The sequence below is a fragment of the Bufo gargarizans genome, chromosome 10 (genome assembly GCF_014858855.1).
Source record: "Bufo gargarizans isolate SCDJY-AF-19 chromosome 10, ASM1485885v1, whole genome shotgun sequence".
Lineage (NCBI taxonomy): Eukaryota > Metazoa > Chordata > Amphibia > Anura > Bufonidae > Bufo > Bufo gargarizans.
Genome location: NC_058089.1, coordinates 22,828,544 through 22,900,632, shown reverse-complemented (window position 1 = coordinate 22,900,632; position 72,089 = coordinate 22,828,544). Strand labels below are relative to the sequence as shown.

General features: G+C 45.5%; 1 protein-coding gene across 2 annotated transcripts; it reads left to right on the top strand.

Moving 5' to 3' along the window:
- Positions 1-42,064: 42,064 nt before the first annotated feature.
- LOC122920766 (inner centromere protein) lies at positions 42,065-71,484 on the top strand. 2 transcript variants are annotated; one of them, XM_044270484.1, is made up of 19 exons: positions 42,065-42,209; positions 49,414-49,558; positions 51,388-51,495; positions 52,166-52,926; positions 53,012-53,060; positions 53,701-53,728; positions 54,651-54,747; positions 55,317-55,350; positions 55,541-55,661; positions 56,247-56,390; positions 57,935-57,940; positions 58,151-58,260; positions 59,080-59,200; positions 59,530-59,652; positions 61,657-61,769; positions 61,852-61,942; positions 62,031-62,204; positions 69,804-69,960; positions 70,588-71,484. In XM_044270484.1, exons 2-19 carry the CDS (start codon positions 49,422-49,424, stop codon positions 70,800-70,802), a joined length of 2,589 nt encoding a protein of 862 aa, XP_044126419.1. In that variant the 5' UTR covers positions 42,065-42,209; positions 49,414-49,421; the 3' UTR covers positions 70,803-71,484. The 2 variants fall into 2 exon arrangements, with proteins under 2 accessions (XP_044126419.1, XP_044126420.1); XM_044270485.1 differs by lacking the exon at positions 57,935-57,940.
- Positions 71,485-72,089: the final 605 nt, after the last annotated feature.

The window sequence follows — 72,089 nt, the reverse complement described above, 5'->3', positions numbered from 1 at the left end:
ACCTGCAGGCCTGCAACTCAAATCTTTTACAGGGTCAGCTCACCTGCAGGCCCAAACCTAAAATCTTTTACAGGGTCAGCTCACCGGCAGGCCCGCAACTCAATGTGAATGAGACACTCCTTTATGTGATATACAGGTTGTATCAGAGTGCCTCTTCCTTGTAATTGTTGGCAGCACTTGCACTTTATATACAAGTAAATATACAGGAAATAATGTTTTCAATCAATTTTTCCTATAAAATCGATTTTTTACTTTGGTATTGTGCGTTAAACCTTAATTAGATTGTGGGCCTGGTGATCACTTTAAGCCCTGTTAAGCAGCATCAGCAGCAGCATGGTGATAAAAATGAGTGGCAAGGTGACATGGTGTGGAGATGGCAGCATGAGGAGGCCACATAGTGGCACAATGACTGAGTCTGGATAAAAGACTAAGGCCACAGATTGCTTAGAAAGATGCAGATGGGTACCATCTGTGGAGCTGTATCATGGTCACCTGCAGATTAATGCAGCCATCAAAATCAAGTTGGGTTTGTTGGTTCCACCTCAGCTCACCACCTAAAATCTTTTACTGGGTCAGCTCACCTACAGGCCCGCAACTCGAATCTTTTACAGGGTCAACTCACATGCAGGCCCGAGGCTGAAATCTTTTACAGGGTCAGCTCACATACAGGCCCACGCATATAACTTTTTAGAGGGTCAGCTCAGCTGCAGGCCCTCGCATATAATGTTTTACAGGGTCAGCTCACCCGCAGGCACTAGCATATAATGTTTTACAGGGTCAGCTCACCAACAGGCCTGAACCTAAAATCTTTTACATAGAAACATAGAATGTGTCGGCAGATAAGAACCATTTGGCCCATCTAGTCTGCCCAATATATCTGAATCCTATGAATAGTCCCTGGCCCTATCTTATATGAAGGATAGCCTTATGCCTATCCCATGCATGCTTAAACTCCTTCACTGTATTTGCAGCTACCACTTCTGCAGGAAGGCTATTCCATGCATCCACTACTCTCTCAGTAAAGTAATACTTCCTTATATTACTTTTAAACCTTTGCCCCTCTAATTTAAAACTGTGTCCTCTTGTGGTAGTTTTTCTTCTTTTAAATATGCTCTCCTCCTTTACTGAGTTGATTCCCTTTATGTATTTAAAAGTTTCTATCATATCCCCTCTGTCTCTTCTTTCTTCCAAGCTATACATATTAAGGTCCTTTAACCTTTCCTGGTAAGTTTTATCCTGCAATCCATGTACTAGTTTAGTAGCTCTTCTCTGAACTCTCTCTAGAGTATCTATATCCTTCTGGAGATATGGTCAACAGGGTCAACTCACCTTCAGGCCCGCAACTCAAATCTTTTACAGGGAAAGCTCACCTGCAGGCCCGCAACTCATGCTGCCTTGATTTGAAGTAGTAGCCAAGATGCATCCAGACATCGTCCCCATGCTGTTCCCGATCCATTTTGGTGGTGTTTGTCACTTTCTGACCTTTTCCAATGGACCAGGCACCCTCCCCTCTTCAGAGCAGGGGGTGCCTGGTTGTCTCCCATTGACTTCCATTATACTCGGGTGCTCGGCCAAGCACACGAATATAGCAACGGCTTCAGGTGCTAGCCAAACTTGTTCATACATTTGAGGTTAGCATCTGCAAGCCAAAGCAAGTTGCGGTGGTATCTCGGTCAGCAGAGACAATTCCTCCGACCATTCACTGCCAGTGCTGTGCCAGTAATTCGAACCAGGTTTCGGCATTGTGGGCACAGCTGGCGGAGAATGTACAGTCTACCGTTGACCGAGATGCGCAGGTGGCTAATATAGAGTCACGATTAGTAGAGCTGCAGAGGTCTTATACTGAGATCAAGGCCTTCAAGGAGCTGGCTGCCTCTACTGATGTGAAAGTAGCCAAATTTAAGGATGAGGTTGCTGTAAGGTCCCAGCTAATGACTGGCATGCAACAGGTCATCACTAATTTGGTGTCGGCCCATTTTTTTGTCCAGTGAAGTCAGGGCCGGAATTTCCCAAAACTTTGCCCTGTCTAGGGCAAAAAGGGGGGAGAGTAGTCTGTGACCGGTCAAATCACCAGACCAAGCCTGTCCAGACTAACAGAGATTTTTCCCTGACTTTGGGAAAAAGAAATGTTGTGAAGAGTGCGTCCCTGAGCATGCAACAGTACAGAAGAAGGGAGCACGGCTGCAGTGCAGACGGACCTAAGAGATGCAGGGCAAATGTTAGATGTTTTGCATGGTGGCTTAGGTCATATAGTGAAACACTGCGAATCAGGAAAGAACAAAGCACACAGGACAGGAAGCCAAGTCAGGGGCTTCAGGTGTGGGAACAAGGGACACATTGCAAGGAATTGCCCTTGTGCAAGTAATTGCAATGTGTCCAGTAGAAATAGCCAGGTATCAAATCGTGCAGTGGGGTCTAGTCAGATTGGCCATAAAGGGGTTACCTCTCAGCAGCACATGCCTCACCAGGCGCTGAGGGGTCAGAGTGATCAAGCTAAACTAGGAAATATTTGACACCCCCTGTACTATTTGTTACATCGTTTGTTCCCCGTGTATGTCCATGTTGTGTGTTTTTGTTATCTGTTTGTATGTTTTCCTTATGTTGATGGTGGTGGCTCCTGTTTATAAATGTGTTTCACCTGCTGATTTTTGCAGTTTACATTCCCCGCTGTGAGTCCAGTCGCTGCTGTTTTTGATTCATTCTTGTGTCCACTTTGAGTAAAACTGTGTTATACTGTGGATTGAGAAAGTTGTTGGTTAGCGGAACGGGTGACATTAGAACACGGTTAAGTCGGATGTCACGATCAGCAACCAAAGTCTCTGATCGATACAGGCAACACTGTTTTTCTTAAGGTTTTCGGTAGGGCTGTGTTATACTGGGGACTGGGGCGGACAGACAACATTGGAGTAATGTTGTGCTGCGCACTAAATTCTAGTCCGATCAGGTAACACAGCTCTGATTGGGATTGAACACAGAGTTATTGGCAGCAGAGTGTGGGCTGTGTTTTTGTATTGTGGAGTCCTGAAGAGCCAGGGCATGACTCATGCCATGGATTCTCCTGGCCTCCACAAGACAGGATGACAGGGGGAAATCACCTTTAGCGCACATGAGTGGACAGGGATACAGTGCCATCAATTACAAGATGGTGCTTCATCCATAGCTCCCCTCGGATATCCTAACTTCTTAGGGTGGCCACCCTTATCTGTTGGTACAGATGGATGTGAAGCAAAGGACGGGATTCTCTGATGGTAGGGTGTTCAGACACCAGTGTTAGGATAACATGGGGTCCTGTGTAGGGCTGAAATGATTACTCTATTGAATCGAGTAATTCGACACAAAAAAATCCTTGATGCAAATTTCTCGTTTGTGTCATGTGACCACGGAGCGGGAGTGAAGCGCTTTCTTTTACTTACCGCTCTGTTGTCACCCGCCGGCCCGTACCGCGCTGCACTGGATCCTGACACATCACCAGGTCATAGTGCACGTAAGCGCGCACTATGACCAGACGCTGTGTGACGTCAGGATCCAGTGCAGCGCGTAGAGAAGAAGAGGAAGGAGCTGTGGAGTGGCGCCCCTACAGGAGAGTTAAGTATTTTATTTCACTGGCACTGGGGACATGGCACTGAAGGGGTACAGCCGGCAATTGATGGCATGGAGGGGCATATGGGAGTGGAGGACATGGAGGGGCTGACTGATGGAAGTGGTGGACATGGAGGGGCTGATCTGATGGCACTGGGGGGCATGGAGGGGCTGATCTGATGGCACTGGGGGAGTGGGGACATGGAAGGGCTGATCTGATGGCACTGGGGGACATGGAGGGGCTGATTTGATGGCACTTGGGGAGTGGGGGACATGGAGGGGCTGATCTGATGGCACTGCGGGACATGGAGGGGCTGATCTGATGGCACTTGGGGAGTGGGGGACATGGAGGGGCTGATCTGATGGCACTGCGAGACATGGAGGGGCTGATCTGATGGCACTTGGGGAGTGGGGGACATGGAGGGGCTGATCTGATGGCACTGGGGGAGTGGGGGACATGGAGAGGCTGATCTTATGGCACTGGGGGAGTGGGGGACACGGAGGGGCTGATCTGATGGCACTGGGGGACATGGAGGGGCTGATCTGATGGCACTGGGGGACATGGAGGGGCTGATCTGATGGCACGGGGGAGTGGGGAACAAGGCAATGGATGGCTTGAAAGGGCTGATGGCACTAGGGGAGTGGAGCTGGAGGCACTGGGGTGGGGGAGAGCTAAAGGCACTGGGGTGGGGGAGATCTAAAGGCACTGGGGTGGGGGAGAGATAAAGGCACTGGGGGAACTGATGCACTTGGGCTGATCGCACAGGGGGGAACGAAGGGTGTTGGGGACTGATGGCAGGGGGTCTGATAAGTTTTTATACTGGAAAACAGTCTATTAATTCATTTTTTTCTTATTAGATTACTGGATTAATCATAAAAATTAATCGATAGAATACTCGATTACTGAAATAATGTTTTACTGCAGCCCTAGTCCTGTGATATGAAGGTCAGCCCAATACCTTTCTCTACTCATGGGTCAAAGGTATTGGTGCTGGTGTAGGACAATTAACTGCACCGTGAGGGGAGAAATCCCCCAGGAGCGCCTGGTATTTTCTTCTGTCATAGGTAAAACCCAGATGACGCCACAGAAGAGACTAGCTATCCGCCTTGACACTCTTCTGAGGCTCCAGAGGATCCCACTGGATTTTGGCAGTCAAGCAACCCTTGTTCAGAGGTCTTCAAGAGATGGAGAACTGTGCCACAATCCAGTGGAAGCATTACTGTATCTCATGCTCTTGAGAAAGACTTGGAGATGTTCGGATGGAAGAGCTTATTCAGCTACAATCTCTTGATTCACCCAATAAAAGTTCTTCTGGTTCTGGTCATCATCATCTACATGGGACTGTGTATCGGAGGGTCAAGGGACTTGCTGACCAGTTACACCAGGACCAGACGGAACTTCACGAAGTTAACTGTAGGAGGCTCAGGACATAACGCCCCACAAAGTCCTGAGCCAGGGATCTCATGGGAGGATTGTAGAGAGAAGTGTTAGATTTGAATATATATGCATATATATGCATATATATTAACCCTTATATACAGTGTGAGTCCAGTACTTGGGCCTATCCAGGTGTGTGTGTGGTGTGTGTGTATATATATATATATATATAAGCAAAAAAACAGAACAGCACCTCCTGAGACAAATCGCAGGTGCAAGCTACCCGGCAATAATACAGCAAACAAATAAAGTAGCAGCACACCACTAAATGCACTAAGACTGAGTGAACAGGTGAATGTGTGAACAGGGTCAAATACATGACGCCAATACTTACTGCTAAGCAGTGAAAAAGCTCTTAGCGCATATTATTGATCAAAAATATGTTGAGCCCACCTACCAAACGACAAGGTAGCTTCTTATCAGGTAGTATCTTATACAGGGAGTGCAGAATTATTAGGCAAGTTGTATATTTGAGGATTAATTTTATTATTGAACAACAACCATGTTCTCAATGAACCCAAAAAACTCATTAATATCAAAGCTGAATATTTTTGGAAGTAGTTTTTAGTTTGTTTTTAGTTTTAGCTATTTTAGGGGGATATCTGTGTGTGCAGGTGACTATTACTGTGCATAATTATTAGGCAACTTAACAAAAAACAAATATATACCCATTTCAATTATTTCTTTTTACCAGTGAAACCAATATAACATCTTAACATTCACAAATATACATTTCTGACATTCAAAAACAAAACAAAAACAAATCAGTGACCAATATAGCCACCTTTCTTTGCAAGGACACTCAAAAGCCTGCCATCCATGGATTCTGTCAGTGTTTTGATCTGTTCACCATCAACATTGCGTGCAGCAGCAACCACAGCCTCCCAGACACTGTTCAGAGAGGTGTACTGTTTTCCCTCCTTGTAAATCTCACATTTGATGATGGACCACAGGTTCTCAATGGGGTTCAGATCAGGTGAACAAGGAGGCCATGTCATTAGATTTTCTTCTTTTATACCCTTTCTTGCCAGCCACGCTGTGGAGTACTTGGACGCGTGTGATGGAGCATTGTCCTGCATGAAAATCATGTTTTTCTTGAAGGATTCAGACTTCTTCCTGTACCACTGCTTGAAGAATGTGTCTTCCAGAAACTGGCAGTAGGACTGGGAGTTGAGCTTGACTCCATCCTCAACCCGAAAAGGCCCCACAAGCTCATCTTTGATACCAGCACAAACCAGTACTCCACCTCCACCTTGCTGGCGTCTGAGTCGGACTGGAGCTCTCTGCCCTTTACCAATCCAGCCATGGGCCCATCCATCTGGCCCATCAAGACTCACTCTCATTTCATCAGTCCATAAAACCTTAGAAAAATCAGTCTTGACGTTTCAGCTTGTGTGTCTTGTTCAGTAGTGGTCGTCTTTCAGCCTTTCTTACCTTGGCCATGTCTCTGAGTATTGCACACCTTGTGCTTTTGGGCACTCCAGTGATGTTGCAGCTCTGAAATATGGCCAAACTGGTGGCAAGTGGCATCTTGGCAGCTGCACGCTTGACTTTTCTCAGTTCATGGGCAGTTATTTTGCGCCTTGGTTTTTCCACACGCTTCTTGCGACCCTGTTGACTATTTTGAATGAAACGCTTGATTGTTCGATGATCACGCTTCAGAAGCTTTGCAATTTTAAGAGTGCTGCATCCCTCTGCAAGATATCTCACTATTTTTGACTTTTCTGAGCCTGTCAAGTCCTTCTTTTGACCCATTTTGCCAAAGGAAAGGAAGTTGCCTAATAATTATGCACACCTGATATAGGGTGTTGAGGTCATTAGACCACACCCCTTCTCATTACAGAGATGCACATCACCTAATATGCTTAATTGGTAGTAGGCTTTCAAGCCTATACAGCTTGGAGTAAGACAACATGCATAAAGAGGATGATGTGGTCAAAATACTCATTTGCCTAATAATTCTGCACTCCCTGTAGGTCCCACCTGATAAGAAGCTACCTTGTCGTCTGGTAGGTGGGCTCAACATATTTTTGATCAATAATATGCGCTAAGAGCTTCTTCACTGCTTAGCAGTAAGTAGTGGCTTCATGTATTTGACCCTGTTCACACATTCACCTGTTCACTCAGTCTTAGTGCATTTAGTGGTGTGCTGCTACTTTATTTGTTTGATATATATATATATATATATATATATATATATAAACTACGTGCAGAATTATTAGGCAAATGAGTATTTTGACCACATCATCCTCTTTATGCATGTTGTCTTACTCCAAGCTGTATAGGCTTGAAAGCCTACTACCAATTAAGCATATTAGGTGATGTGCATCTCTGTAATGAGAAGGGGTGTGGTCTAATGACCTCAACACCCTATATCAGGTGTGCATAATTATTAGGCAACTTCCTTTCCTTTGGCAAAATGGGTCAAAAGAAGGACTTGACAGGCTCAGAAAAGTCAAAAATAGTGAGATATCTTGCAGAGGGATGCAGCACTCTTAAAATTGCAAAGCTTCTGAAGCGTGATCATCGAACAATCAAGCGTTTCATTCAAAATAGTCAACAGGGTCGCAAGAAGCGTGTGGAAAAACCAAGGCGCAAAATAACTGCCCATGAACTGAGAAAAGTCAAGCGTGCAGCTGCCAAGATGCCACTTGCCACCAGTTTGGCCATATTTCAGAGCTGCAACATCACTGGAGTGCCCAAAAGCACAAGGTGTGCAATACTCAGAGACATGGCCAAGGTAAGAAAGGCTGAAAGACGACCACCACTGAACAAGACACACAAGCTGAAACGTCAAGACTGGGCCAAGAAATATCTCAAGACTGATTTTTCTAAGGTTTTATGGACTGATGAAATGAGAGTAAGTCTTGATGGGCCAGATGGCTGGATTGGTAAAGGGCAGAGAGCTCCAGTCCGGCTCAGACGCCAGCAAGGTGGAGGTGGAGTACTGGTTTGGGCTGGTATCATCAAAGATGAGCTTGTGGGGCCTTTTTGGGTTGAGGATGGAGTCAAGCTCAACTCCCAGTCCTACTGCCAGTTTCTGGAAGACACCTTCTTTAAGCAGTGGTACAGGAAGAAGTCTGCAAGGTAAGAAAAACATGATTTTCATGCAGGACAATGCTCCATCACACGCGTCCAAGTACTCCACAACATGGCTGGCAAGAAAGGGTATAGAAGAAGAAAATCTAATGACATGGCCTCCTTGTTCACCTGATCTGAACCCCATTGAGAACCTGTGGTCCATCATCAAATGTGAGATTTACAAGGAGGGAAAACAGTACACCTCTCTGAACAGTGTCTGGGAGGCTGTGGTTGCTGCTGCACGCAATGTTGATGGTGAACAGATCAAAACACTGACAGAATCCATGGATGGCAGGCTTTTGAGTGTCCTTGCAAAGAAAGGTGGCTATATTGGTCACTGATTTGTTTTTGTTTTGTTTTTGAATGTCAGAAATGTATATTTGTGAATGTTGAGATGTTATATTGGTTTCACTAGTAAAAATAAATAATTGAAATGGGTATATATTTGTTTTTTGTTAAGTTGCCTAATAATTATGTACAGTAATAGTCACCTGCACACACAGATATCCCCCTAAAATAGCTAAAACTAAAAACAAACTAAAAACTACTTCCAAAAATATTCAGCTTTGATATTAATGAGTTTTTTGGGTTCATTGAGAACATGGTTGTTGTTCAATAATAAAATTAATCCTCAAAAATACAACTTGCCTAATAATTCTGCACTCCCTGTATATATATATATACCTCTTCGTCAGCATACATGTATGTATATATATATATATATATATATATATGTGGGCTTATAGCTGCCCATTTATGCCCCAGGTTTATATTGTATATATATATATATATATATATATATATATATGTGTGTGTGTGTGTACAGCTGTGCCCCAAACATCTATATACATGTATATGCTTAAATGCTGGCCAAAATATCCCCTCATCATGGGTGCCCTCTCCCCAGCCAAATCCTCCTGCAGGCACATTTCAATGAGCCTGCAGAAGGAAAATGCCGCCTGCGTGGCTGGACAATCATGTCCATGTGCGGCCACATCAAAAGATGGGATCGATAAGATCCGCTGTCTTTTGTTAAACATCTCCAGCGGGGCTGGACATTTTCGAGGATAACCTTCTCCCTTCTGGGGACCATTGTCTCTGAATCCACTGATCCTGGAAGATCATTCCCCAACCAAAAATGGAGGCATCCGATGTGAGGATCACTTGTTGGTGAAGGGCAAACAACTTCCCCCTGGACAGATTCCTCTTCTGGAGCCACCAAGTCAGAGACTGTGTCATCTATAAGGGAAGGAAAACTGATCTGTTCAGTAGGGTCACATCCTTGTTCTGAGAAGAAAAGACCGTAAGGGCCTCAGATGGGCTTTTCTCAATGGAACAGATTCTGTGGCAGCGGTTAAAAACCCCAGCACTTTCATGATGTTCCTGATAGATGTCCTTGTTTTCAGAATCAGTTGATTGAGGCTGACACAATCTGAAGCCTCCTCTCCTAAGGTAGATATAATGACATAGTTTTGGAGTCAAGAGTAATCCTTGAAACTTGAGATGATTTACTGGAACAAGTTCTGGTTTATGGTCGTTGATCAGAAATCCATGACTCTGAAGGCACAGTATGGAGGTCTGGATATGCTGGATCAAAAGATGTTTGGAAGTTGGCATTCGTCTAGAAATGGGATCAAGCATATGCCTTCTAGTCTGAGACAGGCTGGTATGATAATTGCAATATTGGTAATACTCGCGGGACGGATGATAGGCCGAAAGGAAGGGCTTTAAATTGGTAATGTGAAACTACTCCATCTTGGACATGAGCAATTCTCAGAAATCTTTTGTGTTCTCTGTAAATAGGCACTTGAAGATAGGCATCCATCAAAAATCATTTTGCCATAAAGTACCCCGGCTGAAGTGGAGATGATGACGGACTTTAGTGTTTCCATTCGAAAAATGTTCTTTTGTAGTGTCTTGTTGAGACCTCTTAGATCTTTTATTAAAAGCCATTATTTTTCTCGCTTGGGAACGGCAAAAAATGGGAAATATAATCTTTCCCCTTTGACCTCTGGGGTACCACTTCTAGAGCTCCTTTTTCAAAGAACTTGTTGAGAAGTAGCGCAATCTGTGGATTTATTTCTGGATTAAAAAATCTCGAAGGAGGAGTAGAAGCGAATTCTAGATGATGCACCCACCTGATGGTTAATAAGACCCACCAGTCTGTTGTGATTTCTAGCCAGCTTAGGTAGAAGTTTTGAAGGCCTGGCTCCCACCAGAGGATTGGCATCAGAACTCTGGCTTGGTATTAGAGGAGGCTTTCTTCTGGGATGTGGTTCTGTCAGATCTTCTTTTAAATCTCTGATCCTTTTTCTCCATGAAACAAAAGGGTTTCCGAAACCTCTTGGGAGAAAATATTCTGTATCCACTAGAAATGGAAGGTTTATCCTGTTTGAGGAAACAGCAGGAACCTGGCACAATTTCCTCTGCTAGTTGGCTTAGGCAAATCCTTAATGCCCTGTCCACTGGAATGGCCACCATAGAAGCCTCAGTGAAACTTAAGTTCTTTTAAGTCCTGTGTCGGCCTTTCTGTCCATCGGGTTTCTTAAAAGAGAAGAGTCATCAGATGGAAACACCGATCTGGAAAGTTTTGCCACTGCCAGATTTACCTTTGGAGGAGCATCCCTGTTCTCAGTATATTTCTCCTCTATATATGGACTTAGGGGCACATGGGGGAGGATCCGATGAAGTTATAAAGAGGCGCAGGCCTTTCCATAACTTCGGCGCATCCAGTGACCTTTTTGTTTACTTAAAACAGACGTAGAAAATGGTAAATGAGACGGGCCTGCCAGCCCATCCCTTTTCCTGCCCACACCACTCCCAACATTTTAGATCTGGTGTGAGCAGGGAGAAGTCGCAGATAGGCATAGTTCAGTATAATAAATGACCCCCTTAAACAGTACACCTAAATCTGTTCTTCTTTCAGGTTTATTCCATTCATTCTGCATAAGCTCTTTGATTACTGGATCTGATAGAAAACTTTAGCTTCTGCTTTTGGAACTGTAAGAAGGTACAAGGAATCTTCGTGGATGATAGGTATGTGTCACCGAGGTTCCTGGCCTCGGTGGAGTAAGAGCCAGTTTTCATGTGCTGGGTAGGTGACTACTCCCCACGTTCCAGGCCAGCAGTGTCATGTGGTGGTGATGATCTCTCTCTGACATTGGAGCTCTGGCAATCTCTGTGGGATCTGAGCCTTGTGCCAGGCTGGAGGCCTGAATCCGGGAGGACTGCTCTGTCCTGTGCTATGCCGACCGGATGTGGCTTAACACCCAGGATAAAAGGTGACTGTTTTTGCTTTTGGAACTGTCTGGCTGTGAACGAACACAAATACTGCAATTGAACTGTCATACTGTGTACTTGCAACAAGTGTGAATAAACACTGAAGTTTTTGAGTTATAAACTGGTCTTTGCCTCTATACTGCGTCCGCTAACCTGCCTATCAGAGCGAACCCCCACAATTGGTGGAGGATGCATGCATGAGCAGTGAGGCTGGTGTGAACGCCGATATTTTTGGGTTTCTGCATTTTTTCAGGCACGGTTGTATGTCGTACATTAAACCAGCTGTATTACAACCCGTCCCCCACGACAAAATAGAGGCTGTTGTGAAGGGCCCCATGGAGGCTAATCTGCAGCAGCGGGAAACAAACCAGCTCCAACCCAAGGCTAATAAGCAGCAGCAAGAGACCAACCAGTTGCTGCTACAACATGTGATGGCTTTGCAGACAGCAGGAGCAACCCAGAGCGTCCACACTGCCCGGAAGGCAGTCCATGCAGCGATTCCTTAGATGACACCCGTGGAGATGGTGGACCTGGTGGAGTGGTATGAGGCTACTATGAATCTTAAGGAGGGTTCTTTTGGTAGGGGGGCCGTCAAACCCCATAAATCTCCACCCCAGACCCAGGGACTTCAGTTGAAGAGGGGGAGGCAACTCCACTGAGTGTAATGGTGGAAGATGTGGGGGACTTACCGCCGGAGCCTGAGCTGGCAGACCTCAATGTCTCTTGAGAAAATTTTGGTACTGCACAACACCGGGACCCCACCCTATCCTGAGCCTGGGAAAATGTATTAATAGTAGATGGTAAACCACAACAAGCTGGGGCAAAGTCGGTGTTTCCCCGTTTTGTGGTTCAGCAGGATATGTTGTATCGAGTAAACCAGCTGCGGGGTGAACCCATTGAACAGTTGGTGGTGCCCCAGGCTTATCACAAACTCGTATTAGAGTTAGCCCACCAACATGTTCTCAGGGGTCATCTGGGAATGCAGAAAACACAGGACCGGATTCTACAACGGTTTTACTGCCCCAGTGTGTTTAGGGAAGTGGATGAACTCTTTAAGTCTTGCCCGACCTGCCAGCCCCTTTTCCATAGTACTTTGGTACCTCTCCCGATCATCGAGGTACCATTTAAGCGTATTGCTATGGACCTCGTAGGCCCAGTACCGAAGTCCACTAGAGGACACCAACACATCTTGGTCGTCCTAGACTACGCCACTCGGTACCCGGAGGCAGTGCCACTGCGGCATACATCAGCTAAACGGATAGCTAAGTTGCTAAAGGAAATGTTATCCTGAGTAGGACTGCCTAAAGAGGTTCTGACTGACCAGGGAACCCCTTTTATGTTCAAGGTGATGATGGAACTCTGTAAGTTGCTGCACATAATACAGCTAAGGACGCCCATTTACCATCTGCAAACAGATGGTCTGGTAGAAAGTTTTAACCAAACATTAAAAAATATGTTGAAAAGGGTGGTGGCTAAAGATGGGGAGGACTGGGACTTTCTTCTGCCCTATTATATTCGCAGTGCGAGAGGTACCCTAGGCCTCTACTGGGTTTTCGCCCTTCGAACTGCTATCTGGTAGACATCTTGTGGTTTGTTGGACGTAGCCAAAGAGGTGTAAAGACCGCAACCTAATACGCACAAAAGTGTCCTTGAGTACGTTACCCAGATGCAAGAAAGGATAGAGACAGTGTTGCCTCTTGTTAGGGAGCATATGGTGGCCGCTCAGCAAGCACAAAGTCGGATCTATAATCGGCAGGCTCGGGTCCAGATCTTAACCCGGGTGATCGAGTTTTGGTTCTGGTACCGACCGTGGACAGTAGGTGGCAGGGGCCCTACGAGGTACTCGAGAAAGTTGGAGAGGTAAATTACAAGGTACACCAGCCAGGGAGGCGAAAGCCAGAACAGATCTACCATGTTAATTTACTGAAGCCGTAGAAGGATAGGAAGACAGCGCACGTCAGGGTTTTCTAGGGGAAGAGGTTCCGACCCTTTTGTCTGATGCAAGCGAAGCGGTTGCTGCCGTAAAAGTTGCTGACAGTCTCTCCTATAAACAGGCTCAGAAGGCCAGGGAGTTCGTTAGTCGGAACACGGATGTGTTCTCGGACCTCCCTGGACGCACTTCCACAATCCAGCATGACATTATAATGGAACCTCGGGCCAAAGTCCGGTTAAATACATACCGGTGCTCAAGGCTCGGTGACAAGCCATCTCGAAAGAAGTGCAGTTAATGCTGCAACTAGACATTGAGGAGTCTAAAAGTGAATGGACCAGTCCTATAGTCTTAATACCCAAGACAGACGGGACGTTACGGTTTTGTAACGATTTTCGTAAACTGAACAAGATTTCCAAATTCGATGTGTATCCCATGCCCCGGGTGGATGAGCTTATCGAGAGGTTAGGACAAGCCTGGTATTTTTTTGTTTTGGACCTCACAAAAGGGTACTGGCAGTTGCCCTTAAGGGAGGCTGCCAAAGAGAAAACTGCCTTCCTCACACCTGAAGGGCTGCATCAGTACAAGGTGCTACCCTTTGGTGTGCATGGTGCCCCCGCCACTTTTCAACAGCTTATGAACATTGTGCTGCGTCCACATCGTCGGTACGCTTCAGCTTACCTGGACGATATTGTCATCCACAGTACCGACTTGGAAAGTCACCTACCCAAAGTGCAGGCTGTAGTGGACTCCCTTCGGAAGGCGGGACTAACTGCTAACCCCAAAAAAATGTGCGATAGGGTTAGAGGAGACTAAGTACCTGGGGTATGTCATTGGGCGCTGAGTCATCAAACCCCAAGTGAACAAAATAGAGGCAAGTAAAGTCATTTCTGGGAATGGTGGGCTATTGCATGAGGTTTGTCCCCCACTTTGTTACAGTGGACCGCGCCATTGACAGGGCTCTTGAAGAGACACAAGTCAGTGATGGTTCGCTGAGATGATCAGGCGGAAGAGGCTTTCTCCGCTTTGAAGTTGGCCCTGTGCGAGTCCCTGGTTTTGGTGACGCCCGACATCAAAAGGGAGTTTACAGTACAGACCGATGCCTCCGAAGTAGCCCTTGGTGCTTTACTGTCTCAGGAAGTCAACGGGGAGGAGCATTTTTTTGTCTGTCTCAGCCGTTAGTTTACCCCAGCCAAGACCTGATATAGTATAGTGGAGAGAGAGAGCCTGGCTATCAAGTGGGCACTCGAGTCTCTGCACTATTATTTTTTGGGGATAACATTCCGCCTGGTGACCGTCCACTCCCCTCTCAAGTGGATGAGCCAGGCCAAAGAGAGAAATGCCTGAGTCACCAGGTGGTTCCTGTTCTTACAAAACTTGAAGTTCTTCATAGAACACAGGTCAGACTGATTGCAGGGAAATGCGGATGACCTGTCCCGAATATACGGTATGGGATGTGTTCACCCCCTCAGGGTTGAAAAAAGGGGGGGGGGGGTATGTAAGAAGGTACAAGGAATCATCCTGGATCATAGGTATGTGTCATCGAGGTTCCTGGCCTCGGTGGAGTAAGAGCCAGTTTTCATGTGTCAGCAGCAGTTGCTGTTTGACACCTTGCTATTTAATATGACTGTAAATAACTGACCCGGGACGGCTCTTACTGGGAGTAATCAAAGTGCTGGGTGGGTGACTACTCCCTACGTTCCAGGCCAGGTTTTGAGAGGCCTATAAAAAACAGCCAGCAGTGTCAGGTGGTGGTGATGATCTCTCTCTGGCAACGTCACAAGTTAAGGGGAAGGGAAAACACCAAATATACCCCACAACGAATAGACAACAATCTAGGCCTCAAAAGCTAAGGAAGAGGGATGGTGACCTCCTAGTAATTCCTAGGCCTTTCCTCCTGCCAGTATGAGCAGATCCTGATGGTGGAAGTACTCATACACCAGATACCTAAAGTCCTGCTAAAACTGACGAGCCCTAGGATAGGTAGCAGGGGATGAGACAGCTGGTTCCTTCCAGAACCTGTGTCTCCCTGAGGCCTGGAAACAACATACACCAGAAAATAAGAAACAGCGAAGGCAACAAGTACTTAGCTTAGAGATGTATGGAGAAGCAGGAGATCCAAGACAAACCAGCACTAGCAACTCCAAGCAGAAACTATCAACCGCATGGTCAGCAGTGTGAGGCGGATCTAAATAGAGCCCCATCACTGATAACGAGCGGCACCTGAGGAGAGTTAATATCCTGCCAAACAACAACATACATAGAGGAAAACAGAGAGACCTGTCAGATAGCCTGCAGCAAGTCTATCTGATCTTCTCACCTCTCTCACAGGAGGGACCGTGACAGGCAATCTCTGTGGGATCTGAGCCTTGTGCCAGGTTGGAGGCCTGAATCTGGGAGGACTGCTCTGTCCTGTGCTATGCCGACTGGATGTGGATTAACACCCAGGATCAAAGGTGACTGTTTTGCTTTCGGAACTGTCTGGGTGTGAACGAACACCAATAATGCAATTGAACTGTCATACTGTGTACAGCCAGCAGTGTCAGGTGGTGGTGATGATCTCTCTCAGACATTGGAGCTCTGGCAATGTCACAGGTTAAGGGGAAGGGAAAACACCAAATATACACCACAACAAATAGACAACAATCTAGGCCTCAAAAGCTAAGGAAGAGGGATGGTGACCTCCTAGTAATCCCTAGGCCTTTCCCTAACTCCTGCCAGTATGAGCAGATCCTGATGGTGGAAATACTCATACACCAGATACCTAAAGTCCTTCTAAAACTGACAAGCCCTAGGATAGGTAGCAGGGGATGAGACAGCTGGTTCCTTCCAGAATGAAGGAACCTGTGTCTCCCTGAGGCCTGGAAACAACATACACCAGAAAATAAGAAACATCAAAGGCAACAAGTACTTAGCTTAGAGATGTATGGAGATCCAAGACAAACCAGCACTAGCAACTCCAAGCAGAAACTATCAACCGCATGGTCATCAGTGTGAGGCGGATCTAAATAGAGCCTCATCACTGATAACGAGCGGCACCTGAGGAGAGGTGAGATCCTGCCAAACAACAACATACATAGAGGAAAACAGAGAGACCTGTCAGATAGCCTGCAGCAAGTCTATTCGATCTTCTCACCTCTCTCACAGGAGGGACCGTGACAGGCAATCTCTGTGGGATCTGAGCCTTGTGCCAGGTTGGAGGCCTGAATCTGGGAGGACTGCTCTGTCCTGTGCTATGCCGACTGGTTGTGGATTAACAACCATGATCAAAGGTGACTGTTTTTGCTTTCGGAACGGTCTGGGTGTAAACGAACACCAATACTACAATTGAATTGTCATACTGTGTACTTGCAACAAGTGTGAATATATGCTGAAGTTTTTGAGTTATAAACTGGTCTTTGCCTCTATACTGCGTCCGCTAACCTGCCGATCAGAGAGAACCCCCACAGAAATAGAAGAGGCTTTGTCCTCCACCTTTAAGCACCTTATTTTCTTCTACCTTTACAATTTGTTCTAACTGTTTTAAGAAGTCTGGATGTATCTTCCTTATGGAAAATATACCTCTCTTCCCCCACTGTGACTTCAGAATCGGAGTCAGAAGAATTTGAATTATTAATAGAGATAGGCTCCATAGGTTCATCAGATGCTGACGACTGAGAAAGCTCTTCTCTTCTAGGTCTTTTGTGCACCGAACCTCTGAGAGAGGACTTTATTTCCTCAAAGGTCTCCGCTAACTGTTCACAGAAACAAGATAAGAAGCCTTGAGGATTAGATGGAACAGAAGCTTTGTCTATAATCTATGTCTGGACTTTCATTTCTTCTTCTCTGCTTCTTGTTTGAAGTCTCCAGGGTTAGACTGGACATCTATAAAAAACAAAAAAAACATTAATATCCCACAAAGATATAGTGGAGAGAGGGGGATACCCCTGGTACCTTAAAACAGAGGGTGCTCTGCTGCCTAGCACGCTGGTCTGCTCAGGACACCCACAGCAAGCGAATGGCATGCAAGTCTCACGTCACTAGCGAGATTGCGCTCAAAATCTCTCAATACTACGCCATCCGGCCGGAATGCAGCCTACTACAGCCTACTACGGCAGACGCAGAGGGCGTGTACTGGAGCGAGGCATAGCTAAGCAAACTCAGCTAAAAAGTAAAAAAAAAAAAGCTATGCGGGCTTCCAGACAAACCGCGATACCAGCGGTGACTATGATCCCTGGGTAATAAGAATGGGGGAATGGGAAAGAGTTAGAGATAAGAAAACAACAGTTAGCAAACAAAATATTACTATTAAGCAAGAAACTAAAAAAAGAAATACCATGCTGTAGGTACAAAGGCAGGGACAGAATACATTTTCACTAGTATGTGGTATCAGGGGCGGTGTTTTATACTGTTGTTAATTGTTGTTAACCATTTCCATGCTGATTGTGTATGTTCTGTCCTAATGCAGAGTTAGAATAAATCAACCCTAGGTGTTGACGAGGACGATAAGGAAAAGCCTCGATATGGCTATTTGAACGGAAAACTAAAAAAGTTACGGCTCTTAAAATGTGTCGAGGAAAAAACTAAAATGCAAAACCGAAAATGGGCTTCATCTTTAAGGGGTTAAAGCGCTGACTCAATATATTCTTTTTTACTGCAGGTATAGTAATATACCGTAGCTAAAATCAATCATTAGCACAACCAAAAAGTCTCTGAAGGTGTAGTCCTGGCCTAACCCGAAAATTGTCTCTCTATCGCCACCTGCTGGTCAACGCTAGGAGAAGCAATTATGGTTTATTTGGAGTCAAAAGACAAATCTTTTTAGGGCCCATATTCACTCAGTTTCGGCGCGGATTACTCACCAAAAAACACCAGGAGGTTGCACTTAATATTGCGTTCAATGGGACATGTCCTCTCTTGAAGGTTTCCACCAGGCAGATTCAAAATACTGTGTGAACAGCTCTTAAAGGGATTATGTCAGCTAGTTTGAGCCTATACAGCGGAGGACATGTGCTGCTAGATCGCCACTAGCACATCCACAATATACATTTTCCATCGCTCTGACTGCTTCTATTCAATCAAAAAATCAATTTTTTATATATATGCAAATGAGGCTAGTAAGGAACCCAAGGGGCTGTTACCAACGTTTTAGGAGCCTAGCCACACCCACTGTGAAGGAGCCCAGCACCGCCCCGAATCTCCTCCTTGCTCCCCTGATGTCACATAGTTGAAGTGCCGTAATCTCTCACATGCCAGCTAGCGCATGCGCAGTTCATTCCCTGAGGCTGATGCCAGCATCGGGAAGGAACACTATGCCAGCACACTCACATGCAGCATATTCGCGCATGCGGGAGAGTACAGCGCTTCAACTCTGTGACATCAGCCCCCCCCCCCCCTACCATGCAGCGCCCACTTTTGTAGACCTGGCGTGAGCGGGGAAAAGTCTCAGATTGCGCGCAAAGAACTTTTGCGCCACAATCTGCGCCAGAAATATGTCTAATATAGACATATTTCTGTGAGTAAATAACCCCTATAGACATGGCAAAAAAAAAATGGACAGTGCAAAAAAGGTATGTCCACGCATATCGGACACTCTGCTGATATGTTCTCAGTGAACGAGACCCTGTGGATATATCTGGTGAATAATAATGTAATTAACAAACTGTGACCAGAGTGTTCTGTAGCCGTTGGTTCAAACCTGTAAGGCCTCTTTCACACGGGCGTCACGGATTTGGGCCGGATAGGATGCGGGTGTGTTGCGGGAAAATGCGCGATTTTTTTCGCGCGAGTGCAATGCATTTTAATGAGAAAATTCAGCATTTTTGGTAATCAAACCCGTACCTGGACTTCTTCACAGAAGTTCAGGTTTGGGTTAGGTGTTGTGTAGTTTTTATTATTTTCCCTTATAACATGGTTATAAGGGGAAATAATAGCATTCTTAATACAGAATGCATAGTACAATAGGGATGGAGGGGTTAAAAAAAAATATATAATTTAACTCACCTTAATCCACTTGTTCGCGCAGCCCGGCTTCTCTTCTGTCTTCTTCTTTGAGGAAAAGGACCTGTGGTGACGTCACTGCGCTCATCGCATGGTCCGTCACATGATCCATCACTGTGGTGATGGATCATGTGACGGACCATGCGATGAGCGCAGTGACGTCACCACAGGTCCCTTTCCTCAAAGAAGAAGACAGAAGAGAAGCCGGGCTGCGCGAACAAGTGGATTAAGGTGAGTTATATTTTTTTAATTTTTTTTTTATCCCTCCATCACTATTTTACTTAGCTTTCTGTATTAAGAATGCTATTATTTTCCCTTATAACCATGTTATAAGGGAAAATAATAATGATGGGGCCCCCATCCCGATCGTCTCCTAGCAACCGTGCGTGAAAATCGCACTGCATCCGCACTTGCTTGCGATTTTCACGCAGCACCATTCACTTCTATGGGGCCTGCATGGCGTGAAAAACGCACAATATAGAGCATGCTGCGATTTTCACGCTACGCACAAGTGATGCGTGAAAATCACCCCTCATGTGCACAGCCCCATAGAAAAGAATGGGTCCGGATTCAGTGCTGGTGCAATGCGTTCACCTCACGCATTGCACCCGCGCGGATAAATATTAAAGAGGCCTAAGAGTACGGCTACACGGTCAGGTTTCCTGATGCAGTTTTGAAAGCCAAAATCAGGAGTGAATTCAAAAAAGAAGAAATGTCATTTATGTCCTTTATACCTTCTCTCCTTTTATGATCCACTCCTGATTTAGGCTTCCAAAACTGTATCAGAAACCTGACTGCGTGGCCGAACCCTAAAGATGCCCATAAGCCACTGCCAGACACTTCTGGTGGTGGCTTATCTTCCGAAAGAACAAATGGATGGGGTGAAAAAACTAAATTTGCCTAAATTTTCCTTTTTCTCTTCCAACAACATCTGTCAAGTTGAGAACTCCCCATACACATGAAACTATTGCCTGGTCACAACTTCAGCCAACAATACCCTAATGCAGGGGTGGCCAACCTTACAGACACAAAGAGCCAAAAAAAAAACAACAACGTATGACTACCAGGAGCCACAAGCTATACATTTACACACGAGTCACAGTATTTTGCGCCCTACAAGATTTAGGTTTTATCAAAGAAAAATAAGAGAAAAAAAATATTTTTCATCTGATCTGAGGTCTGATAAAAATATTTTTTTCTTATTTTTCATTAGCACAGAAAAAAATAAAAAAATATTTTTCCTCTGATCAGACTCAATCCCCAATCCTCATCTGACCTAAAATAAGATCCCCAAACCTCATCAGACCCCCAAAATAAGACCCCCAATGCACGGATCAAACAACACAAATCAGACTCCCAGTGTCAGACCCCCAGTGCTCAGATCCGCCCCCCCCCCCATAGCTCAGATCCCCCCCCATGCTCAGATCTCCCTCTTCTCAGATCTGAACCCCCCCATGCCCAGACCTGACCAACCCATGCTCAAACAAGACCCCCATGCTCAGATCTGCCCCCCATGCTCAGATCTGACCCCATGCTCAGATCTTCCCTTCATGCTCAGATCTAACCCCCCATGCTCAGATCAGACCCCCATGATCAGATCAGACCCCCATTGCTCAGATCAGACCCCCATTGCTCAGATCATGTCCCCCCCCATGCTCAGATCAGACCCCCATTGCCCAGATCAGGACCCCCCCCCCATGCTCAGATCAGAACCTCCCATGTTTAGATCAGAGCCCCGTGCTCAGTTCTATAATTTTAAAAACTCTCTTCCCTCTCCTGATCAGGCACTGGGCTCCTGCTCGGGCACCTGCTACTCTGCAGGTCTGACTAGTGATGTCCGGATCATGAACGAATCGTTCTTTTGAACCGATTCAGTTCACTGATCCGGAAGAGTCGGTTCCTCTGACTGAGCCGATCCGAATGAAACGGCTCAGTCAGATCAGCATACAGGCAGCAGCAGCCAGCGTAATAGCCCCGCCCTCCAACCAATCAGAGGCAGCCAGTGGACGCTAGCCCCGCCCCTCCCCGCCCTCCAACCAATCAGAGGCCGCAGCACTGACTCCCAGCACAGGGGGAGTCGCAGGGACTCGGAGAGTCGGCTGAGTCTATTAGTTAAAAGAATCGAATGAGTCAGAGACTCATTCGATTCTTTTGAGTTAAAAGAACCGTGAGTCACCGAGTCCCTGCCAGGCTCTCTGCTCTGCGGCTCCTTGTAAGTCCGTCCGGGGGGAAGGGGGGCATTAATCTAGCATGTAGCAGAGCTGTATGTGTACTGGGTGCATGCAGCAGTGTAGCACATGCTACACTGCTACATGCACCCTGTACACACACAGCTCTGCTACATGCTGTAGCAGAGCAGGAAGTCTGGTAGGGACTCGGTGACAATTCTTTTAACTAAAACTCTCAATTATCACAGTCTGCTCACTGCAGCAGAGCTGTGTTTGCCAGGAGCCAGTCCCTCCTGACCTTCGGTTCACTTGAGAGCCGACTCAGCAAGTTAACCGAAGATTCGATGAGCTGAGCATGCGCATTGATCTTCAGTTCACTTGCTTCTGCCGGCTCAGGAAGTGAACCGAAGATCCGATTCATGAATCGGTTCATTTGAATGAGCTGATTCAAATGAACCGATTCATTTGAAAGATCCGAACTTCCCATCACTAGGTCTGACACGCTCTCCACTGTGACCTGAAGAGCACAATGCCAGGTTATAGTGCGTGTCTCCGCGTACTAGGTTCTCACACTGTGTGCATCAGGACGTAGTGGAGAGTGAGCTGGAGCTGCAGTGCTCGATCAGGAAAAGAGAGCTGAGCACGGGGTGGAGAGTGAGCCATCTGACTGCTTCCCGGCTCCACAGCTAGAGCCGCACTTGAAGAAGCAAAGAGCCACATGCAGCTCAGGAGCCACGGGTTGGCCAGCCCTGCCCTGATGTGTATGGAGCCTTCATTCTTAAAGCTGCTAATCTGTTATCATGGTTAGGGCGCGTGCACATGAAGGGAGTGCTGTTGCGACGGCGAGCAGGTAAACAATGAACAGAAGGCAGTGCTGGCACGGCGCGTGCCTTCTCTTCAAGCAGCTGAGGATAGCCCATCAATAAAAATACTGTAACTTGGACAACCCCTTTAATTATATTTTTGGAATGTCTCCTGCGTAAGGGCATAGATGGCATTTACTGGGCATTTACTGCTGATAACATATAATTGTCAGGATTTTGCAATTATGCAAATAAGGCTGCAAGTCAAAGAGAATGATAATTGCAACCTTTGGCACTCCAGCTGTTGGGGAAACTTCCCAGCATGCTCCATTCATTTCTATTAGAGTTCTGAAAAGAGCAGAGCAAGTATGCATGCTGGGAGTTGTAGTTTCACAACACCTGGAGTGCCGGAGGTTGCCTACCCCTGCTATATAGGGTTATCCTACGACAAACACTTATCTACTATCCACAGTACAATCATGCTAACGGAGGTTGGCAATCACGCATGACTGCAGCCACTCCAACTTTCTGGGAGTGTCGTAGACATAACTGAGCGCTTGTTCAGGGCAGGTTTATTGAGATATTAATTTATCAGTACTGCAATAGACCTGCCTGTCCAGTGGTCGGGCACCTAAGGACCTGATGCTCAAGACATCAGGTCCTTATGTTCTCAGACGTTAGCCATTTATGAACCGTCCCGGATCCTGCGGGACAGTCTCGGATTTCAGTGGATGTCCCGTGGTCCACTCCTGGTACTCTGCCAGCTGTCCCTGTGTCCATAGGAAGCAGAGACAGCTGCCTGTAATGATGAGGTAAGAGCTGCCAGTCGGCTCCCTGCTCCATCATTCCTCCCCTCTGTCTGCGCTCCACACTGCAGGTCTGGGTAGGGGCGGGGCCGGTCTGAAGTTGTTTTTTACTGCCTGTGAAGGAGGCACTTTACTGGGCATATTACTGTGAAGGGGCACTTTACTGGGCATATTACTATGAAGGGGGCACTTTACTGGGCATATTACTGTGAAGAAGGCACTTTACTGGGCATATTACTGTGAAGGGGGCACTTTACTGGGCATATTACTGTGAAGGGGCACTTTACTGGGCATATTACTGTGAAAGGGGCACTTTACTGGGCATATTACTGTGAAGGGGCACTTTACTGGGCATATTACTGTGAAGGGGCACTTTACTGGGCATATTACTGTGAAGGGGGCACTTTACTGGGCATATTACTGTGAAGGGGGCACTTTACTAGGCATATTACTGTGAAGGTGGCACAGCTGAACACATTATTGTGAAGGGGGCACAGCTGGACATATTACTGTGAAGGGGGCACAGCTGGACATATTACTGTGAAGGGGGCACAGCTGGGCATATTACATTGAGGGGGCACAGTTGGGCATATTACTGTCAGGGGGAACAGCTGGTCATATTACTGTTTTGGGCACAGCTGGAAATATTACTGTCAGGGGGCACAGTCCTAGGCATATTAATGTGAGGGGGCACATGTCAGGGCATTGCGACTGTGAGGAGGCGCATATCTGGTCATAATCTGTGAGGGGGCACATTTCTGTCATAACTACTGTGAGGGGGCACATATCTGTCATAACTACTGTGAGGGGGCACATATCTGGGCAATGCTACTGTGAGGGGGCACATATCTGGTCATAATCTTTGAAGGGGGCACAATGCTGGCTTAACCAGTGTGTGGTGGCATAATGGGGAAATAATTACTATGTGGTGGCATTTAGGGGACTGGTTCGATTTGTTTAGCTTTTTAGATATCTTTTGGGCAGAGTTAGAGGTCTGGCCTAGTGCTGAACAAATTTGCCTTGTGTCCCTCTTCCTTCTTTTCTACAGTTGGGAGGTATTCTGATGGATTGCAGGGTGGTCGTAACCATGGAAACAAACAGTGTATAATGTGATGGAAAAATGAATCCAGATAGCAAAGGAGGCAATATGGACAATCACAATACATTAGTAAGTGCCTTGTATTAACTTTCTCTGCGTGATAAATACTGAAGACAACCCCTTTAAAGCCAGAATACCCCTTTAATGACTGAACAAATAGTAAAACTCATGCTGATGGTGCCTGAACACTTACAGATGCACTTGCTAAGGCACTCTGACCATAGATTCCACCCTTCCTTGTGCCACTGGTTGGGATACACAGCCCTACGGCATACTGAATCTTTAGAAGGTGGCATCAGTTCACATGAGCACCCAAAAATGTGACCGGTCAAAAATTAGACTGGTGAGGTCCTAGTAGCTCGGACCACCACCAGTACTAAAAACAATACAAAGGCAACTCCTTATTAAATGGATCAACGTGTAAGGTGTATGTAAGGAAACCTGGGACATAGAATAGGCTCTAATAACTATGCTCTCTTTCCTTGAATCTGGAGAACCCATTTATATCAGTATTAGGCTACTTTCACACTAGCGTTAATATTTTCCAGTATTGAGATCCGTCATAGGGTCTCAATACCGGAAAAAAACGCTTCCGTTTTGTCCCCATTCATTTTCAATAGGGACAAAACATAACTGAACAGAACGGAATCCTCCAAAATGCATCCCGTTCCATTCTCATACCGGAGAATTTCTTTTCCATCCTGGGATGCGGAGCAAGACGTATCCGTCATGACCCACAATACAAGTCAATGGGGACGGATCAGTTTTCTCTGACACAATCTGACTTTCAATGGAGTTCATGACGGATCCGTCCTGGGTATGTAAAGTAGGGATCGACCGATTATCGGATTTACCGATATTATCGGCCGATATTCAGGATTTTGAACACTATCGGTATCGGCATCTATTTTGCCGATATTCCGATAGTGTATGGGGAACACAGATTCGCGCTGCTAACAGCGCTCTCCGTGTTCCCCTTAGCAGCCCATGGGAGAAGGAGCAGTGTCTCCTCCCCCTGTGCTGCTGCTGCTGCTGCCGCCAATGTAAGGACAGGGGACAGGAGGAGGGGAGGAGCTATGGCCACTGCTCCACCAATGAAGATTAATCTCTCATTCATTCATATACAGGAGGCGGGAGCTGCAGGATCACATAGCCGGCTCCCGACCTCTATGAGCTGTAGCTGCGATCTGCGGTAGTTAACTCCTCAGGTGCCGCGGATCGCAGCTACTGCTCATAGAGGTCGGGAGCCGGCTATGTGATCCTGCAGCCAGCTCCCGCCTCCTGTATATGAATAAATGTGAGATTAAGCTTCATTGGTGGCGCAGTGCGCCCCCCCAAGCCCCCCAGTATCAGACATTGGTGGCGCAGTGCGCCCCCCCAGTATTAAGCATTGGTGGCGCAGTGCGCCCCCCCTCCCCCCCAGTATTAAGCAGTGGTGGCGCATAGGGCCCCCCCACCCCAGTCGCAGTGCGCCCCTCCACAGGATCCCCTCTCCCTTGCTCCTCCGATCGGAGCCCCAGCAGTGTAATGCTGGGGCTCCGATCGGTTACCATGGCAGCCAGGACGCTATTGAAGCCCTGGCTGCCATGATAAGCTCCATGCTGCTGTGTGCACAGAGCACACAGCAGCAGGGACAGTGTGAGCTCCTATTCACCCTGATAGATCTCTATCAGGGTGAATAGGACAAGGGCTCTAGTCCCTAAGGGGGCTAAAAGTTAGTTAAAAAAAAAAGTTACAAAAAAATAATAAAAACACCAAAATATTAAATATAAATGAAAAAGAAAGATTTACAAAAAAAAAATATACACATTAACAATAAACATTAATTTTCAGCAGATTTGTGGGAATTTTTTATTTTTTTTTCAAAAATGAAAATTCCCAGAATATCGGTATAAATTATCGGCTATCGGCCTGAAAGTTCACAAATTATCGGTATCGGTATCGGCCCTAAAAAATCAATATCGGTCGATCCCTAATGTAAAGATAATACAACCCGGTCCGTTCATAACGGATGCAGATTTTGTATTATCAGTAAAGGAAGCGTTTTTGCTGAACCCTGCCGGATCCAGCAAAAACGCTAGTGTGAAAAGCAGTCTGCAAGAGACCTTTTAGATGATAAGGGAGTCTATTGTAAGCCTATCTCTCATGCATTTACAGACTCCTACATACGAGGAGTCAAGTAACGAGGTTCCAATTTGCTGAAACGCTTGGTATGCACGTTACATCATACTTCTCCTCCAACTCTCATCTTGTACCCTTGATAGTTTGCTTCCCTCCCACTGCACTCAGCAAAATCAAAAGTCACCAATGTCCCTAGTTCAGCTAAATCTGAAAGACATTGACATCTCAGGAGCTGGTATTTATTATAGGAACAGAACCATGAAATTAAAGGCAATGTTGGATCCATCACAAGGCGGGCACCAACGGTGCCCAATGGACATTGACTTTAACCACTTCAGCCCCGCTAGCTGAAACCCCCTTCATGACCAGAGCACTTTTTACACTTCGGCACTACACTACTTTCACCGTTTATCGCTCGGTCATGCAACTTACCACCCAAATGAATTTTACCTCCTTTTCTTCTCACTAATAGAGCTTTCATTTGGTGGTATTTTATTGCTGCTGACATTTTTACTTTTTTTGTTATTAATCAAAATGTAACGATTTTTTTGCAAAAAAATGACATTTTTCACTTTCAGCTGTAAAATTTTGCAAAAAAAACGACATCCATATATAAATTTTTTGCCAAATTTATTGTTCTACATGTCTTTGATAAAAAAAAAATGTTTGGGCAAAAAAAAATGGTTTGGGTAAAAGTTATAGCGTTTACAAACTATGGTACAAAAATGTGAATTTCCGCTTTTTGAAGCAGCTCTGATTTTCTGAGCACCTGTCATGATTCCTGAGGTTCTACAATGCCCAAACAGTAGAAAAACCCAACAAATTACCCCATTTCGGAAAGTAGACACCCTAAGGTATTCGCTGATGGGCATAGTGAGTTCATAGAACTTTTTATTTTTTGTCACAAGTTAGCGGAAAATGATGATGATTTTATTTTTTATTTTTTTCTTACAAAGTCTCATATTCCACTAACTTGCGACAAAAAATAAAAAATTCTAGGAACTCACCATGCCCCTCACAGAATACCTTGGGGTGTCTTCTTTCCAAAATGGGGTCACTTGTGGCGTAGTTATACTGCCCTGGCAATTTAGGGGCCCATATGTGTGAGAAGTACTTTGCAATCAAAATCTGTAAAAAATGACCGATGAAATCCGAAAGGTGCACTTTGGAATATGTGCCCCTTTGCCCTCCTTGGCATCAAAAAAGTGTCACACATCTGGTATCGCCGTACTCAGGAGAAGTTGGGGAATGTGTTTTGGGGTGTCATTTTACATATACCCATGCTGGGTGAGAGAAATATTTTGGCAAAAGACAACTTTTCCCATTTTTTTAAACAAAGTTGGCATTTGACCAAGATATTTTTCTCACCCAGCATGGGTATATGTAAAATGACACCCCAAAACACATTCCCCAACTTCTCCTGAGTACGGCGATACCAGATGTGTCACACTTTTTTGCTGCCAAGGTAGGCAAAGGGGCACATATTCCAAAGTGCACCTTTCGGGTTTCGCAGGCAATTTTTTACACATTTTGATTGCAAGGTACTTCTCACACATTTGGGCCCCTAAATTGCCAGGGCAGTATAACTACCCCACAAGTGACCCCATTTTGGAAAGAAGACACCCCAAGGTTTTCCGTGAGGGGCACTGCGAGTTTCTATTTCCCATTTTTTTATACAAAGTTGGCATTTGACCAAGATATTTCTCTCACCCAGCATGGGTTTATGTAAAATGACAACCCAAAACACATTCCCCAACTTCTCCTGAGTACGGCGATACCAGAGGTGTGACACTTTTTTGCAGCCTAGATGCGCAAAGGTGCACAAATTCCTTTTAGGAGGGCATTTTTAGACATTTGGATCCCAGACTTCTTCTCACGCTTTAGGGCCCCTAAAAAGCCAGGGCAGTATAAATACCCCACATGTGACCCCACTTTGGAAAGAAGACACCCCAAGGTATCCAATGAGGGGCCTGGCAAGTTCATAGAATATTATTTTTTTTCGCATAAGTTAGCGGAAATTGATTTTATTTATTTTTTTCACACAAAGTCTCACTTTCCGCTAACTTAGGACAAAAATTTAAATCTTTCATGGACTCAATATGCCCCTCAGCAAATACCTTGGGGTGTCTTCTTTCCAAAATGGGGTCAGTTGTGGGGTGTTTGTACTGCCCTGGCATTTGAGGGTCTCTGCAATCATTACATGTATGGCCAGCATTAGGAGTTTCTGCTATTCTCCTTATATTGAGCATACAGGTAATGAGATTTTTTTTCCGTTCAGCCTCTGGGCTGAAAGAAAAAAATGAATGGCACAGCTTTCTTCATTCACATCGATCAATGTGGATGAAAAAATCTCTGCCAAAAAAAAAAAAAGGAGGGGAAAGGCGTCTGCCAGGACATAGGAGCTCCGCCCAACATCCATACCCACTTAGCTCGTATGCCCTGGCAAACCAGATTTCTCCATTCGCATCAATCGATGTGGATGAATAAATCATTGCCGGGATATTTTTTTTTTTTTTTTTTATATATATACAAAGTGTTTGCCAAAGCATAGGAACGCCGCCTCCTCCTCAGCTCGTATGCATCGGCAAACGTATCTGTCACTGCAGAGGAGAAAATCTCGTCTTGCAGCGCCGCATACACCGACTTGCGTGTAATCTGACAGCAGCGCAATGCTTCTGTCAGAATGCACTCCGGTGCTGCAGCTAGTAGATCGGTTGGTCCACCTGGAAGGTAAAAAAAGAAAAAAAAAAAAAAGAAAAAACCAGGCCACAACGCAATAATTTTATTAACTTTGGAACAGAACATGTAAACTTTAACTTTTTGAACTAAACATTAACGTGTTTGCTTACTGGTGTTTTTTTTTTATTTTTTTTTATTTTTTTTTTACCTTTATAGAACAAACCTCTCCTTCCCCATGGGTCAATGTGCAAAGCGCAAATCGCCCAAAGATGTGGCGAAGTGCGTTATGCACTTTGTCCCAGGTGAAAGGAGACGTTTGCAGCAGCTGTGAGTGAATGGGCCCTAATAGCCCTGTGTGCCTGTCCTGGTGAGATGATCCCTATGCTAGGTGTACCTGTGTGTGGTACTTCCGGAAACACTCCCCTAAGCATAGGGCAGGGTGGTCAGGACAGTCAGGACAGAAATAGCGGGTGTCACGCCTTATTCCACTCCTGCTACAGACACGACATCTTTTTCGGGGTGACGGGTGGGTTGAGGTACCAGCAACGACATTGGGGAAATGTCGCTCGTGTAGACGGCTAACTACACTGGTGGATGGGGCCACAGAACCTCCTGGGTACAGGAGGTTCGCGATGATCTCTTCCTGAAATTTGAGGAAGGATCCAGTTCTCCCAGCCTTACTGTAGAGAACAAAACTATTATACAGAGCCAATTGATTTAAATATACAGACACCTTCTTATACCAGCGTCTGGTTCTGCGGGAAACTAAATACGGAGACAACATCTGGTCATTGAAGTCCACCCCTCCCATGTGAAGGTTATAGTCGTGGACTGAGAGGGGCTTTTCAATGACACGGGTTGCTCGCTCAATTTGTATTGTCGTGTCTGCGTGAATGGAGGAGAGCATGTAAACGTCACGCTTGTCTCTCCATTTCACCGCGAGCAGTTCTTCGTTACACAGTGCGGCCCTCTGCCCCCTTGCAAGACGGGTGCTAACGAGCCGTTGGGGGAAGCCCGCGCGACTAGTTCGCGCGGTACCACAGGCGCCAATCCGTTCTAGAAACAAATGCCTAAAGAGGGCCACACTTGTGTAAAAATTGTCCACATAAAGATGGTACCCCTTGCCGAATAAGGGTGACACCAAGTCCCAGACTATCTTCCCACTGCTCCCCAGGTAGTCAGGGCAACCGACCAGGGGCTCCAGGGTCTGATCTTTTCCCTCATAGACACGAAATTTGTGGGTATAGCCTGTGGCCCTTTCACAGAGCTTATACAATTTGACCCCATACCGGGCGCTCTTGCTTGGGATGTATTGTTTGAAGCCAAGGCGCCTGGTAAAATGTATAAGGGACTCGTCTACGCAGATGTTTTGCTCTGGGGTATACATATCTGCAAATTTCAGGTTGAAATGGTCTATGAGGGGCTGAATTTTGTGGAGCCGGTCAAAAGCAGGGTGGCCTCTGGGACGGGAGGTGCTGTTATCACTAAAGTGCAGGAAACGCAGGATGGTCTCAAATCGTGTCCTGGACATAGCAGCAGAGAACATGGGCGTGTGATGAATCGGGTTCGTGGACCAATATGACCGCAATTCATGCTTTTTAGTTAGACCCATGTTGAGGAGGAGGCCCAAAAAAGTTTAAATTTCGGAAACTTGGACTGGTTTCCACCGGAAAGGCTGGGCATAAAAGCTTCCCGGGTTAGCGGTTATAAATTGTGTGGCATACCGGTTTGTCTCTGCCACAACTAAGTCTAAGAGCTCCGCAGTCAAGAACAGCTCAAAAAATCCCAGGGCCGAACCGATCTGAGCTGTCTCAACCCGAACTCCAGACTGGGCGGTGAAAGGGGGAACTACAGGTGCGGCTGAAGTTGGGGACTGCCAATCAGGGTTTGCCAGCACCTCTGGGATTCTAGGGGCTCTACGAGCACGTCTTTGCGGTGGCTGCGACGGGGTCACTACTGCACGTGCCACCGTACCAGCTTCAACTGCCCCTCTGGTGCTCGCTACTTCACCAGGTTGTACGGCAGTGCTGGTACTAGGTCCAGGAAGGGCTGGGCTGCTGGTGTATGCCTCACCACGTAATCCGACAGCACCAGCCCCACTCTGCTGCTCTTGAAGCGGATCCTGCGCAACCTGCGGTCTAGCGACACGGGGCCGGGTACGCCTGCTGCTATCAGGGACCTCAGCCTCCTCGTCCGAACTTTGGGTCAGAGAGCCACTGCTTTCTACAGGTTCGTATTCTGACCCGCTGGATTCATCAGATGAGGGTTCCCACTCCTCATCCGACTGGGTCAGAAGCCTGTAGGCCTCTTTAGAGGAATACCCCCTGTTTGACATGTGGGCAACTAAATTTAGGGGTATTCCCTGAGACTACCCAAGAAAAAAAAAGCAAGCCTGTCTTACAAATGGGAGGCTAGCGAAGTACCGGAGGCCGCTGCGGTTGATAAAAAATATCAAAACTGATTTTTTTATCGCCGCAGTGCGTGTAAAGTGAATGTGCAGCAATCAAAAAAAATATATTTTTTTTGTCACTGCGGTGGGGTGGGCGTGGGCGAACGCACGTGTGGGCGACCGATCAGGCCTGATCGGGCAAACACTGCGTTTTGGGTGGAGGGAGAACTAAAGTGACACTAATACTATTATAGATCTGACCGTGATCAGTTTTGATCACTTCCAGATACTATAAAAGTACAAATGCTGATTAGCGATACGCTAATCAGCGAATAACGGACTGCGGTGCGGTGGGCTGGGCGCTAACTGATCCCTAAACTACCTAACCAAGGGGCCTAAACTATACTGAAACCTAACGGTCAATACCAGTGGAAAAAAAAAGTGACAGTTTGCACTGATCACTTTTTTCCTTTCACTAGTGATTGACAGGGGCAAGAAGGGGTGATCAAAGGGTTAATAGGGGTGATCTGGGGGCTAAGTGTGGTGTAGTGGGTACTCACAGTGATGTGTGCTCCTCTGCTCCTCTGCTGGAACCAACCGACCAAAAGAAGGAGCAGAGGAGCACAGCAGCCATATAACCCCATCATATTTACTAATATGATGGGTTAAATGGCTGCTGATTGTTTTTTTTTAAAATCAGCAACCTGCCAGCCAATGATCGTGGCCGGCAGGTTGCTGACGAAATACTTTGCTGCGAAATGCCAGCCCGCGATGCGCATGCGCGGGCCGGCTGTGACGTAATCTCGCGTCTCGCGAGATGACGCGCCGATGCGTCCAGGAGGAACAAATCAACCACCTCCCGGACGCATCGGCGCGTTAGGCGGTCGGGAGGTGGTTAATGGGATCTTTCAGGGTTCCATCCTAGTCCCCGTCATTCTGCCGCTGCTATTTCATCTGCCATTTTGAAGGAATTTGCAACGGAGACTCCTAAAGTAGACGTGAACCAGACCATTCTGCTGATCTCTGCCATCAGTCCTCTAAGTCCGAATCAGCCGGTGTTAGATTGGAAGTAAAGTTGGTCCAGTTTAGTGCTTTCACTAAGAGAAACAAAATAAGAGTATTGCAGGTTTGATACCTTTTAATGGCTACCAAAAATAGAAGTAATGTTACATAGCGAGCTTTCGAGACACCACCAGTCCCTTCATCAGGCGTACTACAAGAATATATGAAGAAACAGCAATATATACAATAAGAGACATGGGGGAATGAATGGACCTTTGAAAAACAATAGAATATCAAAGATCTTGAGAATGAGTCCTTAATTATCTTACAGATAAGGGGTGTGAAAGTTTTATGGTCTCTAAATTGATGTTATCTCAGAGACCTGATGCCCCAACTATGTCTATAGAAGACTCTTTAGATCTTGTAGTGTGTCATAAATCCCGGGGACAAATTCAGTTCAGTATTTAAAGGGGTTGTCCGGGTTCAGAGCTGAACCCGGACATACCCTTATTTTCACCCCGGCAGCCCTCCTGAGCCTGGCATCGGAGCATCTCATGCTCCGATGCGCTCCCGTGCCCTGCGCTAGATCGCGCAGGGCACAGGCTCTTGTGTTTACAATAACACACTGCCGGGCGGTAACTTCCGCCCAGCAGTGTGTTCGGTGACGTCACCGGCTCTGAGGGGCGGGCTTTAGCTCTGCCCTAGCCGTTTTACTGGCTAGGGCAGAGCCAAATCCCGCCCATCAGTGCCGGTGACGTCACCGGGGTTCCTGTCAGCCCCATGGAGAGCCCCGGTACGTCACCGGAACTCAGAAAAATGCCTTTGCCCTGCGCGATTTAGCGCAGGGCAAAGGAGAGCATCGGAGCATGAACTGCTCCGATGCTCATGTCAGGGGGGCTGCCGGGGTGAAAATGGAGGGATGTCCAGGTTCAGCTCTGAACCTGGACAACCCCTTTAAAGTGTCAAGTAATGTTATAAATTTGTATTCCCAAATTCTTCTAGCTTTTTGGGATTTGAAGTTACCTTTTAATATGAGAACTTTCATGTAGTCTTCATTGTGTCCTGGGCTACAGAAATGCCACAGGAAAGTGTAGCTTCTTCTCTTTAATCGTGTGGCGGTGGGACCTCATCCTTGCATTGAGTCTCTGTCCTGTTCCCCAACGTAGAGGCCTCCAACAGGACATTTAGTGCAGAGAATCAGATAAACAACATGTAGAACATGTGAATGTCCCAGGGATCCTATAGTCCTGCTGTGTGTTGGGGATCCAGATCTTATCTGTTGTCATTATATGGGAACAGGTTTTGCATCTTCTCATATTACAGGGATGGGTTACTTTTTCTGTGGCCTTGAACTTGATCTGCTCAGAATATTCCTTAGATTTGGAGGTTGTCGGTAAGCTAGAAAGGGGGGATTTGGGATGATTGTTTTATAGTCGTTCATCCTTACGTAGGACATGATGTAATTTTTTGGCAGTTTTCCTCAGTACCTCTAGTTGTGGGCTGTAGGTCACAACCAGAGGTACGCGCTGGTTCTGTTTCTTTTCATTGTATTGGAGAAGTTGACTTCTGGGGATCTTGGTGGCTCTTGTGATCTGATCTTCAATTGTAGAAGGATGATAGCCCTGGTGTAACAATGTCCTTTTTAGATGTTGTAAATGCTCATCCCTGTCTGATGGGCTGGAACAGATTCGGTTATATCTGATGGCTTGACTATAGATAATGGACTTTTTAATATGTTTGGGGTGGAAGCTGTCCCATTTGAGGTATGTAGGCCGATCAATAGGTTTTCGATACAGGGATGTCTGTTTTGATCCGTCTTGAAATTTTATGGTGGCGTCCAGAAAGCTGACTTCTGTGTGTGAATAGTTGAGGGTCAGGTTTATGGTGGGATGGAATTTGTTGAATTGTTCATGAAATTTTATCAGTTCATGTTCAGAGTCGGTCCAGATTATTAGGATATCATCAATTAAATGGAAGTAGGCCAAGGGTTTTTTGGGGCAGGATAGCAAAAAGTCATTTTCCAGTTTTGCCATGAAGAGATTTGCATATTGCAGTGCCATTTTTACTGCCCATGGTGGTCCCAGTGCACTGTAAATATATCTCCTTGTCAAAAGAGAAAAATAGTTATGGGTGAGGATGAAATTGGTCAGTTGTAGTACAGAGTCTGAGACGATCCTGAGCCAATCTGTGTCATTAGTGTGGAAGAGGCCTTAGGGTAATTCAGGGCAACTTTTCTGCCCGATAATTGCTAACGAGCGTTCCTATGAATGCTTGTTAGCGATCATCTGGCAGTCTAATGCAGCCTCCAATTGCCTGATAAACAAGCTCGTTTATCGGACAATTCAGATCTTTCAGCACGTTGAAAGATAGGGATTTGCCGGCACCAGATCGTGCCGAAACACCGCCCTCCTGCATGGGGATGAGCGATGGCATAGCTATGTGACGACTGCCGGGAGGGAAGTGTTCCCTCCCGACAATCGCTTGCAGCATCGGGGTGTCTAATCACCCTTTTCTCTGCAACTGCCACTCATTTTACACTTTAATTGACAGGACCAGGCAGTGTAAGCATCATCAGACCCGGCCTGGTCGATCAAAGTGCAGAGGGTGCGGCAGTTGCAGAGAGAGCAGAGCCTCTGGGAGTAATGGCAACGCCCCCGTTGCTCCTTGAGGCTCATTTGCATATATTAAAACATAATATTTCTCAGCAATGTGGTCATATATGAACATGGGACCAACACAGATGCCTTCAGCTTCCAAGTGCACATGTAACAGGTCAGCCAGTGTCATAGGGACAAATCTGTTGACAGATGCCCTTTAATGGCATATTGAGAGAACTTGCTCCTACCTGAAGAATGGGGCTTCTAACTGAATGGAGAGCAAGTAGTCACCCTCTATTCTATTCACTGCTATGGTGGCTCAGCTATTTTCAAAAGTCCATAGCAGTCAATGCAGAGGACGTTGCGCATGCGCAATATGCTCTATATTCACAGTGGAGAGAACAACCAGAGGTCCCAGAGGTGGAACCTGTATCTATCGGACATTTATGTCCCTTTCCTTCCGACCGCACATCCAAGCTCTTTCCACCACCTGCCGCCTCCAACTCAAAAACATCTCCCGCATCCGTGCTTTCCTTAACTTTGAATCTGCGAAAATGCTTGTACATGCCCTCATCGTCTCCCGCCTAGACTACTGCAACATTCTCCTCTGTGGCCTTCCATCTAGCACTCTCGCACCCCTCCAATCTATCCTCAACTCTGCTGCCCGACTAATCCACCTCTCACCCTATTACTCCTCTGCCTCTCCCCTCTGCCAATCCCTTCACTGGCTCCCCATTGCCCAACGAATCCACTTCAAAGTATTAACAAACACATACAAGGCCGTCCATAACCTGTCCCCCCCCCCCCTCCCCCCCTACATCTCTGAGCTACTTTCCCGATACACCCCCACACGCACTCTCCGATCATCACAAGACCTCCTTTTCTCCTCTCCTCTTATCGCCTCTTCCCACAATCGACTCCAAGATTTCTCCCGTGCATCCCCCACACTCTGGAACTCGCTACCCCAACATATCAGACTCTCACCTACAGTAGAATCCTTCAAAAGAAACCTGAAAATCCACCTCTTCAGACAAGCCTACAACCAGTGACCCTGCTGCCTCTATACCGCCATGACCAAGAGCACCCGCACCTACTGTGTCCTTCTCCCATACCATGTAGATTGTAAGCCCTCACGGGCAGGGCCCTCTCTCCTCCTGTACCAGTTTGCAACTCATCTTGTTTATGATTAGTGCTATTGTCTGTATTATGTATGTGCACCGCTTATCATATGTGCAGCGCTATGGAATGAAAGGCGCTTTAATAATAAATAATAATAATAATAATAAATGTCCCAGATGAGACAGCCGCTTTAACCTAGATACAAGTTATTATGAACTAGATAATGAGTGATGTGATGATATGTAATTGCAGAGCTGTAATATATACTGTACAAGGCTGGAGATATAGAATGGCCCATAACCTAGCACAAATAATGTGCAACTCGATGTAGTAGAGTCAGGTTGACCTCCATAAGGTGACATCTACTGAGCAATCTTACACTGGCGTATACGATTTCCATAGACTAGGCTGGGAACACGGCACGTGACTTCTTTGAGCTGCATTCCAACAGAAGTCAATGTACTCTACTGCACTCTTAGAGTAAATATCCTGGAAAATATTGCTACTTGTAACATACCCCATATTTAAGATTGACGTTTGACCATTTTCCGAGTCATAAAGTGTATCAAATTTAGTCGATGTGCACCAATTCGTGGTGCAAATTATAGTACACCATTCGGTGGTATATGGAAAGGACGTTTGCCGGATGTAGTGAAGTCATGCTGGGTGTAGACTGGAGTAGATCTGCCTATTGGTTGTGCGATCATGGGCTAGGTGAGTATCATCTGTGAGGGGGGCACAGAAGGCGCATTATCTTGTATGAGGAGAACATGTAGGGGGCATTATACCGTATGAGGGGCAAGTGTAGGGGACATTATATTGCACAAGTGGGCTAGGTGAGAATGCCCTGTGTGGGGAAGCTAGGTGAGTATAACCTGTGTGGGGGAGCTAGGTAGGGGGCATTATACTGTATGAGGGGCACATGTAGGAGGCATTATATTGTATGAGGGACACATGTAAAGGCATTATATTGTAGGAGTTGGCTAAATGAGTATGTCCTGTGTGAGGGGCACAGAAGGCACATATAGGTGTATTGTATGGTATAAGGGACACATGGTGGGGGGGGGGGGTTAGACTGTATGAGGTACATGTGTAGGGGGCATTATGCAGCACGCCAGACCTGCAGGGTATTGTGATAGTGAGGTCACGGTTATGGGCAATCGAGGCATGCGGCAGTGAAGGAGAGGTAGACACTAGTTCCTCTGGGGCACACTCTGTAAATAGGGACCAGGCTTGATGGTGTGTGAGGTGCCCTGGATGTTGCAGGTATTTTGAGTGCCTGGGGCAAGGTCCATTTAAGGATCGTGACGCCAGTGCCTGTAACGGTGGCACACCGATTTATAGGAGTAGTAATGGAGGTACACAGCTGGTATGGTAAACCAAACGTTGCTTTACTTGGAAACAGTCCAACTTTGTACAGACAGTTGATTATGCAGTCCCTTATATCACAGATGCCACAGCAGGTTTACTTCTCAATATGGCAGGTAATAATCATGCAAGATACTTGGAGGGTAAACAGTTAATGCTTCGCAGAACTATGCTGCTCTATCCCCTCAGCTATTCTAGCTGGCTGGATCCCAAGGCCCGGATGCCTAAATGCTGGCTTTAATCCTTGGTAATAATTCTTCCTCCCGTATTGACCCTTGCTTCTATTCTGTAGTACCTCTGCCTCTCAGCTTACTTCTCTGAGCTGGTTGTTCTGTTCCTGTTGTGAGGGATGCTGCAGGTTTCTCCCAAGAGGTCCATTCCTACTACTGGGGTTACTTCTTCTGTGGTTGTAGGATTACTGGTCTCCAGGCAGGCTGTACTCCTTCACTAGCCTCCTGGGGCAACTAGAAGCCTGGACTATCCAGCGGCATGTCATGAGGAGGCCCTCAGCATAGCTCGGGCTGGTGCCTTCTCACTTCTGTCTCCACAGACTCCTGACTATGACCTCACCCCTCCCTGTCTGGGCCTGGACCTTTATACTAGGGGCTCCCTATCTCCCTCTAGTGTCTAGGATGTCTAACTACACCCAGATAGGCCTGCTATGCATGTCACAGGGGAAACAACATATGTAAAACACACAAGAAAATACATTAACTGCATAGATAAATATAATATCACTGTCCCTTGTGACCCAATTGACCCTTGTGTAGTGCCCACTCCTACCTAGTGGGACACTACAATTATACTATATGAGGGCACATGTAGGGGGCATTATTTTGTATAATAGGCAAAATACTTTGGGGGGCAAATCAGGGGGCATTCTCGGGTAGAGGGGAGGTATTATACTATATTGGAGGCACATAATGGGGCATTCTACTGTGTGTGGGACGCATAAGGGATCCTCATATTAGCGGTGTGATACGGCCTCTAGCCTGGATACAAGATCAGATTCAGCCTCTAGCCTGGATACAAGATGATATATGGCTGCTAGTTTGGATACAAGATGAGATACGGCCTGTAGCCTGGATACAAGATGATATATGGCCTCTAGCCTGGATACAAGATGCGTACTAAGGAGGGGCGGTCTGCACCGGGTGCCCGCTCTCAGGGGGGTGCCAGAAGCAATGAGTGCTTTCATCAACACAGATGGAAGCGCTCATTGATGGAGCGCAGGGAACTGCGGTCCTGTCACTCACTGCTCATCTCCCCACGCTCCTCCCCTCCTTCAGGCTGGCGGCGCACAGAATGGTGAAGCAGGAAGACTTCTCCCCGCTCCACCTTTCAGCCTGCAGGCACGGATCGCACTGCCGACCTATGTGGGTGGAGCCTACAGTCTGGTAATCTGCATAAACTCCGCCCCACAGTGCTGCCGAGTGATCTGTGCCTGCGGGGGGGAGAGAGGACTGTGAACTTCAGGAACAGGACAAGGTGAGTAGTTACTGTGTTTTGTTTTTTTGTTTTAAATACAGAGGGGGCACACAGGACTTTATTACTATGGAGGGGGCACATAGGACTTTATTACTATGGAGGGGGCATAGAGGGCTTTATTACTATGGAGGGGGCACAGAGGGCTTTATTACTATGGAGGGGGTACAGAGGACTTTATTGCTATGGAGGGGGCACAGAGGACGTTATTACTATGGAGGGGGCACAGAGGGCATTACTAATGTGAAGGGGACACAATGGGCATTTCTACTATAGAGAGGGCACAGAGCCAGAGGGCATTACTACAATGAAGGGGGCACAGAGGGCATTATTACTGTGAAGGGGACACAGTGGGCATTATTACTATGAATGGGGCACAGTGGGCATTATTACTATAAAGGGGGCACAATGGGGATTATTACTGTGAAGGGGCACAATGGACATTATTACTATGAAGGGGGCACAATGGGGATTATAACTATGAAGGGAGCACAGTGGGCATTATTACTATTAAGGGGGCACAATGGGGATTATTACTGTAAAGGGGGCACAAAGAGGGCATTACAACTATGAAAGGGGCACAGAGAGGGCACAATGTGGGCATAACTACTGTGAGGGGGCACACATCTGTAAAAAACTACTGTGAAGGTTGTACAATGAGGGAAATACTACTGTGAGGGGGTACCATTTATTTTTAAGTATTGGGGGGTGCCAAAGAAAGGACCCGCCCTAGGTGCCAAACACCCTAGGCAAGCCACTGGATACAGCCTCTAGCCTGGATACAAGATAAGATTCCGCCTCTAGCCTAGATACAAGATGAGATACGGTCTCTAGCCTAGATACAAGATGAGATATGGTCTCTAGCCTGGATACAAGATGGGATTCGGCCTCTAGTCTGGCTACAAGATGAGATTCGGCGTCTAGCCTTGATACAAGGTCAGATACAGCCTCTAGCCTTGATACAAGATGATATATGGCCTCTAGCCTGGATACAAGATGAGATATGGTCTCTAGCCTGGATACAAGATGGGATACGACCTCTAGCCTGCATACATGATGGGATACGGCCTCTAGTCTGGATACAAGATGAGATTCGGCCACTAGTCTTGATACAAGGTGGGATACGGCCTGTAGCCTGGATACAAGATGATATATAGCCTCTAGCCTGGATACAAGATGAGATACGGCCTCTAGCCTGCATACATGATGAGATATGGCCTCTAGCCTGGATACAAGGTAAGATACGGCCTCTAGCCTGTATACAAGATGAGATACGGCCTCTAGCCTGGATACAAGATGAGATACGGTCTCTAGCCTGGATACAAGATGAGATACGACCTCTAGCCTGAATACATGATGCGATAAGGCCTCTAGCCTGGATACAAGGTAAGATATGGCCTCTAGTCTGGATACAAGATGATATACGGCCTCTAGCCTGTATACAAGATGAGATACGGCCTCTAGCCTGGATACAAGGTACGATATGGCCTCTAGTCTGGATACAAGATGAGATACGGCCTCTAGCCTGTATACAAGATGAGATACGACCTCTAGCCTGCATACATGATGAGATCCGGCCTCTAGTCTGGATACATGAGATTTGGCCTCTAGCCTTGATACAGGATGAGATACGGCCTCTAGTCTGGATACATGAGATTCGGCCTCTAGCCTTGATACAAGATTAGATACGGCCTCTAGCCTTGATACAGGATGAGATACGGCCTCTAGTCTGGATACATGAGATTCGGCCTCTAGCCTTGATACAAGATTAGATACGGCCTCTAGCCTGGATACAAGATGGGGTACGGTTTCTTATTTTTCTATAAGTCACCGGACATTCTGGGAGAGGTTATTAGTATGAGATAGAAGTCCATAATCTGAGTTCTTTGAGGCATGGGTATCACAGACGGTAAAGTGCTAAAATACAGATGAATGCTAGCCATGTGCCAAAGTATTGTGGGACAGTTATCAAATTGGTGTAAAGTATAACTGGCTTAGTTGCCCATAGTAACTAATCAGATTCCACCTTTTATTTTGGACAGCTCCTTTGGAAAATAAAAGGTAGAATCTGATAGGTTGCTAGGGGCAACTAAGGCTACTTCCACACTGGCGTTTCTGGGTCCGCTTGGGAGATCCGTTTCAGTGATCTCACAAGCGGCCCAAAACGGATCAGTTCAGCCCCAATGCATTCTGAATAGATAAGGATCAGTTCAGAATGCATCAATTTGGCTGCGTTTGGTCTCCGTTCCGCTTTTGAGGTGGACACCAAAACGATGCTTGCGGCGTTTTGGTGTCTGCCTGACGATGCGGAGCCAAACGGATCCGTCCTGACTTACAATGTAAGTCAATGGGGACGGAACCGTTTTCACTGACACAATATGGTGCAATTAAAAACAAATCCGTCCCCCATTGACTTTCAATGTAAGTCAGGACGGATCCGTTTTGACTTAGACTTTTTTTTTTTTTAAAGAATAATGCAAACGGATCCGTTCTGAACAGATACAAGTGTTTGCATTATCAGTGCGGATCCGTCGGTGCAGATACAAGACGGATCCGCACCGAACGCAGGTGTGAAAGTAGCCTAAGCCACTTCTACTTTACACCAGTTTGATAAACGACCCCCATTATCCGGGCCACTGCACTGTGTCTGCAACCTGCCAAATACCAAGGGGAGATTTATCAAAACTGGTTTTAATTGCCCACAGCAACCAATCAGATTCCACCTTTCATTTTTAAAAGGAGTTCTGAATAATGAAAGGTGGAATCTGATTGGTTGCTGTGTGCAACTAAGCCAGTTCTTCTTTACAGCAGATCTGACAAACCTCCCCCAGTACTCCCAGTGACAGGACGGTTACAGCCGCGCTGAAAGTCAATCGGGTAAAGAACCCCAGCGGCTTCAGCTATATATACTGGCCAGGAACTGCTGCTGCCATTCTCGTAGTGCGCCACCTTGTGACAGGCACCGAGTATTTACAGGCGGTGATTATCTAACGTCCCCTCCCCTCTGGTGCACAATAGAATGGAATATTTTGAGCGACTGCTCTTCGTCACGTGACCGAAGCGCATTTTTCTGTCGTGGGCCTTCTGTCCGGAGACAAGGCGACTCTATGGTTCCCTAGCTCCTCCCCTGCGACGTCACCTCACCTCTGGCTGCAGCCGTTAGGATTTGAACCATTTGAACGGTTTGGGCGGGAGAGGAAGGAAGGTCTCCAGAGCCGGGGAACTAGAGACGCGGGATAGAAAGCAGCTACGGGGAATTGTAACTCGGGGGACCGGACACGGGAGAGGTAAGGGCTCAGGAGCGGAGCACTAACCCTTGTTACATTATCGTGCGGTCAGGCGCTTTGTTCCCCGGGGATTTACTTATGGCGCAGCCTGTTCACCGGCCGGGCCTGCACCGCGCTCGGTGTAGTGTGAGGACTGGTTACCGAGGAGCCTCCGCTATGTACAGGGGGGGGTTTGCTCCGTGTAGAGCTCCCCTCGTGTATGGATACAGTGCACATGTACACGCATGTCAGCTGGAACCTGCCCATAGGCTTTTTTTTTTGTGGGTCCGTTGACTTTAATGGTTCTGTGTTTGCGGCCAAGAGTAGGACATGTTCTGTGTAATGGATGCGGGCAGCACATGGGTCATCCGTGACCAGACAGGCCGTCCATTTCAGATTGACCTGGGTCTGACACCCAGCACCCTCACAGGTGCCAAAAACATCTGACCAGGAGGTGGGCCCACACCAGTTTGATAGTGATGACCTGATCTGAGGATAGGTCTATGGGTGCTTCAGTCCTGCAGAACCCCTCTAATTAAGGTGACTGTAAGCCCTAGGTAAACATTGGGGGTACACATAGATAATATGAAAATACAAGTAAAGGGGGCGGGGGGAGAAGACACTGCCCACAAGAGCTTACAATCATCCTGACATGATGTCATATTGGGGGGGGGCAAACGAGAATCTAACACGTTGAATTTGATGTGCCCCATCCTTTTGTTCTCAGGTGACTCATTAAAGGGGCATATCACTAGGATTGTCTGATAGGTGCGGGTACCACCTCTGGGACCCGCACCTACATCAAGAACGGAGCGGGGGAAGGTGGTGGCTGCAGGACCCCAGGTTCAGACACCGCCAATCGCTTTCCCCATAGAAATGGATTGCGGCTGCACAGTGTGATCACCACTTTTAGGGATCTGTCCTTGGTGTAGGTGCGTGTCCCAGATATGTCCACGGTGTCTGAGGTGGGGATACCCCTTTTAAATGAGAACTCTAGCCCCAGCTTATCACTCTGCACCTGCATGCTCTGCCAAGTATATAGAGGGCATCGTGAGGGATAGCTGGCGCCTGGATGAGTGTTTGCCCAGCAGCTAGTGAGGGCATGTGCACGAACATGGAGGGACACATGCATGTATGGCTGAAGCGTGACCCGTGACTTTCCGACCGGAGGATCATAGCGGCTATTCTCAGAAAATCGTTCCCTTATGAGCTAGCATCCTACGGGGCAGTTGTCTTGTGCTTCGGATGTGTTTCTGTAGCTTTGTGTCGCTTACTGAATTGTGATACTTTGTTATTGATGTTGCTTTGTCTCATCTGAGAGCCGGGATCTTCTCGTTGAATTGATGGTTTTTATTTTCTACTGTGGTTGTTAAACGTCCAGGCAAGGAGATGACGATGGCTGGCCCTCCATCAGACGGGCAGATCAGCAAGCGATTGTCAGGAGGGAATCGTTCCTTCCCAGCAATCGCTGGCGGAGTAGACTGCTGATATTACACGCAGCGATCTCCTCGGCAGCGTGTTGAGAAGTGCTCGCTATGCCATCGCTTGTCCTCATGCTGTTTGCCGGCGGCAGGTCGCTATTAGACAGCACCATCTGCTACGGGCAAGCGCTGATTTTTAAGCATGCTTAAAAATCAGAATTGCCCGATGAACGAGCGTTTGCTTGTTCATCGGGCAGTCGGTGGCAGTAATTACATAGAAACATAGAATGTGTCGGCAGATAAGAACCATTTGGCCCATCTAGTCTGCCCAATATATCTGAATCCTATGAATAGCCCCGGCCCTATCTTATATGAAGGATGGCCTTATGCCTATCCCATGCATGCTTAAACTCCTTCACTGTATTTGCAGCTACCACTTCTGCAGGAAGGCTATTCCATGCATCCACTACCCTCTCAGTAAAGTAATACTTCCTTATATTACTTTTAAACCTTTGCCCCTCTAATTTAAAACTGTGTCCTCTTGTGGTAGTTTTTCTTCTTTTAAATATGCTCTCCTCCTTTACCGAGTTGATTCCCTTTATGTATTTAAAAGTTTCTATCATATCCCCTCGGTCTCTTCTTTCTTCCAAGCTATACATATTAAGGTCTTTTAACCTTTCCTGGTAAGTTTTATCCTGCAATCCATGTACTAGTTTAGTAGCTCTTCTCTGAACTCTCTCTAGAGTATCTATATCCTTCTGGAGATATGGCCTCCAGTACTGCGCACAATACTCCAAGTGAGGTCTCACTAGTGATCTGTACAGCGGCATAAGCACTTCACTCTTTCTACTGCTTATACCTCTCCCTATACATCCAAGCATTCTGCTTGCATTTCGTGCTGCTTTATTACATTGTCTTCCCACCTTTAAGTCTTCTGAAATAATTACACTGCAAGATGATCACTAACAAGTGTTAGCGATTATCAGCCACTGTAATACAGCCTATAGATCAGTAGGTGCTCTGACATGTGGCACCTCCACACATCAGCTTTTTGGCAGGTGCCAGTGCCAGAAACTAAGGCCAGGTTCACATCGCTGTTTCGTTTTCCCGTTTTCTTCTAATCTGTCAGAAAACAAACAGATCCTAGTAAGGGTCCGTTCACATGTCTGTTGAATGGGTCCAGATCCCTTCCGTAATTATGCGTAACAGTTGCAGACCCATGCATTTTCAATGGGGCCGGAAAAGATGCAGAAAGCACACAGTGCGGACAAGAATAGACATTTCTATTGCAGTGCTGGCTCGGTGTTTTGCGGATACGCAATTTGCGGACGTGTGAATGGACGCTAATTATGATTATCTTTAGTTATTTTGCACCAACATATTCTGCAGCGCTTTACACTCAGGAGGTTCAAGTACAAACGGTCATAAATAACAGCTGCAAACAGGGCAACCATTAAACCAAGAGGACTGTGAGGGCCCTGCTCACAAGAGCTTTACATCCGTTTTAGCCATTTCCTTCAGAGATCTGTGTGTTTCTTTTTTTTTTTTTTTTTTTTTTTAGACCGAATAAAAAAATACTATGGCTAGGCCTTTTTTTCAGTCTAAAATAGCGTGGCTTAGGCTAAAACGGATGCAAAATGTGCACAACTGAGCATAACGGATGCCTAAAATAAAGGATTATTTTTCTGTTCTTCTGATGGTTCAGAAGAATAGAAAACAAGACCGTAATGTGAACCCGGCCTAAGCAGTGGTGGGGCTTGAAACGACCCCTTGACAGTGTACTGCAGCTCCGCTCCCATTAGATGAAGAGCACCAATCCCCCGGTGGCTGCTATATTCGGTTCCAGGGCTACACAGCGACGTGTCGCAGAGAAGTCGTGGTGTCGCACTGCCACAGTGGCAAAAAATCCATCCAAGTTGGATTTCTGTCTGACTGCTGTAGTGACGCCATGAAGTTACATGACTGACGTTTGACACGTCGTGGTGTAGCCTTAGAACTGAATATAGCAGCGGGTGGGAGATTGAGGCCTAATGTTGTGTGACACTCCTCGCCATGTAGTTGGGACTTATTGTTGTGTAGTCCTAGCCCAGGACTGCAGACGGCAGCGGTCATTTACTAAAGACGACCATTTTTCACACTGGTCGCATGTAAGCCCGCAGGCTTTACTAAGAGGCTCAGGTCTCTGACTACTGTGGTATGTTCATGTACTTGACCACCTCATGGACGTCTTCCCCGTGCTTTTTTTTTATTTTGGATTCTCCTGACCTGTGTTCCCCATGTATCCCTCTGGTTTATCTCCATCCTGTATGTAGCACCAACCAAACCCATGTTGCACTTCTTCTTCCTCTGCTCCACCTCCGCCCCTAACATCTGTATGTGCAGTTATACAGGGTCCATTCCTTGAAGGAAAATGGGTATATCATACAGATTGAACTTGCAAAATCCTGGTGCACGAGGAAGTAGCCACTTCATAGAGGAGCGGCTTGTGGACGTGTAGAGGTCAGGGCCAGAGGTGACCTCAATTAGCACATTGGGGGAGAAAAGTGCAAGGGCGTATCTGGGTGTCGGCCTTGAATCAATGACCGCAGGGCTCGGTGAATTAGCAGGCTTCATTCCAGCATCAGGGAAGATGCACAGCCAGCATAAGAGACTGATGTCTGCCTCCCTGCTGAGTGTTGGTCATCATGCAGTGTGAACAGTGTCCTCTGATCTCATGACGTTGTACTCGTCTCCCTGTTCCTTCCTTCATGGTAGAGGATGAGAGGACACGCTCTTATGTTTGTATTGCAGTCATTACAGTACTCGTATACTGTGGCACAAGACATCCGTATGATAAATTATCAATAATATAGTGGTGGTGGTCTGACACCCAGCACCCAACCACTGATCTGCTTCAGACAGCAGCACCTGGAACTGTACAGTGTACGGAGCTGGAAGCAGACGGCGCCATACACTATGTAGTGGCCATGCTGGGGTACTGCAGCCCAGCTCCCACTCCAGTGAATAGAAGCTGAGCTTCGGTGCGCTGGAAACTACGATGTACGGAGGTTTTTGCTTCTGCATCATACACTGTTAGTGTATGGTGTCTTGGCAGCCTAAAATAGTTGATCATTGGGGTGTCAGCCCCTCTGATCTAATATTGATTACTTTTATCTTGTAGCCCAGAGAATCCCTTTGAAACGGGTTTTCTTGGAGTTTAATGGGGTTTTGTGGAAACTAATATGGCTGCTAGCAGCCTGTCCTAGAATGAGTGCTGGGCTGGTTGCCACCACTTGCAGAGCTGCACAGGGACTTGACTACGTACAGTCCTGATCAAAAGTTTAAGACCACTTGAAAAATGGCAAAAAATCATATTTAGCATGGCCGGATCTTAACAAGGTTCCAAGTAGAGCTTCAACCTGCAACAAGAAGAAATGAGTGAGACAAAACATTTTTTGAGCATTCAATTAATTGAAAATAACGATTAAACTGAAACAGGCTGTTTTTCAGCTGATCAAAAGTTTAGGACCATATGCCTTTAAAAGTCCAAATCTGTGCAAAGACGTGGATTCATTGTCATTTTCTGTCAGGTAGTCGCACGTTGTGATGGCAAAGGCAAAAAAACTCTCGTGGTCGGGTTGTTGAACTGCATAAGGCTACTTTCACACTTGCGTTCGGAGCGGATCCGTCTGGTATCTGCACAGACGGATCCGCTCCTATAATGCAAACGCTTAGATCCGTTCAGAACGGATCCGTTTGCATTACCATGAACAAAAAAAAAAATTTTTTTTTTTATTTTCTTCTTCATGGTAATGCAAACGGATCCGTTTTGACTTTATATTGAAAGTCAATGGGGGACGGATCAGTTTGAAAATTGAGCCATATAGTGTCAAATTCAAACGGATCCGTCCCCTTTGACTTCCATTGTAAGTCTAGACGGATCCGTTTGCCTCCGCACAGCCAGGCGGACACCCGAACGCTGCAAGCAGCGTTCAGGTGTCCACCTGCTGAGCGGAGCGGAGGACAGACGGAGCCATACTGATGCATTCTGAGCGGATCCGCATCCACTCAGAATGCATTAGGGCTGGACGGATCCGTTCGGGGGCGCTTGTGAGAGCCTTTAAACGGAACTCACAAGCGGATCCCCGAACGCAAGTGTGAAAGTAGCCTAAGCAGGGTCTCTCACAGCGCGCCATCGCTGCTGAGGTGGGACGCAGTAAGACAGTCATTTGGAATTTCTTAAATGATCCTGAGGGTTATGGAACAAAAGTCAAGTGGAAGACCCCAAAAATTTCCTCAGCACTAAGCCGGAGGATCCAATTGGCTGTCCGTCAAGACACTGGATGATCCTCGACCCAAATTAAGGCCCTTACTGGTGCTGACTGCAGCCCTATAACCATCAGACGGCATCTGAGACTGAAGGGCTTCAAAAACAAAAAACGTCTTCAAAGACCTCGTCTCCTTGAACGCCACATAACTGCTTGTTTGGACTTTGAATGAGAGCACCAAACATAGGGCATTCAAAGGTGGAAGAAAGAGTTTTATTCTCTGATGAGAAAGAATTTAACCTTGATGGTTTCCAACGTTACTGGCATGACGAGCAGATCCCACCTGAGATGTTTTCTATGCGCCACAGTGGAGGGGGCGTCATAATGCTCTTGTGTGCTTTTTTTTCCTTCAGTGGAACAATGGAGCTTCAGGAAGTGCAGGGGCGTCAAACGGCCGCTGGCTATGTCCAGATGTTGCAGAGAGCATTCCTCATGACTGAGGGCCCTCGTCTGTGTGGTAACGACTGGGTTTTTCAACAGGACAACGCTACAGTACACAATGCCCGCAGGACAAGGGACTTCTTCCAGGAGAATAACATCACTCTTTTGGCCCATCCTGCGTGTTCCCCTGATCTAAATTTGGGGATGGATGGCAAGGGAAGTTTACAAAAATGGACAACAGTTCCAGACAGTAGATGGCCTTCGTGCGGCCATCTTCACCACTTGGAGAAATGTTCCCACTGACCTCATGGAAACGCTTGCATCAAGCATGCCGAAACGAATTTTTGAAGTGATCAACAATAACGGCAGAGCTACTCATCACTGAGTTCATGTTTGGAAGTTGTATTTCTATTTGGGGTGGGGGGGTTAGGGCTTTTTTGGAGGTGTGGTCCTAAACTTTTGATCAGCTGAAAAACAGCTTGTTTCAGTTTATTCATTGTTTTCATTAAATTGAATGCTCAAAAAAATGTTTTGTCTCACTCCCATTTCTTCTTGTTGCATGTTGAAGCTCTACTTCGAACCTTGTTAAGATCCGGCCATGCTAAATAGGATTTTTTGCCATTTTTCAAGTGGTCTTAAACTTTTGATCAGGACTGTATTACACTGTTCTACACAAGATGGGACTGATATGTTCCTACCTATGATATCCCATCAGAGTGTAGTGAGCCCCCACCCCCATGCAGCTCTGCAAATGGAGGCAACCAGTCCTGCTCATGTTCTCAGACAGGTTGCTAGCGGCCATTTCAAATCATTCCCGAAAAACGTCTTATGACGACCAGCTGTCAGAAGAGGCTTCGGAGCTGCTGCATCTTGTTGGACCAGTGACATTATGTTCATTGCTTACATGGCCTTTTTGCAGCTAGGTCCCATTCAAGTGAATAGGGCTGAGCTGTGATAGCAAGCAGAGCCGCTATCCAATAAACAGCACTATGCTTGGTATACTGTGACAAGGCAGAAGCGCCTAACCTACCACCAATCTGAAAATGGGTCTCCTAAACCCCCTTTAATACAAGCCATTTAAATCTGGCCTAAGCTCTATTTCTACTTTCTCTACAGGTGCCACCATGAACGATCCGGAGAGCCTTTCACAGCTTCTGCAGGTTTATGCCCGCAAGACAGAGGATTTTTTTCGTCTTCTAGACAGCAAGCATATGGTATGGCTCCAGGAGATAGAAGATGCAGCCAGAAAGATGTTCAGCAGGTGGGTTTGGCAGCTTAAGATCCCAAGTAACTTAATCTGTTTGAGTAGCTGTGCTAATACAGGCCTCATGCACACGACGTTTTTTTTTTTTTTTTTAAGGTCCGCAAAAACGGGGTCCGTAGGTCTGTGATCCGTGACCGTTTTTTTTCGTCTGTGGGTCTTCCTTTAATTTTGGAGGATCCACGGACATGAAAAAAGTCGTTTTGGTGTCCGCCTGGCTGTGCGGAGCCAAACGGATCCGTCCTGAATTACAATGCTAGTCAATGGGGACGTATACGTTTGACGTTGACACACTATGGTGCAATTGCAAACGGATCCGTCCCCCATTGACTTTCATTGTAAAGTCAGGAGTCCCTTTTATACCATCGGATCGGAGTTTTCTCCAATCCGATGGTATATTTTAACTTGAAGCGTCTCCATCACCATGGGAACGCCTCTGTTAGAATATACCATCGGATTTGAGTTACATTGTGAAACTCAGATCTGACAGTATATTCTAACAGAGGCGTCCCCATCACCATGGGAACGCTTCAGGTTAGAATATACTAAAAGAACTGTGTACATGACTGCTGCCAGGCAGTCGGGGGCAGAACCCCCCCCCCCCCCCCCCTGTAGTTAACACATTGGTGGCCAGTGCGGCCGCCCCCCCCTCCCTCCCCTGTAGTACTGTAGATTCATTCGAGGCCAGTTGCCATGGTTACTTAGCAATTTCTAGAAGCATTATACTTGCCTGCGAGCTGCGATGTCTGTGACTGGCTGGGAGCTCCTCCTTCTGGTAAGTGACAGATCATTAAGCAATGCGCCGCACAGATCTGTCACTTACCAGTAGGAGGAGCGCCCGGCCTGGTTCAGACATCGCAGGTAAGTATAATGCTTCTACAAATTGCTAAGTAACCATGGCAACCGGGACTGCAGTAGCATCCTGGTTACCGATCGGAGCCCCAGCGATTAAACTGGGACTCCGATCGGTACTCTCCGCTGCCACCAATGATAGGGGGGAGATTTTATTAGGGAGGGGGGGGGCCCACTGGCCACCAATGAATCTACAGTACTACAGGGGAGGGAGGGGGGGCCGGCCGCACTGGCCACCAATGTGTTAAATGCAGGGGGCAGTCATGTACACAGTTCTTTTAGTATATTCTAACCTGAAGCATCCCCATCACCATGGGAACGCCTGTTAGAATATACTGTCGGATCTGAGTTTTCACGAAGATCCGTCTGTGTAAAAGTAACCTACGGCCACGGATGCCAATCTTGTGTGCATCCGTGTTTTTTCACGGACCCATTGACTTTAATGAGTCCGTGAACCGTTGGTCAAAAAATAGGACAGGTCCTATTTTTTGGACGGACAGGGATCACTGATGCGGCTGCAAAACGGTGCATTTTCAGTTTTTTTTGTTTTTTTTTTCTCTCTCCACGGACCCATTGAAAGTCAATGGGTCCGCGAAAAAAGAAAACGGCACAACGGTCGTGTGCATGAGGCCTTAGAATGACTAGACACCTAGCAGTAGTGTCCTACGTGTTCATCAGCTGTGAATTCCATATGGAATGACCACAGATTGGTGTATAGGCTTCTGTTACGTTCTTTGCTGACCTACAGCAAGGTTCTATAGGTACAGACTACATCACACTGCACCTATTTGGCTACTACAGTCTGGGGTATGACTTACCAAGTCTTCAGACAAAAGTAAGAATCTATCCTAGAGGTGGTGAAGAGAAGTAAAAACAACTTGCTTATGGGCAGTAATCTGCGTTGGTTATGTTATCTGCTTGTCCGTGTATTGCGCTATGCAGAATGTTTTCTAAATGCATGTGATTTCTGTTATCAGTGATTTCACTGCTGAGCCAGAGCTAATGCCAAAGACTCCATCTCAGAAGAGACGTAGAAAGAAGAGAACATCGATTGTGCCTGAGAATCGAGATCCCAGTGGGCGCAGGTAAGAGGAGCATTGGCAACTAAGCCTTGTGACTTAATACAGGGGAAAAATGTTTAAAGGGAACCTGTTACCTGGATTTTGGGTATAGAGCTGAGGACATGGGTTGCTAGCACATCCGCAATACCCAGCCCCCATAGCTCTGTGTGCTTTTATTGTGTAAAAAAAAAAAAAGATTTGATACATATGCAAATTAACCTGAGATGAGTCCTGTCCCTGCCTCATCTCAGGGACAGGACTCATCTCGGGTTCCTTTTAACACCTTGGTGGAGATTTTAATAAGCCAAATACACCAGAATTCTTTGGAAGAAGACTGGCATTACAAGCCTTGCCCCAGATGTAATATGCATTTTAGACACTTTGCACCTCGCTAGATGTTTCTTTTTTTTTTCCGATTTTTATTGAAATTTAGAAAAGGCTCTTAAAAAAAAAAATAAAGGGGGGGGGGGGTTTGTAGGTTGAAATGTACCAAATTGCATCAAAGCTTTGGCACACTATTGGTCTAAAGTAAACTAGACAAGGTTGTGTAACATGTCTAGTAGGATGCACCAGATCTTTCACACGTCATGAGCCACTATATTAAGTGTAGGCAGCTTAAAACTAGACCAGGCTGGTAGAAGATGATGTACCAAATTTAAGAGAAGATTAATAAATCTCCACCTTGTTTCTACAGGATATCCAGGAGGAAAAGTAGTGTCAGCTGGACCACATCAGTACGCAGGTTGTCTTCTCGAAATATAGCTAAACCACTAGATACATCCATTAAGGATGAGACCGAGCAGCAGCCTAAGAAAATGACAAGATCCAAGGCACAAGCCAGCATAACATGCATGCCTGTAGCTGAGAAACCACTAGAAGACACATTGATGCCTACAGACCGTGTTCTGCAGGTGAAGATTAGTTCAGAGGAACGTCGTAGTGCAGAGGTGCAGCTCTCAGAGGTGATTAAGTCAGTCTCTATGGAAAAAAATCCTCTCCTAGAAACTGTTGTTCCAACTTCCTCTGCACCACCTATCCCACCTGCTCCACCAGCAGTCTCTACTGATGAGCCATCAGCTCCTGTCACTCCTGAGAAAAATAGTCGCACTGCAGCCAAATTAAAGATTGCCGACAGCTCCACACCTAAGGTGCAAGCAGGGTCTATAGATCTAACACTTGACTCTCCTCCGCCTATTGCACAAGATGCAAAGCAGCTTGCTCTTGAACTGTCAAACTACAGTGTGACACCCACAGGGTCAAAATCTGACCGTCGGTCTGTCCGCCGTAGCATCGTTGGACGGAAATCAACCAGCTGTCGAGCATCTCTGGCTAACCAGTACTCTCTCGCTAACAAACGTGAAAGTATGACCAAAGAAGCCGTGCGTAAATCCATTCGCCGCTCAGTTTCACGGAAGAAAACTTCAGAGATATCAACTTCTTCTAGCTATAAGAGCTGTAAGTGTCCAAAGCATTGGTGCTGTATATGCAGTATGTTACCCCGCAGGTTTTATATCTTATATTATGTTTTTTTCCTTTTTAGACCAGAGCTCTGTTGAAATAGTTGATGACGAAATCACTGTGAAAATCAAGTAGGAGCAATTTCACTTTTTCTAACATCTTTTATGTAACTTTTATAGGATATGTACTGTCAGTTGTACTGTAGTTAGAATTTCTGTTGCTGAGCTGTGATTTTGGAGCACTGATGTACCCTTTACTTGCCCTTTCCCATAAGGCTGCCTTTATGGATCAGTCTCGCACTGGTTTTTGTATCCGTAGCTCTTAGAACTGTGCACATTGGCCCAAATTTACTGATCCTATAAGACCTGCATCAGATTTATCACAGGCTTAGGCTGGAGGATAAATCTAGTGCAGGGATAGACGCTTTTCATTGACTATACCAACTATTGGTTGGCTTACTTTGAGAGATTTTTATGCTAGAATTGCCCCCGAAACTTTGATACAAAATGGTGCATTTTTAGCTCCTGCCCCATTTCCAGCAAAGTATTTGCGTATATATATTTTATACAGATGTGGCGCAGACACTTTAGTAAATGTGGGCCATTTTTTTTATGCACAAAAGATTATATATTAAGATACCTCCCAATAAGCACAGTATAACGAAAGCCAAAACAAAGTTCCTCAGACTGCAGTGAAATATTACTGTAGGTGAAGTGTACACCTAAACTTGTACATTTCCTTTCTTCACACATATTATAACTTCTTTTACAGACCAGAAACTGCCCAACCTGTTGAGGAGGTAAGGACACAATTGTTTACATATGTAGCAGCAGTAAATGGTTAGTTGTATATGTGAATTGGCTATGGTTCTATCGACATTTGCTTTGGAGGCTCTGCCACGTTCCACCAAAACTATGAACCCTTGTGGTACAGGACAGACCCTATTGAGCATACTCTTTAGTACACTGGGATTGAATTGGGGCTCTTTCACACGAGCGTGTCCTTTGTGGGAATCGCGCTCCATGTGAGGGCGATTGTGGGGTCTGGACTACAAAAGCGCATGGCATTATCATGATTTACTAATGCTGTGTGCCTCTGCCTGACCTTTCTGTAACAGAATGATACTGACAGCATGATAAAGCCGCACACTTCTGTAGTCCAGACCACACAAACCCCCCCCCCCCCCCCGACAGTTCCGTCAAAAGTATCCATTTTTTTCTTAAAATAAACTTTCAGACACCTTGGTAGAACCTGATGGACTTCAATCAGTGTGGTCTATCTGGCAGTTTATACCAGAAAGCACAACACGTGTGAACAGACTCTTACTTATTTACTGGTCCTGAATTATGAGCAATGTTTTGCTCCTGACAACACAGCAGTCCCAGTGCTTAAATACCCTTGGCTCCAAGTGTATTACATTTTATACACAGATATCACAGCCGATTGTTAGGACATAGGACTACTGATCTGTTTACTTCAGAGGATTGTCTAGACTGGATAAATATCCATCTCTGAAGTATAAGTCTGTACAGAGTTAACTTTCTGGATGCAAATAGGATTTATAGCCACTGACTGCAAACATATTGGTGTCTAAATTGAAATCCATTATATTGAGAGATTGCACAGCCTTTTATTTACCTGGACCCTGCGCATCCCTTTAAATATTTGTCAAGCTCTTTGATCAAACGTGTAGTAATGTTGCACACTTGCCACTTTTCTAGGCCCCTGAAGACCATAAACGTTCTCTGCGAACACGGGCTTTTAACAAGATCGCAATTAGCAAGCAGGCCGACTCTGAGCCTCAACAGATGACTGCTGGTTGGTATCATTTTGACATGTTTAAGATATAATGCTTTCTTTCATTAGCTCTGAAAACTTAAAAACGTCTTATGACACATGGAGCCAGTGTTTGACATCCTAATGATATGTCATCAGTGTCCCACATGGGTCAACCCTTTAAAGGAGAACCCCCTTAAAGCTATTGTAGAGGTTATCAGATTAAATATTAATCCAACAGCTAATTAAACTGCATAATTCTGCCGGATAATGTCTTCCATAGCTTCTGAGGGTGTGCTTTGGAGAGTTAGGAAGCAGGGGTCCCTGTTTATGCCCTGTGTATGGGCAAACATGAAACCAGCTAGTAACTTGGAGTAACTGATTGCAGAGATGAAATCGGCTAAAAAATTTCAGATACAAAGGCCGGGAAGTTATTCCTCGTACACACACAGCTCCTTCTGAAAAATTGCCTGAAACAACAAACTTTAATGAGTTAAAAGTGAGAGTTATTTCTAATCAGATTCCCTTTTATTTAGGTGGTGATTTCAGAGAACTTAAATACCTTATTATAAATCTGACGTATATATTTTTTTTTTTTTTGCTCTTTACAGAAACTGTTTCAGACACGGATGATCAAACTATAAGGTAAATGCCTAAAGTGCCTTTGGCGTAGGAGGCAATAAACCTGATGAATTATTAAAAGCTGGGATTTAAGGGCCATTATCAATGACTGTTCTGAGGTTTGCCTTGAATTGTGCCTTTTTGCAAACTTCATCTGGGGGCCAATACATATTGGTGTATTGTAGCTTTATAAATGGTATCAATTCTCTTACAGCAGGAGGAAAAGTTATAAGCGTGCTATGGATGATCTATCTGATGGTGACCAATCCATTAATGAGCAAGTGAACTCTCCTCCTAGGAAGAAGACTCCTTCTCCCCCATGTCCTCCCAGTAAAGTAAGTTTACATCCTCTTAAAGGAAATGTGTCGCCAAAAATGTTATCTGCCAGTTAAAACCAGATGGTGTCACATCTCCTTTTTTTTTTTTTTTCTAATCAGATTTTATTTCCAGCATTTTTTTTTTTTAACGTTTTCTGGACTTGTTATGGGGTTGCCATTTTACCTGAGCATGGTAACAGCATTAAAAATTTCTTGACGGCGGCCCCATGTTCCATGGTCACAAGTCAGGACGTGACCTCATTGGCTTCTATGGGAGAGTTTTCTAGGCCTGCTCTGTGACCTGTGCAGAGGTCATTGTACAAAGAAAGAATAGATGAGCTTTGAAAATCATATTGTAAATGGTGGTATTGCTTTATTACAGGCAAGATTAGAATGATAGATAAGCAGGTAACTACAGTAAAGTTATCTGCACAGACCAAGAAGTGACCCCTATTAGGCTTAGTGGCCAGTGCAAAAACAGCTGGAATTTATGGTGGTTTTAAATAGAATAAAAAAAATTTCCTCACCCAAAAGTCTTAATTTTCTGATGACACATTAGGCTGTAATGTAGTTAATTGTGGTTATCTCAATCTGCCTCTTTAGGTTATAAAGCCGCCTCCTCATATGAGGACTTTCCTGCATACAGTACAGAAAAATCAACTGCTAATGACTCCAGGCTCTATTGGGAAATGTCTCATTGCAAAATCCTTTATAAAGCGCAACACTCCTCTGAAAGTAGACCCCAAGGTATGTGGAACTTATTAGGCTAAAGAAACATTGACTACACGTTTCATGAGACATGCTGTATGGTACTCTTACAATGCAAAAGATAAGACTTCATCTCTGGCTCCCATACAGTGCTCAGAAGTCTTGATCTGTGCTCATTCAGTAGGGACCCTGGGCAGTTGACACTGTAATATCTAAAGAATGGCATAAAGTCACCTTTTACATGCGCCGACTGAGGAAGCAGTTGTCGGGAATGAACAGTTCCTTTCCAATAATTGACTGCTTGTCAATGGAGGCAATCGCCCTTCCTCGTACAGATTCATTGTTTCCGGGCAGCAGATCGCTGCTTATTCAGCATATTCTGCTGCCCATAAATTGATTTAAAGTGGTTGGCCACTTCCTGGCTACTTTTAATCATATGGCATTCAGCACTTTAAATGTGTTTTTTTTTTTTGTTTTTTTTTTGTCCACTGTTGAATGACTGTCTTTGTAAGATGACTGTGTGGCACTTAATACAGAATTTGATATTGTGCGCCATGTTTCCTTGGTTGTTAAGTCTTCTGTGCTGTCTGCATAAAGGTTTTGTCCATAGGATGACCGCTGATGGAGGGTCATGTGACCAGACACATCACTCGGTCTCCTTCATTCTAACACTCTCTAGAGTTGCCACAGTGCAGGTGCATTGTAAGTGATTTGCCTGGTCATGTTAGTAGATCACGTGCATCAGCAGCTAATTTATGGACAGGACATCTGTGCGGACAGTACAAAAGACTTGGCCTACAAGGCATATCTCATGAAATATAGAAAATGGCGAATATCAACAAAGTCTATATTGGTAACATTCATCAACAGTGGACCAAGTTGCCAACCCTTTTAATGTGCTGCATAAACAATGTTTGCTTGTTCATTGGGAAATCAGCGGCACGGTTACATGGCTCAAGACAGGCTGGAGCAGCTGACTTTTCTAGTCCTGAGTGCTTGAATCACACATCAGTGCTGTTGAGTAATTCTCAAATGTCCTTTTAGGGTGCTTCTGAGTGGTAGGAGTATATTGGAGCAGAGTTGACTTTCCAATATGTGTTGTGTATATAAGATCTTAGTAGATGGCCTCACCCTGTAGCTCAGTTTGAATTGAAAATTAGAGATGGAGCCTGCAAAGGGGACAGACTACTAAAAAAGTCAGGTACAAGTCGTGTAATGGAGAGAAATTGGGCAGAAATGTAATATTATGAGCCACCTGAAAGTAGGTACATTCTAAAAAAAAAATACTTTGCTCTAATCCATGATCTTAAAAATCTAGTGTTGACTAAACTTCTGTTTTCAAGTTCGGCGTACAAGCTTCGGATTATCTAAGAATTCCGTTATGGATTCCAATACCACGGACCATAAGTTATGGTCCATGGTAGCGGAATCCTTAGATGTCCCGAAACTGAACATGAAAACAGAAGTTTGCTCAACACTAATCAGAACATGTCTGCTTATAATGCACTTATTTTGCGCGTGTTTTTTTTTTTTGTTTGTTTACTTACTATGTAATATTTTTTCCCCCCCTTCGCTATATCCAGACAGATGTAAGTACTTATCAACTCTTTAAAGATGTCACTGGTGTCTGAGATCTGTTTTGTCAGGGCAAGGGATGAGTCACAAGGCTTGGTGGCAGGTGTTCTGTGTTTTTTTTTTTTTTTTTTTTTTTTCTTTTTTTTTCTTTTTCTCTCCCCCTCCCGAAGATTGTATTTATGGTGGGGGTTTAATGTAAGTACTTATCTCTTTTAAATTCATAGGAGAAAGAGCGCCAACGCCTGGAAACTCTCCGCAAGAAAGAGGCGGCTGAAGTTCTACGCAAGCAGAAAATAGAGGAGGGAAAGAAACGCAAACAGGAGGAACTCAAGTTGTAAGTAACTCTGTAGTAACTTTTACAATTTAAAGGGATTCTGTCACCAGGTTTCACCCCTGTCAGCTAAAAATATGCTGATGTTCAGGGCGTCTTCGCGATTCCTAATGTGGGCTTATAAATGTCATCTGTAGGCTTATTTAGCTAAAAAAAACTGCTATTACTAACCTGTCAGTCAAACAAATAAGGTGCCCAAGGGGATGTTAATGGATGCAAGGTGCCGGCCGCACCCGCTGCCGTTTGTGCCCAGCGCCGCCTTTCCAGACTTCTGCGCAGCCTCCTAATCCTCTGTGCCGCCTCTCGCTCTCCCTCCCACTCCTTCTGCTGTAAGATCTCGCACTTGCGCACAGGGCTCTGCCTGATGCGCCCGTGCAGACCTCTCCATTTGGCTTCATACAGCGAAGTGCGCATGCGCCGGCACTTTGCTCAACCCCTGTATGCGTGAGATCTTACAGCAGGAGGAGGAGGGCGGGGGGGGGGGGGCGAGAGGCGGCACAGAAGTCTGGAAAGGCGGCACAGGGCACGAACGGCGGTGGGTGCGGCCGGCACCTTGCATCCATCAACATCCCCTTGGGCACCTTATTTGTTTGTCAGGTTAGTAATAGCTGTTTTTTTTTTAGCTAAATAAGCCTACAGATGACATTTAGAAGCCCACATTAGGAATCGTGAAGACGCCCTGAACATCAGCATATTTTTAGCTGACGGGTGAAACCTGGTGACAGAATCCCTTTAAATTCTTAGTAAATATGCACATTTCAGGTATAATAAAACCTTTGTTACTTGATGTTAAATTTTTTAGTTTTGTTTTGTTAAATATAGGAGGAGAGAAGAGCGTCAACGTAAGGTCCTGCAGGCTCGTGAGAGAGTAGAGCAATTGGAAGAAGAGAAAAAGAAGAAAATGGAACAGAAACTTGCACAAATAGATGAGAAGAGTGAAAAGGTGCCCCACCTAAATTCCAAATTCTTGTTTTGTTTCCCCCCCCCCCCCCCAAGACCTAACGCAGATGTTTCTAGGGTTTCTAAAGTGTGATAACTCCTCCTGGGATCAGTTTGGAATTAAGCAGAACACTTCAGTCGTTCTCTTACCAGTCTGAAATAGCATGCAGCTAACATTTTGACCTATAATCCTTTTATGCAATTGTATATTGATCTCATTGCTTTATCTCTGTGGTACACAAACAATATTTGTAAAGCCTTTCTGTAGGTTAAAACAGAAAATGACTTGGAGTTAGTCCCCCTGTTCAATGCTTTTACTTTGACATAACACAGGTGAGAGAGGACCGCTTGGCTGAGGAGAAGGCCAAAAAGAAAATGACTGTTAAAAAACAGGAGGAGGTAGAGAACAGGCGACGGCAGGAGGAGGAAGCACGGAAACTGAAAGCTAAACAGCTGGTATGTTTGGAGAAGCCAATAACCTAATCATTTAAAAGCTTAGCTTTTTTCTTTTTTTTTTTTTTTTTTAAACGGTATGTAAGATATTGATGACCTACCCTCAGGTTTTGTCATTGATATCAGATTAAAGGGGTCTCTGGAAGCTACTAATTTTGTAACTGGAAGTAGACTGTGCCATACACTGTAGTGAATAGGACCTGAGCTGCAGTACCCTAGAAACTACAGTGTATAGTTACCTTATGCGTCTGGCTCCTTTTTTTTAAATTCTATTTCCTGAAGAAGATTGAGGGCAGCCATCTTGCCTGAGCTGTTCGCCGCATTTAGAGAGCATTAAGAAAATTGCTTTTATAGGAGCCACATGGTCCATACACAATGGTCAGGAGGAGTAGACCGCATTGACTTCTTTGGGAGTTTTCTAGGCATGCTCTGACCTGTGCAGAGGTCATTGTAGCTTTGACGATCATTGTGAATAGTGGATCCTGTCTTATCTGTACACAAAGGTGATATCGGCACAGGTATGATTAGAATGACAGAAGCAGGTAACTGCATTAAAGTGATCCGTACAGACTAAGTGGAGCCTGTTAGGCTTAAAGGAGTTGTCCAAGTTATATTTATTTATGACCTATCCGAAGGATAGATCGTCAATATCAGATTGGCTGGGGTCCGACACCTCTGCCGATCAGATCATCTGTTTGAAGAGAAGGCGCGCGCCATGCCAGCGCTGCCTCTTCATTGTTTACCTGCTTGCTGTTGCATCTGCAGCGGTGAGCAGGTGTAATTACACCCAAGCCGTCCCATTAATTTAAATGGTACGGATCGCTCCTATACAAGTGTATGGGAACGATCCGTCCTATTGAAATGAATGGGGAGGTTAGGTGTAATTACACCTGCTCACTGCTGCAGATGCAACGGCGAGAAGGTGAACAATAAAGAGGCGGCAGCGCTGACACGGCATGCGCCTTCTCTTCAAACAGCTGATCGGCCGGGGTGTTGTACCAGGCGATCTGATATTGATGACCTATCCTGAGGATAGGTCATCAATAACTATAACTTGGACAACCCCTTTAAGGCTGTATCACACAGCCAGATTCTGCAGGCGATTGCATGCTTGCTAGCTGAGGAGACTGATGATTACATGCAGCAATCTCCTCCCCAGCATGTAATTGCTTGTCCCCATGCTGTCTAGTTAATTTGCCAGTAGCAGATCGTGATCAGACACCATGAACTGCCACCGACAAATTGTGATCTTTCAGCATGCTGAAAGACCACGATTGCTCGATGAACGAGATCAATGGGTAATTGGTAGCAGTATTACACTGCCAGATAATTGTTAATGAGTGTAAGGCTATTTTCACACTTGGGCTTTCCCTTTCCGATATTGAGATCCTTCAGATCCCATTCATTGTCAATGGAGACAATACTGAACGAAACGGAGTGAACCAGAATGCGTTCTGTTTAGTTGTGTCCCCATCGCGGACAGAATAACGCTGCATGTAGCGTTTTTCTGTCCCTGATTGGGTACAGAGCAAGACAGATCTGTCCTGACACACAATGTAAGTCAATGGGCACAGATCCCTTTTCTCTGACACATTAGAAAACTGATCCGTCCCCCATTAACTTTCAATGGTGTTCATGACTGATCAGTCTTGGCTATTTTAAAGAGAATACAACCGGATCCGTTCATAACGGATGCAGACGGTTGTATGATCAGTAACTGAAGTGGTTTTGCTGATCCAGCAGAGATATTGGTGTGAAAGTAGCCTTACTACGAAAGCTCGTTATCGATCTGGCAGAAAATCTTCCAGTGTAATACAGGCTTTAATCAGTGTAAAAACTGCATGACTTTATGGTTTTTGTTCAAATATAGATATTGATATGGAAAATTTAAGTCTTTAAAAATGTTAAACATTAAAAACGTGATTTGCACAATGGCTCATTTTCAGATGACACAATCCATTTTAGTTATTAAAGTATCAATTGATTTGTACTACACTTGTGTTCTAGGAGGAAGAACTTCTCCAGAAAAAGCGGGAAGAGGAGGAACAGGAAAGGCAAAGAATGCTTGCTGAGGCCAAAAAAATGGAACTGGAACGTGAAAGACAACTAGCAGCTGAAAAGTGAGTGAGCATTCTGCCACAACATGGGCCCTATGACTGTTCTGTGTTTCCATAGTATCGTAACCTTGTCTTATTTGTACAGGGAAAGGGAGCGCCTAGAAAGGGAGAGAGCACTTCAGTTACAGAGGGAACTAGAGCAACAGCGCAAAGAGGCTGAAGAACGCAAGAGGAAGGTCGGCATATGATTGAGAGATTCTATTCCATTCATCTCTGTCCTCTTATGTCTCACAAATTAAAGTAATGGTTTTGTTTTTTTTCTAGGAGCAGCAAGAGAGGTTGGAACAAGAGCGTCAAGAAAGATTGCGTAAAGAAATGGAGGCTCAGAAACGCAAAGAACTGGAGGAGCAGAGACTGCGAGAAGAGCAGGAGAGAATTGCAAAGGAAAAGCAGGCAGCTGTTGGTGCCCAAACACTGAATGTAACTATGGATATACAGGTATGGGAGAAGAATTATGGTTAAGTTTGGCCACACAATGCTAAATATTAAAGGGGTTGTCCGTGTTCAGAGCTGAACCCGGACATGCCCTTATTTTCACCCAGGCAGTGCAGGGCAAGGTCTCTTGTTTTCAATAACACACTGCCGGGTGGAAACTTCCACCCGGTAGTGTGTTTGGTGATGTCAAGGGCTCTGATGGGTGGGCTTTTTAACGCTGCCCTAGCCGTTTTACTGGCTAGGGCAGCGCTAAATCCTGCCCATCAGTGCCAGTGACATCACCGGGCTTCCTGTCAGCCCCATGGAGAGCCCCGGTACGTCACCAAATCTCCAAAAAATGCCTTTGCCCTGCGCGAGCAGTCAGGGGGGCTGCCGGGGTGAAAATGGAGGTATGTCCGGGTTCAACTCTGAACCCGGACAACCCCTTTTAAACTTGAATGTTCATAGTGGACACTTTATTTATTTTTAAAGAGAATCCCAGTGCGCCTGTCATTGCAAATGTTGTGCAGTCTCCAGGCGACATGTTACAGAGCAGGAGGCATGGATGTATAGTTTCATGGGAACAGATTTCCTTTTAAGGGGGTTGCCTCGTGAAAGAACCTATTAACGGAGTTTCCAGGGAGTACAGTGGTGATGACCTTCCCCCAGGATAAGTCATCAATATCTGATCGGTGGTCGGTCTGACTCCCAGCACCTCCACGTATCAGCTGTTTGAAGAGGTCGTGGCACTCCAGTAAGTACAGCAGCCTATAGTCTATAGTGGCTGTGCTTAGTATTGCAGTCTTGGCCCATTCACTTGAATGGAACTGAGCTGCACACAGACCATGCCTCTTCAAACAGCTGGTCAGCAGCAGTGCCGAGTTGGACCCCCCTGATGGAATAGGTCATCGGTATCGTACTCCTGTAAAAAAAAAAAAAAAAACTTTAAAATGTCTGTCACTTCTCTACTTCTAGCAATAAACTGTTAGTCATTAGTCTGTTTGACCACTCATTTGTAGTGAAATTAATGAACATCCATGATCCTTGTAGTGCATGGAAGGCCCAGTACCTCAGTTGCAAGTAAGGTTCTTACATGGTGGTTGTCTGCCCTGGCTCATAAGGGAGTTCTCTAGTGGGGGCTCTATCCGACATCCATATGCATTATGGACATGGGTCATCTGACCAGACCCCTTTAAGACATGTTCACATATATCAGATCTACAATGGATCATGTTTTCAGCCTTTATAATCAGCACAAATTATAAACAAGTTCAGGGGGGGCGGAGCCAACTGAGCATGGTGAAAGACGTGTGAGCTCTGAGCTCCTCTCCATAGCACCCGACCAACAGCCTTTTTCATAGCTCTGACCGAATCGATTATGGGCAAACTCAACAAGGAGAGAGGTGGGGAGGTCACCCAGTCGACCAAGGTGAAAAAGTCGCATGGAGACTTGAATAAATATATCTATAAGAAGACGGCGTCTCCAGCAGTGAGGGGAAAGATGGCGGCGGCGGAGGAAGCTGCCGCGGCTCTGGACATGGAGTCGGATGACGCTAGCTCATGTGCCCCGTCGGACCTGCCGGAAGATTTGGATCCTGCTCCGATTACCAGAGCTTTCTTACAGCACTCCCTGCAACAATCTTTGGCTCAGGCGCTGTCACCAGTGCTGACGGAGCTGGCGGCCATTAGAACGGAGGTAACACACGTGGGGCAAAGAGTGGAAGCGCTGGAAGATTTCCAGATAGCGGTAGTACACCATAGCAAAGGCCTCCAAACTCAAATGAAGTCTCTCAGCTCCCAGGTGGATAACGTCTACCTCCACTTAGAGGACCAAGAGAATAGGGGGAGAAGAAAGAATGTGAGACTAAGAGGCATCCCCGAATCAGTGGCGGCAGAAGCACTATTGGACAGTGTCAAACAGATATTTGCCATGCTTGTAGGAGAAGAGCGGGCTGAGACTATCACCATCGAAAGGGCGCACAGGGCGCTTAGGCCTAAACCTGCTGCAGGCGACCCGCCAAGAGATACAGTTTGTGCCCTCTTGAATTATCTTGACACAGCGGCAGTTCTCAAAGCGGCAAGGGAGAGAGAAGAAATAATCTATGAGGGGAACAAAATCCTATTGTTTCAAGACTTAGCAGCTAGCACCCTAGCAAAACGCAAGGCGTTGAAGCCCCTCACAGCTACATTGAGGGAGAGGAAGCTGCCTATGAGGTGGCTTTTCCCCTTTGGACTTAGCACCACAATCAATGGCAGACAGATAATAATTCGTCATCCTGATGATCTCTCCAAGATGTGGGAAGCTTTGGAGATTTCGCCGCTGGACATACCGTCCTGGCTCCCGTCTGCCAACATGGAAAAGTTGCCCAAGCTTGTAGCACCATCGCCCTGGCAAGCGACGTCCAAACAAAAGTACACCAAGAAGAAGATGCTGACAGGGGACTGATCTGCTTCTCGTTGTTGTTAAAGAACTCAGGTTTATTATCTCTCGCTGTTGTTGTTTCAGTGAGCGCCATTTTTTCTCCCTATTTTATAAGTAGACACTATAGTGCTTGAAACTCGCTGTTTATGAGGTTTAATAGTGTTGATAACTGCTATTACAAGCACACTACTTATATGTTCTATCTGATGTTACTTTGAGACCGAAAGGGTAGTTCGGCTGTTTGAGCTTAGCGTGGATAATGAGGAGATGGGTGATGACATTTTCCCTATCTCTTTAAACTGCCTGTCGGACTCAAAGTTTATCAGGTCTCAGTTATCGGTCAGTTTGTTTGCTAATAATTAAGGGGTCGGGTGAGTGGTACATCTAGATTTTTCTAGCAGTTTCTACCTATGTCCCCTCCCCCACTCTCTTACCTTAACTATGTTATTGCTAAATTGCGCATTGTAGCGCCTATGGGGCTCCTAAGCCCTTCTATTCTGTTGATATTTGTTTTATTGTTATTTGCTTTTATATTATTTTTTCTGAATCGAGCTTCAAGGTTCACGAGCACCAGTCTTAACAGTAACGCAAGCCTTATAACCCATTGATATGGCGCACGTCACAATTTACTCACTAAATGTGAATGGAATGAACATCCCGCAGAAGCGTAGTCAAGTTTACCACACCCTTAGGAAAGAGAACCCTGATATTGTGCTTCTACAGGAAACACATTATAGACACGACCACGTCCCCAATATGTCCAGTAGACTCTTCCCAGATTGGCATCATGCCACCCACTCCTCGGCATCCAGAGGTGTCTCTGTCGGTTTTAGCAAAAACCTACCATTTAAAGTGTCAGCAAAGTTGATAGATCCTAATGGAAGATTTCTATTTATAAAAGGGAAAGTCCTTAACTCAATGATCACTATAGCTGCTATATATGCTCCTAATAAAGGGCAAGTTAAATGGATTATTCAGATGCTAGAATCTTTGAAAACTTTCACTGAGGGGCTCTTGATATTGGGTGGTGATTTCAATCTTACATTGGATCATGAGATGGACTCCACATCTGCCACACCCCATATTTCAGAAAAACAAAAACGTAGATTACAAATTGCTTTGAAGGAGGGGAATTTATCCGACGCATGGAGATTGCTTCACCCAGAAGTCAGGGACTACACATTTTTTTCTAAGGTCCATGGCTCTTATCAGCGCCTGGACTATATATTTTTGTCCAATATTGCTATACCAGCAATTAAAGGGTCTTCCATAGGATCTATCACGATTTCGGACCATGCCCCTGTGCTGTTGAAGCTGCAAATTAAAGATATGCCAGGTAAGACCTGGACATGGAGGCTTAACTCAACTTTGTTAGAAGAAAAAGAACACAAGGAAAGGATCAATAAGACACTCATAGATTATTTTAGCCTAAATGAGTCCCCGCAGATAACGTGCCCGATTTTATGGGAAGCCCATAAGACTGTAGTAAGGGGGGAATTTATTAGCATAGGAGCCAGAGTTAAAAAACAGAGGACACAGATAATAAATTCCCTGCTCTTGCAGATTTCCACGCTAGAAAAGATTCATAAAAAGGATCAGACGGAGGATGTGCTGAAACAACTGAAATCCTTAAGGTCACAACTTAAAGATAGACTGAACATAAAATCGGCGAAAACACTTCATGCGCTGCGTTTCAAATACTACTCGCATGGTGACAAAGGATCCAAATTAATGACAAACCTGCTAAAATCCCAGAGGCAGAAGTCCTTTATCCAAGTAATCAAATCCAAAGAGGGGCATAGATTAACTACTACCCCAGCAATAGCAAAGGAATTCTGCAGGTTCTATACTTCTCTATATAATATTGAGAGCGAAGACAGGACGGAGACTAGTGATAATATCTCTCTGCAGAATAGAATTGATGATTTTTTGGTTTCTATTAAGATGCCTACCTTGTCTGACAATGAAAAGACGGACCTATTGAGACCTTTTACAGAGGAGGAAGTGACTAAAGTCCTTCAAAGCATCCCTATAGGGAAAAGCCCAGGCCCGGACGGCTTCCCCATTGTATATTACAAGAAATTTGCTGATGTGCTGATTCCGCGCTTTACTAAACTGTGTAATTCTCTCCTCAGTGGTTCTGTCCTTCCTCCGCAGGCCCAGGCGGCAACCATCACTATTATACCCAAAGAAGGAAAAGATCCTGAAGCATGTGGTAGCTATCGCCCGATCTCGCTACTTAATACGGATTTGAAATGGTGGGCTAAACTGCTGAGCCATCGAGTGGCTGGTTTGCTGCCTGGGCTTGTGGGGGAGGAACAGGTAGGATTTGTACAGGGCAGAGAAGGTAGGCACAACGTTAGCCGAGTGGTGAATGCGGTTTGTTTTGCCAGAAAGAAAAATATGCCTCTGGTCTTATTGGGGACAGATGCCGAAAAGGCATTCGATAGAGTTGGATGGCTATACATGCGCAGTGCATTATTAGCGTTTGGTTTCCCAGAGATATTTGTCAATGCTATTTTCTCCCTGTATTCAGCTCCCACGGCCCGTATTTTAGTAAATGGCACAATGTCAGATTCCTTTGCTATCAGGAACGGTACTAGACAGGGATGTCCCCTGTCACCATCCTTGTTTATATTAGTCCTAGAAACATTACTATTGAAATTTAGGCAGAACCCCGTTATCAAAGGACTGCAACTGAAAGGTGACTCACATAAGATGGCAGCATTTGCTGACGACTTATTATTAATGGTCACCAATCCTATTGAGGCGATGAAACCTATACTAGAGACCTTCCGTATCTTTGGGGAAATCTCTAATTTTAAAATTAATTTAGAAAAATCTGAAGCCATTGGGGTTTCTTTGACTCCCACACAAATGAGAAAGTTGAAGGATATGTCCCCTTTTAAGTGGCCATCCACAGCGTTGAAGTATTTGGGAGTGATGATACCGGCCAATCCTACCCATCTGTTTCACCTGAACTACTCACCACTATTAGCTAAAATCCAAGTGTTTCTAAATAAACCCTTGAAACCCAGGATCTCCTGGATAGGCAGGAAAAATGTTATAACTACATATGTTCTGCCACAAATGCTATACCTGTTACGCTCCCTACCTATAGAGATACCTCGAACCTTTCTGGACAAAATAAGGTCTATCGTTAGTAAATTTTTATGGGCTAACAAGAAAGCTAGGTTGCCATTCTCCCTGCTCACCAGGAAAAAGAAACATGGAGGGATATCATTACCTGACATGTATGCGTACGTGCAGGCAATTCATCTAGAGAGATGGTTAGCTTTAGCTAGACAGAAAGAACCTCCTCTGCATGTGCGTATGGAAAGAGAAATACTAGGGAAACAAGGTGCATGTCTGCTATGGCACAAAGCTCCTTCTTTGGGTACACTGGGACTCATAAGTGCCATTACCAAAGGCACTATTAAGGAATGCCAGAAGTCACCTGCACTGAGTCTTAGTAGGGGGAGATTGTCACCGGTTATGCCTCTTGATGTACTACCCTATACTCTCTCGGACAAGGTGATGGAAGCTAGCCCAGTTTGGGATTCAGTGTCTGAGTTCAGATTGGGGGATCTACTGAAATTAACTCCCACCTCTGATTTCTATAAATCTCTCAGGGGTGAACCGCCGAGTGTTGGTTCAGATATACAGAGATGGGATTTTGAAGTTACATGTAGGAAGTTCCTTTCTTCTAACCGACTGCAGAAGGTTGACCCCTCTTGGCTGGAGACCATGGTACTGCTCCCAAAATCACCAACTAAGGGTCTATCACTAATTTACCGACAGATTTTAGAAAAAAAAGGAGATCTGGCCCCTTCTTACATAGGTGATTGGGAAAAAGAATTAGGTATCAGTTTAGATAATTTGAGCAGATCCTTTATTATGTCACATTCGCACGGATTCTCTAGATGTGTCAAAGTGCAAGAGAACTCACTTAAAACCCTCACTAGATGGTATCGTACACCTGAATTTCTATATAAAATCCACATCAGTAACTCGAGTGAATGCTGGAGATGCTTAGAAGGTCTGGGTAGCCTTTCCCACATATGGTGGTATTGCCCGAAAATTAAGCAATTCTGGAAATTAGTGGAGGACACCATCAATAAGATCTGCCCAGGACATTTATCACTCTCTGCTTCTCTAGTTTTACTATGGAAACCAGAAGGCAAATTTATTCCCCATAAAAATAACCTTCAGACACATATGATTGCAGCGGCCAAATTACTTATTCCATCATTATGGAGAAACACTGATCCACCTAGTATAACAATGTGGTACGATAAAATGAATCACATATGTAGAATGGAGGAGCTAGCGAGCTGGGAAAACCATAATAGGCAAGGTTTTCTGGACACTTGGGGCCCATGGAAGTTGCACATGGAAGCTCAACAACGTGAGTGAACACAATCTGGTTTTGTGTACTGGGCTCCCGTTCTTCCACTGCTCTTCTTCCCTCCTTGTGGGGGGGGGGGGGGGGGGGTGGAATAAGGAGACCCTCTAGGGGTTAACAAGGGAGGGTGGAGTTAAAAGTCAAACAACATATCATCTAAAGGGATAAATATAAGTTTGTGGGAAAGGTTTGGGTATCCAGACTAAAGTATAATATAGTGCTCTGGTCCAAAAGCTATAAGGATATAGCTTCTATTAGAGTGAACCTACTCAACATTTCATTGTATTTAATTTTTTATACATCGATTCAGTGTTCTATGTGTTCTATGTTTTCTTACTCGTGAAAAGACTTCCACTACAGAACTTTTGAATCAACAGTGTATGTGTATCGTATGTCTCACAATACGTGATAAGTCAGGTTGGAAGACCATTGCTTAAATAAGAGACAGGTTATATGTGTGACATGCGATGTAATACTTTGCTGACCAGTTGGTGTGGTACGCCTCTTTTTCAAAAGTACTTAAATATTTGTAATGTATGATTTATTATGTGGATAACGTATTAATAAAAAGAGAATTATTAAAAAAAAAATTATAAACAAGTTGTGAATTTTAAACCCGCAGCACATTGTGGGCAATTATTTTTTTCCTGAGCATGTAAGTGAGGTATAATTTCTCATGCACATGCATTGCCGTCAGAATGACATCATATTCTGTAAGGATTTAAAAAGGACACTTAGAACAAACTCTCTCAGATTTACAAATATCCTTTACCTTCACACATTTGTCTTCTCACAGAACTCCCCAGCCTGTGAATCCTATGAGATGACTCCAAAGGGCTACAAAGCTCCATCTATGAAAATCAACGAAGATGACTATGGCATGGACCTGAATAGTGATGATTCCACAGACGACGAAAGTAAACCCCGTAAGCCCATTCCAGCATGGGCCTCCGGTGAGTGCTGTTTAGTCACAGTATTTTGTATTGTACAAATTGGGGTACATACTCTCACACAATTTTTTTGGGGGAAAATAAATCACTGTGGCCTTATTTGTCTGTAGTGAAATGTAAAACTCACCTTACCTATTTTCTCCATAGTACTTCAAGGGGTTCAGCTTCTGATCGGCAAGGATCTGACACCCGGGACCCCCGCCTATCAGCTGTTTGAGAAGGTAGCAGCGCCGCGGCCTTCTCACTGTTTACCGCTGGCTGAGTGACGTCACAACTTGTATCAACTGGTCTGGGTGGGGATAAGCTCCATTCAAGGGAACGGAGCTTAGCTGCGCTCAGGCCAGTGATACTAGTCGGGACGTCACTGGGCCTGCGGCAAACGGTGAGAACGCTGCTGGAGCACCGCTGCCTTCTCAAACAGCTGATCGGTGGGGGTCCCGGGTGTTGGACCCCCGCCGATCAGAAGCTGATCTATCCAAAGGATAGATCAGTTTAAACAAAGTGCAGAACCCCTTTAAATGCCAGAAAAAAAAAAATACATGTTAAATGTGAAATCAATAGAAAATGGCACCAAGCAGAGCGGCGGAGGCCTAATGAATTTTAATATATATTTTTTTTCCATTGTCATAGGAAATCAACTATCCCAAGCAATGTGTCGGCAGTACTACCACCCCATAGATGTGGACAAATTCTATGGCATCATTGACAGCCCAAAATTAGAAGACCTGTTTTATAAGAGCAAACCACGATATAACAAGCGCACTAGTTCTGCAGTATGGCACTCGCCTCCGCTAAACAGCAACAGGCAGCATCTTGCTGTGGGCTATGGGATGAAGAAATACTGAGCTTAGGGAACTGCAATCTTACTGGCCCACACCTCGGACTACTGCACGCTGCTCTTAAACTTGTCTGTCTAAACGTCAATTTTATCTGTTTTATATATATATATAACTTTTTTTGGTTACAGGCTCTCTTATATATGTGTATGGTAGGGGCGTCTCATTTTAAAAATAAAGACTCTTTAAGGATTAGTACAATTTCTGCATTTAGTAAATTGATATTTTTATTGTAGGGATAATATATCAATTGCTACTGTATGGGAGTCCTACTGCTCATTGTGAGTTTAGAAAAAAAGACTCCTATCAGCTCTGTAAGAAGATGAATTATGTTTAAATTTTGTACATATAGCATTGTATTGGGTGCTGGTCACGTGTGGCTCTGGCACTGGTGAGAATTTCAAACCTGCAGTTTTCACTGTTAAAATTTGCCTTTGGATTAGTAGGCAAATTAGTGGTTTGTATTGCTTTTATTTAAATAAATTGATAAAGATCAATCTGTATAAAAAAAACTAGTTGATCCAAATAGACTGTAAGAGGTTTTACTTTTATACCAGGTGTATGCAACCTTCAGAGGGCTATATTGTCATGAGCTATTTAATACTCCTTCTGTTGGTCTGTAAACTGTTCATAGTTGCTTGAAGATGTCCACGTATGTGGCTGTGTTCACATTTTTCATTAAAGAATATTGAACCCACATTATGCTTACCCATAGCTGTGCACAAAAAGTGACAAAATGGCTAGTTAATTTTTTTGATACAGTGTGCAGAACTACGACTCCCAGCATGCAAAGACTGCCTACAGCAGGGCATGGTGGGAGTTGTAGTTTTGCAACAGCTGGAGAGCTGCAGTTTGCCTGTCACTGTGCTAGGCGCATGCTTCCTAGGGTAGCGCTATATACCACGATTTGTGGCGGTGATGTCACCAGGATCATTTGTGGCAGTGATGTCACCTCCACCTAGAATAATGAAGTTTACTAGGAACCAACATTTCCCTGTGCAATGCAGGGCAAGGGGAGCATCTGCAAGAAATGTGTTGATGCTCCACTCGTACATGCTAAATGAGTGAAAGATCGGGTTATGGCTCAGTACAGCTCTGAATCCGGGCAACCCTTTTTTTTTTATTTTTTATTTTTTCCTCCCACTTAACATGTAGTAATCTGAACACTTCTCCCATAGACTGCAATTATTTATAATTGCTACCTAGGGGAGATTCACTTCAGAAGACCTGAGGCTGCCATAGTTGGTGTTGTTCAGGCGTGCAGTACTCCTGTGATTGGTATTATTGACAATCCTT

What these genes read in the sequence shown, in the direction of transcription:
- LOC122920766 (XM_044270484.1), top strand. Translation starts at nt 49,422, where the DNA reads ATGAACGATCCGGAGAGCCTTTCACAGCTTCTGCAGGTTTATGCCCGC. An exon ending in CGAGATCCCAGTGGGCGCAG is followed by an intron (nt 51,496 to 52,165) that starts GTAAGAGGAGCA and finishes TTGTTTCTACAG; the next exon opens with GATATCCAGGAGGAAAAGTA. An exon ending in CTGAAGAACGCAAGAGGAAG is followed by an intron (nt 61,943 to 62,030) that starts GTCGGCATATGA and finishes TTTTTTTTCTAG; the next exon opens with GAGCAGCAAGAGAGGTTGGA.